The following is a 72,089-nucleotide window of genomic DNA, read 5'->3' on the forward strand; positions in this document are numbered from 1 at the left end:
AGTGAAAACTAGATCACATATCCAAGTAGTTATATTCAATAATCCAAGACTCATATTTCAGTTAAAATGATATTAGCAATAGTTTTTGACTTTAAGTAATGATTGTTAAAATTAAATAAAAATGTAAGATCTTAGAACAGAGTAAGATAAACTGCAATTCCTACAACTAATTATGGCAAATTATTACACTAATATTCAGTTAGCTTCAAGATACCAAAAATGTTATCCTTTGAGCAAGTGTGATAGCTTAGGGTTAAGGTGATGGTGATTGCCTTATCTGTGGCTGTCTCTGGTTTGAGTATTGGCACTGCATATGGTCACCGTCGGCACCACTAAAACTTGACCTGAACTAGGAATAAGACCTGAGTACCAGTAAGTGTGGCACTGAAATAAAAGAGCTTCAACTCTGTAGGTGACAATTTCTGCCTCTTATGAACTTGTGAGATGATGTTATAGTTTTATTGAGATAGAGGAACCTATGTCCATAGAATTATCTCTCTCTTTTCTCTCTGTTTCTCATATGTGTATGCATTCAACACCATTTATAGACTATCATCTGTAAATTACCATAAGTTATAACTGTCTCCTCATTACTTTTATTTGTAATTTTATTTTTTATTATTTTGGTTTAATAATGATTATGAGAATTGTAAAATTGCCTTAAATTTCTGTCATTTTCTTTCCTTATTTTCTTCTTTCTGTCCATTTCTCAGTTTAAGCCCAGTAATTCAGACAGAAATCAGAAATCAAAATAGCACATCTGTGAAAAAATTGGTGGGCTTTGGCATGACGTTATTTACTTAAATTTTTTTTGGGGGGGAATTTTATACCCAAGTGGTGTTCAAGGCTCAATCCTGGCTTTATGCTTAGGGATCACACCTGGTGGTGTCTGGAAGATCATGTGGGGTGCTGGGATCAAACCCTGGTTGACTGTGAGTCTTGAAAGCTGTTTTTTATTGTAAGCATTGTAGGTTTTCTAGTAAAATTTCACTTCATCAAATTAAAAAAAATTAAAACCCATAGTAAGTAATGTAGATTATTTAAAAGAATTTTTGGCCACACCCAGTGGTGTTAAAGGCTTTCTCCTGGCTCTGTGCATAGGGGCCTTGGGGGATCAAATGGGGTCCTGCAATTGAATCCAGTTGGCCACTCACAAAGCAGTAGCCTAAATGTTTTATTATAACTGCATCCGGTGTAAATTCATTTTTAATATGTTGGTATTTAGTTGTTGATAGAATCATTGTTGCCATCTTTATCACCACCACCACCACCATCATCATAATCATTATCAATAAATCCATTAGGATGTAATAACAAATTATAGAGAGGTACTATAATAACAAATTACAGACAGGTAAAAATTTCCACATTTATCATTTCCATTAACTTGTATCATTTGTACCAATCTCTAAGCATAGTAGACTATTTTTAACATCCTTCCCAGTTGTACCAATAAAGACAAGAAATTTTGACTTGTCTAACATTAAATAGTAAGTGGTAATAGTAAACGGTAAAAAGGTAATGATAACCCTCAAATTTAGACGTTTCTATATCCTATCTGTATTCTAACTTATCTTTGTATAAAAATAAAAAGAAAAGGCGCGGGCGAGGGAAGGGATGCCTCACAGCACCGAGCCAGGCACAGGGCCTAGGGCAGCAGCCGTCTCTCCCGCCACCCGAGTTCGGTAGCCTCCGGTCATTTCCCCCACCCCGGGGAGGTTGATGGCGAAGATGTGGCAGGCGAAGGAAGGAACGGAGCCATGATGGTTGGTCTCACTTGCAGTTTATTCCAGTCTTCCCTCTATACACTCTCCGTCCTCTATACACTTTCTGCCCTCCATACACTTTCTGCCTCTATACACTTTTCCGCCCCCTCACCTTCTCTCCCAACCCCTTTTATTGATCATGGCCCTTCTAAAGGGCGCAATACATTGACGTCACCAAAAGCACCAAAAGATCTTACAGGAAGAACATTGAGGCAACATAATTCTCTTGTATCTGCAGGCCCTTAATCTAGGCCCCCCCCCCCCCCCAAAGAAGATACAAAACCAAAACGGAAGCCTTCTTTGGGCTGAAAGCACTCGGATTTACATCCCAAAGACCAGGCTGGGCTGCAGCCTGGAATCTACAATGTCAAATCAATTCTGGCTAGCACCTTAGATCCGGGTCAAAGATCAGCTAGGTTTCTGTGACAAAAGGTTTCTGTGACAAAACTCCAGAAGGCAGCTGGAAAAGGGGAAATATTCCAACAATCTTCATACCTGATATTCTTCTAGAATCTTTTACTGATAACATAGAAATCAATCTTTATATTTTAATTTACTTTAGAGAAGTGTAAAAAATGTCGTGCAAGAATTTCAGAATTCTATTCAGTTCTCTTGGATAAAGGAATACTAAAACAAATTTAAATTTCCCTACAAGTTTTTTCCTCCTAATTACCTTTGACAATTGATTATCACAGAAACATGGTGGTTATTGATGTCATTAGGTTTCCTAAAAATATCTATAGAACTGGATTATTCCCATTAATATAACAACTATTAATAACAGCAATAATCATATTCCCTTCTCCAGTGCCTCTCATTCAGGAATCTCAGAATGCTTTTCAAACATTAATTAAAAATCCTCTTGTCATCCCTGTGAGTTCCTAGGGCAGGGAGAGAGGAGGAAAGCTTATCTGCTCTGACATTAATTAAGCTCTCTTTTGGCTTGCAAACTAGGTAAATAGCTTCTCTACAACGTCCCCCCCCAACTTCCCCACCATTAACAAACAAGCCAACTCCACGATGATTATCACAGATGTTCACAAGTGAGAGGAGTGATTACTTCTGCTGGGCACTGAGGAGAGAGACTGAGACACTTGCCAGACTTGATAGCAGAGGCATTTCTTTCTAACAGTGTTTCCAATAACCAGCACTGCCTTGGCTAGTCTTTGCAAATATACCCATATCTGGCCTTTTATATGCCTTCCGAAAGTAGTAGATGAGCACTCTTAATAGACAACAGTTTGGGTACAGGAATCTGTTTTTTTTTTTAAGTTCCCTACATGATTAAAAATGAACACTTTTATTTTGCATTCTCTACCTTGGGGGAATCCCTGGGGAGCTAACTGGCCCCCAGGACTGCTCCTGTCAATGCTCAGGTGACCACATGGTGTTGAGAATCTGAGCAGGGTGGAAAACAATCATTATTTTTTAATTAATTTTTTTATTTTATAGAGTAGTTCACAATTCGATAGAGTTACTGTCATCCTGTTGCTCATCGATTTGTTCAAGCGGGCACCAATAACGTCTCTCATTGTGAGACTTATTGTTGCTGTTTTTGGCATATCGAATATGCCACAGGTAGCTTGCCAGGCTCTGCCATGTGGGCGCAATACTCTCGGTAGCTTGCCAGGCTCTCCGAGAGGGATGGAGGAATCGAACATGGGTCGGCTGCATGAAAGGCGAACGCCCTACAGCTGTGCTATATTCAAACACCAATCCCACCACCATTATACCCTCCCACCACCATATTTCAGGTGTTTCCATCCTGAACCCCAACCCCTGCCCCAAAGCAAAACCGAAATAATATAATATTTTCCTCTAGGGTTGGTTGCCTCCTAATTTGAATCCCATCAAATATGGTGGGTACTCTTGGAGTATGGGTAGGTGTGCCTTATGAAGTGTTCTGAGGCTGAGAATGCGCGGTCCAGGGAAAGATTCACTTGCGGGTGAGGCTTGATTCAAGCGTGTAGAAAGCGACCGGCGGTAAGTGTGGTGCCAGTTGAGTTTTGGAAGTTTTCGGCTACTGGGGCTGGATCCCCTGGGACAGGGAGGACACTCACCCACCCCCTCTGGTGTGCCTCCAGTGAAACAGCCTGGCCAGGGTCTGGCGGCATGGTTATGGTGAGTGTCGCTCCCTTTCAGGAGAGTACATGCGATCTAGATGCTGGCTGATAACGATATTATCTGGCGCCAGGCAGGGGTGGCTTGTGGGCATGGCTGTTGAGTTGCGGGAGACGTGGGGATACAGGAAGAAGATCTCTGTTCCCGGTCCCATTGAACCCAGAGTTCTCAGTCACAAAGTCCTGCATACCTGGGTTTCCTGGGGTTTCACTCATGGATTAGGCTTGGCCCGAGTGTGTGGAGAGTGGCAGTGAGCATGGTGGCAAAAACAATCATTTTAAAATAAATTTTTATTGTTGGTTGTTCATATAATGATAAATTAAAGATAAGTATCTTTGCTGTTAAATATCTGGGGCAGTTGTAATTGGAGAAATATTGAAATTTTCTTTTCTGCATATATACACACCTATGTCAAGTGAATCATTATTGATAATAGCTAAGACCTAGAAACAACCCAAATGTCCAAGTGGCAAAGGTGATTATATATATATACGTATATATATAATGTTATATGTATGCATCCATATATGTGGTGTTTTATATATGCATGTGTATTTTATTGCATATATACTTATATATATCCATTATGTATACAGACACATATATAAACACACAATAGAATACTTTTTGACTATAAAAATATGGAAATCTTGACTTTTGTGATAAAATGAACAGAACCAGAGGCGATCTTAATAAGCAACATAAATCAGAAGTAGACATGTGATCTCATTTATATGGTATATAAAGAAACAAAACATGAAAAGAGAGGACATCCTTAGAGTCAGATAATGGAAGTGAAATTATCAATGGGGTGAAAAAGTGGAAGGGGATAAATTGGTTTTGATGGAGGGATATTGGAACTGTGGTGCATGTGCTATGACAGTGTTGTATCTACAAAACATATAGCATTTACCATATAAAAAACCAATGTAACTTCAATAAGACATAAACCGAAAAAAAAAATGTACCTTTTCTGCCTTTCACCTTCTTCCTTGTTAATAGTTTGGGACTTGTGTATTTAGATCTTTTAAAATGTAGTTCTTCAATTAATAAGTACATGAAAAAAATCTCTGTATCACTTATTATCAGGGAAATGCAAATTAAAGCAATAATGAGATATGACTTCACATATCCCAAGAAATAAAAACAATTGTTGGGTTTAATGAGAAAGTTTTACTATTGATGGTAATGTTAACTGTTACAACCTTTTTGGGAAACAACATGAACATTTCTCAAAAAGCTAAAAATTGATCTTCATGTGACCCAGCAATTTCATTTCTAGGCATCTACTCCAACGACCCCCAAACTCTATTATGAAAAGACTTTCTTCTATGCTCATTCACAACAGTCCAAATCTGAGAACAAACCAAGTGTCCAAGAACAGAAGACTAGGAAACAAAATTATGGTGTATTGACACAATGAACTACTACTAGCCCATAAGAAAAGATGAAATAGCACAATTTTCCACTGCATAGATAGAACTAGATGGTATCACACTCCAGCTAAGCAGAATCAGCCAGAAGGAGAGAAAAAGACAGAACGGTGTCTTTCATATGTAAGATATAAAGATGCACAGTAAGGAATGACAAATAGACAAAGGCAATAGAACTTGAGAACTGATCTACAGAATTGAGCTTTTCACTTCAGGGAGATGGTGAGGGCTGGTTTCCAGGAGGGAACCCCTAAATTCTGGTGGAGATAGTCTGGTGTCTGAGACTGGGATGTTGTAAGAATCAAACACAATCATTAGCAATAATGTAAATCTTGGTGATTAAAATGCAATTAAGAAAAGCAAATTCTTGAATCATTTTTCAGTCTTAAATACTTGTTAGGGCTGGAGTGATAACATAGGGGTTATGGCACTTGCTTTGCATGTGATCAAACTCACTCAATCCCCAGGGCTGCCTATGGCCCCACGTATATTGCCTGGAATGATCCCTGAGCACAGAGCCAGGAGAATGCGGTGAGCACTGTCAGAAATATCCCTCCAAATCCCAAAATTAAATAAATATAATACTTGTGAAACTCATTAATAAAACATATCTGTTGAAACACTTAGCACTTATGTTTGTTTATACTTTTAAGGGCTTTAAAATTTATTCCTATTTTGAAAGAATACAATTTTTGTCATTTTAGAAGTCATGATGATAGAATAGTATTTTTTTAGATCCATGGACTCCAATGCTGTGAGTGTAAGGCATGCATGAACAGACTTTGTGCACCAGCTTCTATCCATGCCATTCCAGAATTTTTAGTATGTTAGTGGTAGCAACAATATTGGAGATTAAATAAAAGTAATTTATTAATTTCTATCCTATTTATTTATTTATTTATTTTTGCTTTTTTGGTCATACCCGGAGATGCTAAGGGGTTACTCCTGGCTCTGCACAAAGTAATTACTCCTGGTGGTGCTTGGGGGACCATGGGATATTCGGAATTGAACCCAGATGGGCCGTGTGCAAGGCAAACACCCTACCTGCTGTGCTATTGCTCCAGTCCTATCTATCCTATTTATGATATATAAGTGAGGAAACTGAGTTTCCTCTTTGCATTTAACACCACTGTATCACTGTTATCCTGTTATTCATCGATTTGCTCGAGTGGGCACCAGCAATGTCTCCATTGGTTCCAGCCCTGAGATTTTAGCAGCCTCTCCTTACTCATCTTTCCCAATAACTGGAGGCTCTTTCAGGATCAGGGGAATGCGATCTGTTTTTTTTTTTAATTTTTTAAAATTTTTCTTATGGTTTTGGTGGGGGCTGGAGTGGATAGCATGGATAGAGTACAGTGGATAGAGCACTTGCTTTATACAAGACTGACCTGGGATTCTGGATCAATAGTACAGTGGTTAGGGCATTTGCCTTACACATGACCAACATGGATTTAATCTTTGGCATCCCATATTGCCTCCCCGCCCCCCACCAGGCACTGTCAGGAGTAATTTCTGAGTGCAGAGTCAGGACTAAATCCTGAGCAACTTCAGTGTAAATTCTGAGCATCCCCCAAAGCCACAAAACAAACAAACAAATAAGCAAACAAGCAAACAAAACAAAGGGAGCCTGGGTTAGCTGCATTGTTCTGGAGATACATTTGGTAAGTCATTAATTTATTGAGATATCACATTCAGTAGTGAGTCTGGAACTGGATATCTGAGAGGACCCCTTAGCTTTGTTGGTAACTTTTCATCTTTTCTGGTAGTCTGTGGTACTGATGAGGTTGTGATGGTGAGTGATGGTGAGTGACAGGCGCTCTAGGTATAGATGATTTAGCGTATAGGTAAGTATCCCTACTTTGCTTTCCTTAAAAAGGGAGAGGGACAATGAGGCAAAAGCACTAATTAATTAAGAAGCTTCAGTGATAGTGGTTGTCTTTTCTCATCATATATCATCCTTGACAGACTATTGTGGGTATATTTTAAACTAGTCACATTTTCTATGAGAAAACCAATATACAGAGAATTAAGTATCAGATTTCTGAATGTAACTGAGTTTTATATATCTTTTTCCTTCCCTTGTCTTGTTTCAATATTGAGAAAAAATGTTTTCTTAAAAAGCAAAGATGAGTGTTGTTGTTTAAAATCTGTCTTCTCCACATCTACCTCACAGACAGCCCACCAAGAATTTTCTTGGGTTCTTTGTTGAAGTAAACAATGTCTTCTCTTTTTTATCCAAGTGAATTAGCACTAACAACAGTGAATGATTCAAAAGGAGAAGACAATAATGAGTGTTTTCCACATATTTCAGAATGAAAACCTAACAAAGTAATGTTCTAATGAAGGGAGACCTTAGGTGTCTGATCTTGAGTGTAGTTTTATAACTTGCAAGCTCTAGAGTTTCTAGTCTCTGCCTGGACACTGCCTTTGGTTAATAGGAGGTGAGTCACTTAATCACTCTGCACCTTCTTTCCTCCTCTGGCAAAGCAGGGTAATTTGTGTTTGTCATCATTCTATGTCAAAGGGGTGTGGTGTGAGTAATCTTAAATATGAGATTTTGGACAAATATTAAAAAATCTTCATGACAGAAATATCAGTATCACCACAGTATGGAGATTGGCTTGTTTAGATGGAAGATTTGAAATGGCATTTTACCATTTGGAGGCTTATAGTACTGGAATTTAAGTTGGGTGGTTGGTCCACACCTGGCTGTGCTCAGGATTTATCTCTGACTCTGTGTCAGGGGTCATTTCTGGTGGTGCTTGGCTGACCATCTCGGTGCTTGAGATTAAAATGGGGTTGGCAGCCTGCAAGGCAAGTCCCTTACCCCTTGTACCTCTCTACCCAATCATTCTGGAATTTTAGAGTTGAAAAATATTTCTAGATGCTGTCAATTATAAACTCACTTTGCAACAAGAGTGTCCTAGAGTGGTGTAGGCATTTTATCAAGACATATGTGAATTTCAGAAAAATAGTGTTGAGAACTCAAAATTACTTATTTATTTATCTATTTTTTTGGGGGGAGACACCTGGTAGTACTCAATGTTTGCTTCTAGCTCTGTGCTCAGGGATCAGTCATGGTGGGTTGGGGTGCCATATGGGGTGCTGGGGTTCAAATTCAAGTCAGTCTAGTGCAGAGCAAGTGCCCTCTCATCTATGTGATCTCTCCAGTCCTCAAGATTCCTTATTTTTGCTTAATTCTTTTTTGCCTTTGTCTCCAACTGTCCTAACTGACTTTGGGAGGATTGTGACTCCTGTCTAGAGAGTCTGCAGATGAAAGTAGACCCTGGACACACCAACTGCTGGATGCTGCCTTTCAGGTCTGACACAAACCATTCGCTTTCAGCTGAAAACCTTATTCAAACACAACCTGGTGAGCCAGAAAAACCAGATGGGTAATTGCCTGGAGTGTGTAGGGAAATGGTGGAGAATGTGGTTCACTGAGTACCCAAGGAGGTTTGGCACATCCTCATTTCCAGTCAACCAGAATCTGAATGACTAAACCCCAGTGGTCTGATCCTGTCAGATTAATTTTATTTAAAAGAGACTTGTATCTGAGCTAAATCAGGCTTTGCACTTTGCTATTGATAAACTTTCAGAGTTTAAATTTAACTGATCAAGTTGGAAAGATAGACATTACAGAAATTGTACTAGCAATCGCATTATTATTATTTATCAGAAAATCACTAAGCCCTACATTTTCCCACTGTCTTTCCTTCCTTCTCTGCTTCCTTTAACTCTTTTTTGTTTACATCTTCCTATATTTGTACAAAAGATAGCCAAGGCCAGCCAAGTGGCACAAATGCTGGCCAACTTCGACCCTGAGTGTGGAAAGGTCCGACTGCAGCTGAACGATTCAACAAGATGATGCTCATGAAAAACAAACTAGTCCCTGATGCTCTATTTGCTCTCAATGGAACGAACATCTCCGAGTGCAGCAGCTATGTGTATCTGGGTCGAGAACTCAATATGAGGAATGACTTGGCACCAGAACTGCACAGTAGGAAGAGAGCAGAGTGGAAAGCCTTCAAGAGTGTCGAAGACGTGGTTAAGAGGACAAAGGATCTCCAGCTCTGGGCACATCTTTTCGATTCCACCGTTCTTCCTGCACTAATGTACGCCTCAGAGACCTGGGCCCTATGCAAACAGGATGAGAATGCTATTCGGGTATCCCAAAAAAGAATCGAAAGAGCTATGCTAGGAGTATCACATCTCACTCAAGTGAGAGAAGGAATCTGGAGTTCCGACCTCCGTCAAGAGTCAAGAATCAGGGATGCTGTCTCAGTTTGTCAAGACAATAAAAATCAGATGGGCCAGATATGTAATGTGATCTGAGATGACCACTGGACTAGAGCTGTTACCGACTGGATTCCACAGGACGTCAAAAGACCGCATGGCCGCCCACCATTGAGATGGTCAGACTTCTACGTCAAAACTCTGAATGAACGTTTTAAGGCACTTCCTGTCCCTGGATCGAGCAGATATCATTGGGCTACACTAGCATGCGACAGGGACACATGGAGACATTACTGGTGCATGCTGGAGCAAATCAAAGATCAACGGAAAGACAAGTGATACAAGTGATTATCTTTTGTATGTTTTTATTTAATGTCTAATAAGATATTAAGAGGTTTTCAACCTTCTTTGATAGAGTGACACCTTTTCAGAGAACAGAACAAAACAACGCAAAAGTAAACAGACCAAGAACTCAGTAGCCTCTGTCAAAAATCTACTTTGAGTAAACTCAAAGAAAGCACCTTCAATTGCAACTCAGGCTCTTACCAATCTTCTGGATTGTTCTTGAGGTTTCCCTCTATCTGGGAGCACTATCACCAACTTGTAGATAAAGTAATCTGGATGATATAGATATCATGATGAAAAACGTTGACAAGAACCTGGCCTTAAGAGAACTGACAGATATGAAAATCAAGTAAACAAAAACAATATGCAAAAGTGAATTTCAGAAAAAGCTCAATATGAGGAAAAACCAAAGCAGGATGATGCATTGCAAACTGAGGATCACTGTCGAGATGGAGTTGGAAATATGACAAGGAGTCAACTATATAGAAATCTGGAAGGAGATTCTTGCCTCCAGGAGCAACAGCAAGTGCAGAGGCTTTTAGACAGAGACATTTTGTGGGTTTGAGAATCAAAACAAAGCCTCTGAACTTGAGTATAATATGCATAGAGGGAGCAATAGGTCCTGAGATTACAGAACTGTTGGAACTGTTGGAACTGTTGTGTTACATTGGTTCATGTAGGTGGTAGTAAGGACTTTACATTTTATTCTAAGCTCAAAGACAAGTAAACATCAGGATTTATTATTATTATTATTATTATTATTATTATTATTATTATTATTATTATTTGCTTTTTGGGGTCACAGCCAGCAATGCTCAGGGGTTACTCCTGGCTATGTACTCAGGAATTACTCCTGGAAGTGCTTGGGGGACCATATGGGCAGCTGGGCATTGAACCTGGGTTGACTGTGTAAACACCCTACCTGCTGTACTATTGCTCCAGTGCCAGGGCTTTAATTTTTCTAATTTTTTTTTATTAGTGAATCACCATGAGTTACAGTTGCAAACTTGTGAACTTTCATGTTTGCATTTTGTTTATATCCCTCCACCAATGTTCCCAATATCCCTCCCACCCTCCCACCACATCCCCCCCCCACACCCCACCTATGTGGCAGGGCATTCCCCCTTGTTCTCTTTCTCTCCTTTTGGGTGTTGTGGCTTGCAGCAGAGGCACTGCGTGGCCATTGTGTTTGGTCGATATTCTATTTTCAGAGTGCATCTCCCATCCCGTGCGGGTCCTCAAACCACACTTTACCTGGTGTTCCCTTCTCTATGCGAGCTGCCCCTTCCTCCAGCATGTGGGGCAAGCTTCCAAGACTTGGAGCCAACCTCCTGGTACTTATCTCTACTATTCTTGGATGTTAGTCCCCTATTCTGTTATTTTATTTTATATTCCACAGATGAGTGCAATCTTTCTATGTCTGTCTCTCTCTTTCTGACTCATTTCACTTAGCATGATACTTTGCATGTTGATCCACTTATATGCAAATTTAATGACTTCATCTTTTCTAACAGCTGCACAGTATTCCATTGTGTAGATATACCAAAGTTGATTTAACCAGTCATCCGTTCTCGGGCACTTGGGTTTTTTCTAGATTCTGGCTATTGTAAACAGTGCTGCAATGAACATTAGAATGCAGATGTCATTTCGACTGTACTTTTTTGCCTCTCTGGGATACATTCCCAGAAGTGGTATTGTTGGGCCAAATGGGAGCTCAATTTCTAATTTTTTGAGAAGCGATCATACTGTTTTCCAAAAGGGCTGAGCCAGTCGGCATTCCCACCAGCAGTGTAGGAGGGTACCTTTTTCCCCACATCCAAACCAACAATGGTTGATTTTGTTCTTTTGGATGTGTGCCATTCTCTGTGGTTTGAGGTGGTATCTCATCTCTTGATCTGCATCTCCCTGATGATTAATGATGAGGAGCATTTTTTCATATGCCTTTTTGTCATTCATATTTCTTCCTTGAGAAAGTTTCTGTTCATTTCCATCCCCCATTTTTTATGGGGTTGGGAGTTTTCTTCTTGTAGATTCCAACCAGTGCCTTGTATATCCTTGATATCAGCCCCTATCTGATGGGTATTGGGTGAATATTCTTTCCCATTCTGTAGATTGTCTTTGTACTTTGGTCACTGTATCCTTTGCAGTGCAGAAACTTGTTAGTTTAATATAGTCCCATTTGTTTATCTCTGTTTCCACTTGGTTGGTCAGTGGCATGTCATCTTTGAATATACCAATAGCTTCAATGTCGTGGAAAGTTTTGCCAACCTTGTCTTCAATTTACCTTATGGATTCTGGTCTGATGTTGAGGTCTTTAATCCATTTTGATCTGAATTTTGTGCATGGTGATCTAAACCCATTTTTTTACAAGTGGTTGTCCAGTTATGTCAGCACCATTTGTTGAAGAGGCTTTCTTTGCTCCACTTCACATATCTTGCTACCTTACCAAAGATTAGATGTTCATATAATTGAGGTTGTTTGTAGGGATATTCCACCCTGTTCCATTGTTCAGGGGCTCTGCTTTTGAACCAGCGCCATGCTGTTTTGATTATTCCCACTTTATAATAGAGTTTGAGGTTGGGGAGGGTGATGCCTCCCATCGTCCTTTTCACAAGAATTGCTTTAGCTATTCGTGGGCGTTTATTGTTCCATATGAATTTCAGAAGTGTGTGCTCCATTTCTTTGAAGTTTTTCATGGGTATCCTTATAGAGATCACATTGAATCTGTACAGTGCTTTGAGGAGTATTGCCATTTTAACAATGTTCATTCTTCCTATCCATGAGCAAGGAATATGTTTCCATTTCCTCGTGTTCTCTAATATTTCATTGATTAGCGTTTTGTAGTTTTCTGTGTAGAGATCTTTTACTTCCTTGGTTAAGCTGATTCAGAGGTACTTGATTTTCTGTGGCATGATTGTGAAGGGAATTGGTTTTTTTATGTCACTTTCCTCTGTTTCGTTATTTGCGTAGAGGAAGGCCATGGATTTTTGAGTATTGATTTTATAACCTGCGACTTTACTATACAACTCTATTGTTTCTAAGAGTTTCTTGGTAGAGGTTTTGGGTTTCTCTAGATATATTATCATATCATCCTCGAATAGTGAGAGCTTGATTTCTTCCTTCCCTCTCTGTATGCCCTTAATGTCTTTTTCTTGCCTAATTACTATTGCAAGAACCTCCAGTACTATGTTAAACAGAAGTGGTGAGAGTGGACATCCTTGTCTTGTCCCTGATTTTAGAGAGACGGCCCTTAGTTTTTCTCCATTGAAGATAATGCTTGCCATGGGTTTGTGGTAGATGGCTTTGACTATCTTGAGGAAAGTTCCTTCTAAAACCATTTTGGTGAGAGTTTTCATAATAAATGGGTGCTAGATCTTGTCAAATGCTTTCTCTGCATCTATTGAAATGATCATATGGTTTTTATCTTTGCTTTTGTTGATATGGTGGATTATGTTGATTGATTTCTGAATGTTAAACCATCCTTGCATCCCCGGGATGAATCCCACTTGGTCATGGTGTATGATCTTTTTGATGAGTTGTTGGATTCTATTTGCTAATGTTTTGTTGAGGATCTTCTCATTCTGTTCATTAGGGATATTGGCCTGTAGTTTTCCTTCTTAGCGGTATCTTTGTTTGCTTTTGGTATTAGGAATATATGTGCCTCATATATTCAGGAGAGTTACTGTTTCTTCAATTTCCTGGAAAATCTTGAGGAGAACTGGTAACAGGTCCTCCTTAAATATTTGGAAGAATTTGCTAGTGAATCCATCTGGGCCTGGGCTTTTGTTTTTGGGGAGATTTTTTTATTACTGTTTCAATTTCCTTGATATTAATGGGTCTATTCAGGTATTCCAAGTCTTCTTGGTTCAGTCATGGGAGGTGATACGAATCCAGGAAATTGTCCATTTCTTCTAGGTTCTCTTGTTTCGTGGCATACAGACTCTCAAAGTAGTCTCTGATGATCTTTTGAATTTCAGTAGTTTCAGTTGTGATAACCTCTTTTCATTTCTGATTCGGTTTATTAGGGTTCTCTCTTTCTCTTTCTTTGTGAGTCTTGCAAGTGGTTTATTAATCTTATTTATTTTCTCAAAGAACCAGCTCTTGGCTTCATTGACCTTTCAGATTGTTTTTTGAGTTACCATGTCATTGATTTCTGCTCTAAGTTTTATTATCTCTTTCCTTTGGCTGGGTTGGGGTTCGCTTTGCTGATCTTTTTCTAAGGTTTTGAGCTGTGAAGTCAGGTTATCTATGTAGGCTCTTTCTTTCTTCTTGAGGAATGCTTGCAAAACTATAAATTTTCCTCTTAACACAGCTTTAGCTGCGTCCCATAGGTTTTGGTAGCTTGTGTCTTCATTCTCATTTTTTTTCCAGGTATCTTTTGATTTCATCCTTGACTTCCTTCCTGACCCACTCATTGTTCAACATTGAGTTGTTTAATTTCCAGTTGTTTGCTTTGGTTCTCCTCATCTGTATGTGGTTAGCTTCTATCTTCAGTGCATCGTGGTATTAAAACATAATTGATGCAATTTCTATCTTCTTGATTCTATTGAGGTATGTTTTGTGATGCAGCACGTGGTCTATTTTAGAAAATGTTCCTTGTGCACTGGAAAAGAATGTGTACTCTTTCTTTTTGGGGTGTAAGGCCCTGTATAGTTCTGTTAGCCCTCTCTCTTCTATTTCTTTCTTCAGAGCCAGTGTTTCCTTGCTGAGTTTTGTTCTTGTTGATCTATCCAGAGGTGACAAGTCAGTATTGAAGTCTCCAACTACTATTGTATTGCTGGCAATATTCTCCTTAAAGTCTGTTAGCAGTTGTTGTAAGTATTTAGCTGGTTCCTCATTAGGTGCATATACATTTAAGAGTGTGATTTATTCCTGTTTTATATAACCCTTGATGAATAGAAAATAGCCTTCTCTGTCCTTTCTGATTTTTTCAACCTGAAATCTATGTTGTTGGATACTAGTATGGCCACCCCAGCATTTTTGAGGGAGTTATTTGCTTTAATTATTGTTTTCCATCCTTTAACTTTGAGTCTGTTTTGTTCTGATTGTACATATGTGTTTCTTATAGGAAGCAGAATGTTGTCTTAAGTTTCTGGATCCATTTTGCCACTCCGTGTCTCTTGATAGGTGCATTTAGACTATTGACATTGAGAGAAATTATTGTCATGGGGTTTTGTGCCATCTTTCTATAAGGGTTTGTTGCGCTTGTGGGCTTTTTTCCTCATCTTACAGGAGCCCTTTTAGTCTTCTTTCAGGCTTGGTTTTGAATCTATGAAGTTCCTGAGCTGTTGTTTATCTATGAAATGGTGTATTTTTCCATCGAGTTTGAGTGAGAGTTTAGCTGGGTAAAGTATTCTTGGTGAGGTGTTCATTTCATTGAGTTTTTTCACTATATTCCACCATTGTCTTAGCACTTGGAGGGTTTCCTCTGATAGTCTGCTGTAAATCTAAAGGGTGCTCCTTTTTATGTGATTTATTTCTTTGACCTTGCTGCTTACAGCATTGTGTCTCTATCCACAGCATCCATCATTCTGACTATAATATGCCTTGGAATGTTTCTATTAGGATTTCTTTTAGCTGGCACCCCTCTGGCTTCTTGGACCTGGATGCTTGCATTCTCTAACTCTGGAAACTTCAGCAATGATTTTTTGAACTGTGTTTTTTCATTGATGTTGGCTCCCTGTCCTTCTGGTACTCCTATGTTTCTAAAATTGTTCCTCTTGAAGTCATCTCCTAGGTCTCTGATTTGCCTTAGAACCATTTTGAGGTCTTTTCCTATTGTTTGTTGTTGCCTGTACAATTTCTGCTGTTTGTCTTCAAGATCGCTGATTCCGTCTTCGGCCGTTGACATTCTACTGTTGAGGGTACCTATTGAGTTTTTAAGTTCATGTATCGAATCTTTCATTTGTGACATTTCTTTTTGTAGTTTTCTTATTTCTGCTCTCATTACTTCCTATATTTTCTCAGTTATCCGTTCCCCCATTTCTTTCACTTCTTCCTTTAATTTTCTGTACGACTGTTCCACTGATTCTTTGAGTTCCTTGAACATCCTCAGCATTTCATCTAGGAATTCTTTGTCAGAGAGGTCATACTTGTGGATACCTCCTGTTGAGGATTTGGGGCCTACTTTTCTTTGTCCTCTACTCATAGTGGAGATTTGCGCTGTTTCTTCATGTTGTTGTGGATCTAATGAGGTAAAGTCTTTAGGTTCACTGGAACTGTTACCTCTGATTGCCAGAGAAAATTCTGAATAAGATCCACAGTGGTCAACTTTTCCTAGTTTAAAGTACTTCTTTCATCATGGACATTATTCTGTGACTTATGAAAGGCATCTAGTGCAGCATTGGAAGAAATGTTGTTTCCAATTGGGCTGTATGAAAATTCTTGAATACACTTGCTTTTAGGTGGAACTCTAGTCAGCCAGAAGATTGTTGCCGTGTTGTGTTTGAGGTGGCCAGAATGCTTTCCACAAAATTAGATAATGAAGGTTGGGATGGGAGTCTGAGGTACTGGCAGTGGAGGATAAAACTGCATCCGGCTTCACATAAGGCCACGCCCACTTTAGATAAGGCCACGCCCCCTTCAGTGGAGGCCACACACCCAGTCAGTCCCAATGTTAATATCCGCTTTACAGGGATCGCAAGTACCTGTTAGAGGGGACCAGTGCTGATCACGCAGGCGCAGAGGGTTCGGTGAAGGCAATGCCCGTGGCCGGGAAGTCCCAGGCAGTGGACATAGGGGACGCACGGCTGGACGAGAGGGCAGCGTACAGAGATCCGGCAGGGCTTTAATTTTTTAATGAAATATATCTATACATATGATTCCTGTTTTAAAAATATTTAGAATATTTTTTCAGACTTATTATTATTGTTTTTTAGGTCACACCCATAATCAGGGCTTACTCCTGACTTTGTATTTGGGGATCACTCCTGTTTGGCGTGGCGGGCCATAAAGGGCGCCAGGAATTGAATACAGGTTGACTATATGCAATGTAAAGGCCATACCCACTGTGTTGCCACTTCAGGCCTTTTTCAGACTTCTTTTGGAAGCAAATCAATCAGTTAAAAGACCAGAGTCATCAGGTAAGTGATAAAAACAACTGGAAATCTGGTGCAAGAGAGATTAAAACAAGAGTGGCTGACAAGATTGATAAAAAGAGAAAGACCTGAGAGTATTGCCATATCACCAACACAAAAAATGTCTGCATCCAGAATTAACATGATACTCTCCCCAGTTATATGCCAAAGAATGTCAGCCATCATAGTATACAGAGAGACGAAGTAAAGCAATAAAATTTCTTGAACTATGACAAAGCCTTGGCCTTGGATTACAAAACTCGGATTATCAGACAGTATCGGCGAGTCAGGAAAGAGGAATGATGTGACATTCCTAGACATGACATAGAGACAGTGGTGGAGAATTTGGGGCATTTTGATGGCAGTGGGGTTCAGTAACTTTGCATTAGTACCGTAAATATTAATGCTACTTTAACTATCTTACTTGAACTGTAATAAAAAACAAATTGTAAATTAAAGAAAATTGTCTATCATTATTTTATTACTGCAGTTGATAATTTATTTCAAAAGTGCATAATTTAAATTTATTATAATACATATCTTATTACTTCAAAGGTTTCTAAATTAATCCGTAAAACTATGAATTTTTATTTGCTCATCAAATTTAATTATCATATAAAATTCTCTTGTTAAGTTGATAAAAATACAGGTATGCTTATATTATGAACAGAGGATAAAAATAGAAACATACACCGGAATTAGAAACTGAATCTTATGTGAGCTCTACTGTAAGAGTTACTGGGGAGCTGAGCCAGTCATTTGTCTTCAGATGACTTACTTTTGAGGAGCACTTGATCAGTTTTAGGACTAAGAGGCAGAACAGTTGGACAGGGGGAAGCAGGTACTGAAATTTAGAACTTTTCAATGAGAAAGGGATGAATGAGAGTCAGAGCTATCATATATAGCCATACTATACTACGTATAACATATAGTACATACTATATATATGTCACTCTCACTGTCATCCCGTTGCTCATTGATTTGTTTGAGCAGGCACCAGTAACATCTCTCATTGAGAGACTTATTGTTACTGTTTTGGGCATATCCAATATACACGGGTAGCTTGCCAGGCTCTGCCCTGTGGGCTCCATACTCTCGGTAGCTTGCCGGGCTCTCTGAGAGGGGTAGAGGAATCAAACCCTGGTCGGCCTCGTGCAAGGCAAACACCCTACCGCTATGCTATTGCTCCAGCCCTATACACTATATTCTATATATGGTGAATCGACCTGACTTTGATTTCAGGTATTCCAATAGGATCCTCAAACACTGATAGGAGTAATTCCTGAGTGCAGAGCCAGAAGTAACCCCTGAGCATTTCTGGGTGTGGCCACTCCCCTGCCCCTAGAAAGACAGACAGACAGAAATAAAGAAATGAAAGGATGGATGAATTAATAATTGGGACTTGAACTTAAATCTAAACTGTAATTAAATGCATGTTGGAGGAAAGACATAATTTTCAAGATAATTCAAGTTCCTCAGAAATGCCCCCTGTAAACAGGTTTTGAACTTCTTCAGAGTAGAAAGCACCCGAGGGGAAATTCTGCTATTTTAAAATCAGGGTATAGCATCAGTGGACAGAGAAACATCAGTTATCCTAGGCCCAAATCAAAACTAAAATGAAATGAAAAAGTCAACTCTCTCCACCCAAACCACAGCTGACTTATTGTTGGCATGATGAAAGGAGGTAGAAGGAAATCTGGTAGCACATTACCACTATCCGCTATAATAAATATTCAGTGGGCAGCTATGTTAGGTGAAATGGGGAGAGTTCTCAGACTAGTTTGGGCTTCGTAATGAGGACGACAAGTGTCAGCAAATGCAAATATCCTAATCAATACCAGGGTCTTGTTGGGGATATGTGTTGTAATGCTGGCTGCTTGATCTTTGGAAAATGATGGATACAGTGAGCTTGTGACCATAAACCAGGAACACTGTGGTTGCTATAGGTCATGGGCAAACAAAAATTCCAGCAGGTTCTGAGGTCCACAGAATCTTAAAGCAATAATCGTGTACTCCGTTTGGCAAGTATGATTCCTTAATCTTTGTTTAGACAAGCCATGTTTAGATTTCTATCTGTAGCTCTAACATATCACCAAATATAATTTCAGTGAAATTCATGCTCACCAATGGATGGGGACAAAACCACAAAAAAGTCCCCAATCATGTCAGAATTTTCTGCTCTGCATGATGAAGAAATCAGAACAACAATCCATGAATTATATTGATGTCCTCACTTTCTACATTGTGTGAGCAAGATATCTGAACAACATTTCTATCAATGTCAAATGAAATGATGAAGTTATTGGAACAGACCATTAAAAGAAAATTTGCAAAGGATTCTCTGAAAATGTATGAATGAAAGAGTACAGAAACTGAGCTATAAATACATTAGTAGATCTCTACAGAAGAGTGGAAAAATCAAAATTCAAATCAATTCTAATCAAATCATAGACATTGTAGAGAACATCATCCAAAAAGAAGAGAAAAAGCTAGAGAGAATTAAAAAAATAAAGACAACATAACAGATTAACAGGACAGAATTAAAAGGAAATAACATTCACATCATAGTGTTTCCAGGAGAGGAAATAGAGAAAGGGGAAGAAATAGAAAAAAGGAAATAATTTTTTTAAATTTTTATTTATTTATTTAATTTTTAATTTATTTTATTGAATCACCATGTGGAAAGTTACAAAGTTCTCAGGCTTATATCTCAGTTATACAATGCTCAAACACCCATCCTTTCACCAGTGCCCATATTCCACCACTAAAAAAAAAAACCCAGTATACCTCCCACACCCCCACACCCCCTACCCCCCACCCCCAACTGCATAACTGATAAATTTCACTTCATTTTCTCTTTACCTTGATTACGTTCCATATTTCAACACAAAACTCACTATTGTTGTTGGATTTTCAACACAGAACTCACTATTCTTGTTGGAGTTTATTCCCCCCAAATATGGCCCTATTGACAAGGGAACATTTGATAATTAGTTTTCCACTGAGGAGAATGAAGAGATATAAAGTAGCGTGGCTGCAGTAGTGGCTGCGCAGTTTAGGATTTCAGTAATATAGCTGGCTCTGGATCTTGGTCGTCCAACAGTAAAGTGGCTTTGCAAACTCATGGCCACCCGGGTCGAATCTTGGCGGAGCTCAAGCCGGTATCGGCCCTGGCCCGAGACTGCCCAAGCGTCCTGCTGTTTCAAGTTCAAAACACATTTTTTTCCCCCTGTGCCACCAAGTTCATACCTGTTTAAAAGTCCCATAAAATGGCGGACACCACGCCGCTTCTTCCCAGAGGGAAGAAAAACCAAGAAAGAAGGATATTTCCCCCCTTAGCCAGTGTGGGGCAAAAGCTTAGTTCACAGTCTGGACATGGCTGCAAGCACTTGCTGGGACCAGAAGTAACATAGCTGGCTCTGGATCTTGGTCATTCAGCAGCAAAGCGGCCGTGCAAAAGCATGGCCACCCAGGACGAATCAGGAAATAACATTTGAGACTTCCCCTCCCTCATTCTGAAGAGGGTGATAAGTAACCTGATCCTGGAACTCCAATAAACTTATTCAGAATTAAGCAGAACAAGAACACCAAGTTGCATTGTAATCAAAGTGGAAAGAACAGAGAGATAAACACATATAATTAAAAAGAGAGAAACAAAGATCATATATAAAGGAACCCCGTTCCCTAAAACTTACAACAGATTTATCAATTGTATCTCAATGAGTAAGAAGAAAATTATATCATATATTAAAAATTTTGGGTCACTGCCACTAGGACCAAAGTCCAGGAACACCATCTCTCTCAGACCAGGTCAGAGGCTCAGTGGGGGTGGCATCCAGAACCTTTGCTGCACTATTGTCCCCCACCATATCCTATAAGAACCATAAATTAGCCCCTTATGTGGAACTTTCACTAGGGCAGTCTGATCACAAAAACCACATTAGGCCAATAATTCATTAGCTCTGCCTCAGTTAATATGACACCAAAAACACAATAGTAACAGTGAGTGTGGAAACCTAAACCACACAAGTCACAATGGTAAAGCAATGTAGAAACCCAGCAGGCTTAGTTAGTAAAGAAACTAGCCCAGATGACCCAACCAGTAAATAGTGAGCTTGATAATCTCTCCGACAAGGAGTATAGAATAGAGCTACTGAGGATGCATAAAGAGCTAAAAGAAACAATGGAACACACCCCCAATAAAATACAAGAGGATTTGAGAGCAGAAATGAGGACAATGCCAACAAAATTACAAACAGAAATGACAGATCTGAAAAACCTGGTAGGCGAACTGAAAAACTCAGTGGAAGGTCTCAGCAGCAAAGTAACAGCTGCTGAGAACAGAATCACTGAGCTACAAGATGAGGGGCAGAGAATTTCCAGACTGCAGTGGAAAATTAAGAGCCTCAAAATCAACCAACACATGTCAAGAGAAAATCTGAATGAAGTCAAGAGGAATAACATAAGAATCACTGGAGTCCTAGAAGGACAGGAAGAAAACCCTGACAAAGAAGAAACTGTCAAAGGCATCATTGCTGACACATCAGTTCCCAGAGCTGAAGAGCATATCCAAGTAGACTCAGGAGGCCTGAAGGGTACCAGCTAAAAGAGACCCAAATAAAAATACTCCAAGACACTTCCTTATCAGAATTATGAAAACCATAGACAGAGAAAACCACAGACAGACAAATTCTGAAAGCAGAAAAATCAAAGAAAGAAATTGCTTATAAAGGATTATCCTTAAGAGTTATAGCCAACTTATCTGAAGAAACCCTCAGGGCCTGAAGACAGTGATGGGATATAGTGAAAAAACTCAATGAAATGAACACCTCACCAGGAATACTTTACCCAGCTAGACTCTCATTCATATCAGAAGGAACAACACACAGTTTCACAGACAAACAACAGTTCAGGAGCTTCATAGACTCAAAAAAGTGGTTACAAGCACAACTAAATGGGCTACTTTAAGACAAGACAAGGCCCCTCAAATACACCATACTTCAGCATAAAGATAGGACAAAATCCCGTAACAATAGTCTCACTCAATGTCAATAGGCTAAGAAACCAATTAAAAGACCGAGTGACAGCATAGATCAGAAAACTGAACCCGATATTCTGCTGCCTGCAAGAAATGTATCTCAACATCAGAGCTAACACAGACTCAAGGCCAAAAGATGGAAAACAATTTTATAGGCAAAGAACTCCCTCAAAAAAGCTGGGGTGGCCATTCTGTTATCAGACCACATTGATTTCAGACTGAAGACTGTCACAAGAGACAGCGAAGGGTATTTCTTATTGATCAAGGGATCTGTATATCAGGAAGAACTCACTCTCCTAAATGTATGTGCACCTAATGAGGGACAAGGAAAATACTTAGAACAACTACTCGTAGACTTGAAAAAAGACATTGACAGCAACACAATACTAGCCAGAGATTTCAATACTGCTTTATCACCTCTTGATAGATCAACCAGACTCAAGCTTAGCAAGGACATACTTTATCTGAGGGAAGAAATGGAAGAAAGGACTTAGTAGATAGATATATACAGAACACTTCATCCTCAGAAAGCTGAATACACATTCTTATCAAATATTTATGGGACATTCTCCAAGATAGACTACATGTTGGGCCAGAAAGCATATCTTCAAAAGCTCAGACAAATGAAAGGTAGAAAATGAAGGGAAGATTGAACCAGAGAATTGATAATAAGATACGTTTCAAGTACATGAAAACAAGATGTCTGTACATAAGGTCAGAGTCTCTCACAGAAGGCAGAGGTAATTTATTGAAAGAAGAGGTAGAGTTTCTGAACAAGATAATTAAATGACTGTTTTCTTAAGCCTTAGTGATGATATAAGTGGACATACACCTCTAGGAGGGGAAACAGAAATGTGCAGACTGAGAATGCTTAAATACTTTTATAACCAATTAACATTGCTGCAATAGCTGAGCATGTGATTTTTTAAAATCTTGCTTAATGTTGGTCTTCAATGATTTGAAAAAGGAAAATGTAGTTCTTTGAAATAAATAATCTAAGACCATTGTTTTAAGGTACTTTGTTACTTTAAGAATCATGCATATACTTTATCACCTCTTAATAGGTAAACCAAACTCAAACTTAGCAAGGACAAACTTTATCTGAGGAAAGAAATAGAAGAAAGGGGCTTAGTAGATATATACAAGACACTTAATCCTCAGAAAGCTGAATATATGTTCTTCTCAAGTGTTTATGGAACCTTCCCAAGATAGAGCACATGCTGAGCCACAAAATATACCTTCATAAAATTAAGAAGATAGAGATGGTTTCATTGATCTTCCCAGACCATAATGGGCTGAAAATTTAAGTGAAACACACACAGAAACAGAAAATCAAATCAAAAACCTGAAAATTAAATTAAAACTAAAATTAAATACTGAAAAATGAGTGGCTTAGAAAGGAAATCAAAGAGGAAATCAAAAGATTCTTAGAAACAAACAAGAATGAAGACACACATTACCAGAACTTATGGGACGTGGCAAAAGCTGTGTTAAGAGGAAAGTTTATAACTCTCCAAGCATTCTTCAGGAAGGAAGAGCGAGACCACATAAGTAACCTAACTTCCCAGCTTAAGATCATAGAGAATGACCAACAAAAGGAGTCCAACCTGAACAGGAGGAAGGAAATAATAAAACTCAGAGCAGAACTTAACGAGTTGGAAACCCAAAAAATAATCTAAAAGATTAATGAAACCAAGAGCTGATTCTCTGAGAAAATAAACAAGACCAAGAAACTTCTAGCAAGTCTCACAAAAACAGGGAGAGAAAATCATAATAACGATAATGAGAAATGAAAAGGGGGACATCACAACAGAAATTACAGAAATTCAAAGAATCCTCAGAGAGTACTTTGAAGATCTTTATGCCACAGAATAAGAAAACCTTGAGGAAATGGATAAATTACTGTATTTTTACAGCCTCCCAAGGCTTAACCAAGGGGACCTGGAGTACCTGAAGACACCTATCACCATCGAGGTAATTGAAATGGTAATAAAATCTCCCCCAAAACAAAAGTCCTGGCCTAGGTGGATTCCTTAGTAAATTCTTCCAAATCTTTAAAGAGGACCTTACTCCCAATCCTTTTTGAAGATTTTCCAGGAAATTGAAGAATCAGAAACATTTCCAAATAGTTTCTATGAAGCAAATATACACCCTGGAACCAAAAGCAGAGATTTCACAAAGAAAGAGAATTAGAGGCTGATATCCATAATGAACACAGACGCAAAGATCCTCAACAAAATTCTAGTAAACAGAATCCAAAGACTCAGCAGAAAGATCATACTCCATGGCCAAATAGGATTTCTGCCAGGATGCAAGGAATGTTTAACATTTGCAAGTTAATCAACATAATTCATCATATCAATAAAAGATAAAGACCATATGATCATATCAATAGACAGAGAAAGCATTTGACAAGATTCAGCACCAGTTTATGATAAAAACTGATCAAAATAGGCATTGAAGAAACTATCCTCAATATAGTCAAAGCCATCTACCAAAACCCACGGCAAGTGTTATTCTCAGTGGAGCGAAACAAAAAGCCTTTCCTCTAAGATAGGGGACAAGACAAGGTTGCCAACTCTCACCACTCCTATTCAATATAGTACTGGAACTTCTTACTATAGCAGTTAGGCAAGAAAAAGACATCCAGGGCATACAGATAGGAGAGGAAGAGGTCAAGCTTTGACTACTTGTAGATGGTATGATACTATATTTAGAAAAGCCTAAAGATTCTACAAAAAAACAGTACTAGAAACAATAGATTTGTAGAGTAAAGTGGCAGACTACAAAATAAACACCCAAATGTTCATGGCTGTCTTATATACAAATAATGAACAAGAAGAAAAAGATATTTAAAAAGCAATCATGTCCACAGTAGTACCTCAGAAAATCAAGTACCTTGGAAATAGCTTAACTAAAGAGGTGAAGGACCTAGAGAAAGAAATTTACAAAACATTACTTCAAAAAATAAAAGAGGGCACTAAGAAATGGAGACATAACCCCTGGTCCTAGATAGGGAGGATTAACATTATCAAAACGGCAATACTCCCCAAAACATTTTACAGATTTAATACAGTCCCTATTGGGATACCCATAACTTTCATCAAAGAAATAGACACAACACTCCTGAAATTCTTATGGAACAATAAACCCCCATGAATAGTTAAAGCAATCCTGGGAAAAAGAAGATGGGTGGCATCACCTTCTCCAACTTCAAACTCTACTACAAAGCAGTAGTAATTAAAACAGCATGGTATTGGACTAGAAATAGACCTGCAGACCAATGGAAGAGAGGTGAATATTCTGTCACAGACTCTCAAATATATGATCACTTAATCTTTGATAAAGGAGCAAGAAATGTGAAGTGGTGTTTGGAAAACTGGACAGTTACCTGCAAAAAAATGCACTCTGACCCCTAACACCAGGCACAAAAGTCAGATCAAAGTGGATTAAAGACCTCAATATCAGACCTGAATCCATAAGGTTCATGGGGGAAAATGTAGGCAGAATTCTCATTTGACTTGAAGCTAAGGGCATCTACAAGGATCGAATACCACTGACCAGCAAGTGGAAACAAACAGAAAAACGGGACTACATTAAACTAAGAAGCCTCTGCACTTCAAAAGAAACAGTGGCCAAAATATAGAGAGAGCTCATGGAATGGGAAAGAATATTTACCCAATACCCATCTGATAGGGGCTAATATCCTGGATATAAAAGACACTAGTAGAATTTTACAAGAAAAAAACCTTGATTCTCATAAAAAAAAGGGGGGAGGAGAAAACCACTGCCATGCTCAAGGCCACTCTCCACATACTCAGAGGAGTCTCACCCTATAGGGAAGCAGCAGAAAAACCCAGGTATGTGGTAACCTGTGAATGAGATCTCCAAGCCTGCTCAGATCAGGACTGGGCCTCCTTCCCAGAGATCCCCAGTTTTCCAGTAGCTTGGCAGTCACACCCATGAACTATCGCCATAGCCATGTAATCTCATCTATGGTCAGGATCTAGAGACTTTAAACTAAAGCACCCGGCAGAGAGTGACTAAAAATTTCCAGGAGCGCATGGCCGCATTCACAGCTTCGTGACCTCTTGTAGCTTAACCAACTTACTTACCAAGAGTAACACACAGTTGTTTGGTTTTAACATACTTCTTATATTCTCTTATACAAGGTCTTAAATGGCTCCAGAATGAAATATAACAACCTTCACACACTTCCCTGTTATTGTGGTGGGAAGGTGCTTGGTGGTGGGATTGGTGTTTGAATATTATCTCTAATGGACTATTGTGAACTACTTTATGAAAATAAAATATATTTAAAAAATGGGGAAAAGAAATGAACAGAAACTTCTTCAAAAAAAGAAATTAAAATGGCCAAAAGCACACAAAAGAGTTTACCTTTTCACAAGAAGTACAAAAAATTGGGAAGCTTCCACCGAAAATAAGGAATAAGGCAACGGAAACATACTACAGCATGTATGGTGCTTACCTTGCACGTGGCTGACCTGAGTTTGGTTTCCAGAACCCCAATTTGGTACCCTGAGCCTTTCAGGAGTCATTCTTGGTTATGGCTGGTTGTGGCCTAAAACTGAAAATGCAAATTATTTCAAGATTGCCTTGAATCATTACAATTTGCCATAAAATGATAGATATACTAATTTCCCAACTTGTAAATGATTTTAATGTAAACTCCAGAATAAGTTTGTTAAAATACTCCTCATTATTTCTGTCTTCTTCTGTTGACACAAGAGAGTAGTTTTCCAAAATTAAAAAACAACTTGATATGAGTAACTATGTTATATGGAATGGACTGAATGTACTATTTCTTAATAACAGCATCTACCTCATTCAGATTAAAGATGATACTTTAGAAATCTTGCATGTAATGAACACTATTGCCATTATTTCCCAGTCTATATATCTGTGTCTCACTAAAGGAAAGAAAGTGAAATCTGCTTAATGCAGTATATTTTACTTTAGTAGAAAGCTGTTTAACATGTCAGTCTCATAAAAATCCAATCTCTTTGCAATAAGGAACAGCTCTCCAATATTGTTAAAGCTACGGGGGGACAATAAAGAATATTATAATTATATTTCCTTACCAGGGTGACCTCTAGTGTGAACTGATAGCATTTTAGGATTCCTTGGGATTTGAATTAGCAGCACATTACCAATTATAGCTATTTTTTCTCTATTCTCAGGATCACGGGTATCTGCTTTTTTTTCCTGAACTCTTATTTGATCTTTGATATTAAAAAATATACCTACATTTTTTCTCTCATATTTTTCTTCAATTTTCCTTCAGGTATCTGCCTAAGGTATTTATGATTTTAATTTATCTCTTTTTTGGGGGGGGTATGCACAGTGGTGCTCAGGGATTACTTCTGCATCTGTGCTCAGGGATCACTACTAGCAGGGATCAGGGAACTATATAAGGTACTAAAAATCAAACTCTAGTTGGCTGCATGCAAAGGAAGTGCTTATTTGCTGGACTATTGTTCCTGCCCCTACAATTTAATTTTATTATTAAAAAATTTTTTTACTTTGTTTTTAGAAAGATAATACAGTGGGAGTTAAGTATCTGGCATCCCATATGGTCCTTTGAGCACTGCCAGGAGTAGTTCTCAAGTGCAGAGCCAGGAATAAGCTCTGAGTAATCACTGCCGGCTGTGCCCCCCCACACCCCCAAAACAAAAGCAAATTAAAAAAATTGATTTAAGAACTATGATTTGCCAAACTATGATTTGCTAAACTATTTTCTGAGGTATACAGTATCCAATACTAATCCCCCCCAGGGCTCCCATGCTCACATCTCCACCCCTCCCGGCCTGTCCCCCTGACAGGCACCTTTCAAAATTTGGTGGTGGTAGTTTATATCTCATGTCTCAATATTATTGAGTCTGTGCTGTGGTTATATAGAGTTGTACCATTCTCCCATATCCCCAATATAACTGAGAACTCTGATCCCTATTTCTCATGTCTCATCTTTTTCATTCTCCTTTGAGTTCTCCCACTCTCTGTCCTTCTCCTCACTATCCTCTGGGGTCAAAGGTGAGCCTTTAGTAAATTTTATTTTTGGAAATCTAGTCTTTTATTTTATTAAATTACCATGAGATACCATTACAAAGCTTTTGTGTCTGAGTTTCAGTCATACAATGATTGAACACCCATCCTTCCACCAGCAAATTTTATTTTTTAATAGGTGAGAGATCCGACCCATATTTATTATGCTGTCTTACTTGATTTTATTCTCATGCTCACAGTGCTGCATTTCAATAGATTTCTTTTCATGTTCATCCTTCCAACAATACTTCTGCCTCCCACTACTTTCAAGTTCTATCTTCCATTTGGGGGATTGAGATTCTGCAGAAGGTATTTCTGTTTTGCCAACTGTTTTAATGGGCTTTATCAACAGGGGTATTAGAGAGGCACAATAGGGGGATAATATGCTCCATCTTGTCTGATTCCTGCTCTGTGAGCATTTCTCCGTCAATGTTTCTTCTCACTGGTAGAAGCAATTTATTCCTATAAGAGTAGCTGAATTCTTTCACAATTTTTTCCCCAACATTAGCTATGCAGGGCTCTCCTTTTCAGAGTCCAAGATGGAGTCCCACGAGGCCTTTGTTTTACAGTGCCCTCACTCTATCCCTCTTCTTTTGCTTCCTCCCAAGCCACAGGGATGATACCTACTTCCTTCAGTCACCACCTTTTTGATACCTTTACACTGTCCTCTAACTGTTTTGGTTTTCCAGTTTTAACTTTACTCCTAATCAAAATTCTCTTTTTGTTAAAATAACTGGTATGGTTACAAGTTCCCAATTTAGTCATGACTGCCATTCTGACTCAGCTATACATATGGCAGTGAGGTTTGGGGTTCCACACTCAGTGAGCTCTCCTGGGCCTCTGGGTTGCATCCTGCTAGGCTTGGAGGGGTGGGACACTTACTCGGGTTTTCCACATATCAGGTATGTCTTCTGTCACTTGAACCTACCTGCTGTGCTATCACTCCAGCCCTAGATATAAGAGAGCTTGTGGAATTAGACACACCTAGGTTGAATTCTGACTCTTTATAGCTAATTCATGGCAGAGCCTGGCAAGCTGCCTGTGGCTTATTCAATATGCCAAAAATAGTAACAACATCGATTCTCATTCCCCTGATCCTGAAAGAACCCCCAGTATGCCATGGGGCTACACTAGCACTCAAAAGGGATGAATGAAGGCATTACTGGCACCTGTTCAAGCAAATCAATAAACAATGGAATGGCAGTGATACAGTGATACAGTGTGATACAGTGATAGCTAATTAGGCCTTACCAAGTCTGTTTCATTATGTGTAAGGGAGGAAGATTGTCTACCTCTAAGAACTGTTGAAAGGATTTCAGGAAACAAGACATGTAAATCTTTTAACAGGGAAAATATTAAATAAAGAAAACAAATTTTATTTTGTCCTTTTTGATAAAAGGATTGTAATCTTGAGACTAAACAAACACTAAATAAACACTAAGCACAAACTAATACCCGGCCCCACCTCAACAAATAAACAAAAACTATTGTAATTCTAGGAATCAGAAAGGCATTAGGTTGCATTTTTTTAGTTTCATTCATTTATTTGTGTATTTATTTTCTATTTTGGTCTTTGGGGCATACCTGGCTGTGCTCAGGGCTCAAGTTTGATCTCCGGCATCCCATACTATTCCTGTTGTACTATTGCTCTATCCTGGTCGCATTTTTAAAATGAATAATTTTAGGTTATTTATTAGAATTTAAAGCAATGTTATTCTTGCACTCTCCTTCCAATTCCCCCAATCTCAAACTGAAAGAAAGTTGCCAAACAAATGACGAATTGAAATTAAGACTGACTAATACACATATACAGCGTTCTGTCTCTCTCTCTCTCTCTCTCTCTCACATACACACATATAAAGGTTTTATTGGTGAGCAAAGTACTAATCTTCCATCTTACTCATTTATCAAGCATTTATGGAAAATTAAAATAAGGATAGTTGGGATTCTTGCAATTGAAAAGTTTGTGGAAAAGTAAGATATCTTTACTAAATTGAATTTTTGGGCCTTGGGATACATGCTCAGATGTGGAATCTCTGCATCACATGGAAGCTTAATTCCTAGGTTTTCTGAGAAGTGTCTGTACTGTTTTCCAAAAAGGTTGGACTGGACAGTATTCAAGCAGCAGTGGGTGGAGGATCCCCTTTTCTCCACATCCACACAGACAGTAGTTGTTTTTGTTCTTTGTGATGAGTACCAGTCCCATTGGTGTGAGATATCTCATTGCTGTTTTCATTTACATTTCCTTGATGATAAGTAATACAGAGCATCTTGTTTTCACAGACCTTTTGGCTAACTGTATGTCTTTGAGCAGGGTTCTGTTCATTTCTTCGCCCCATTAGCTTTTTTTTCCCCCTTTTTTTTCTTTTTAGATTCTACTAGTTCATTTTTGTATCTTGGATATCAGCCCTTTATTTGGTGGATGGTGGGCATATCTTCTGATATATTCTGCGGCTGTCTCTTTCTGGCCATTGTTTCTTTTGTGTTGCAGACACTTCTAGTTTGATGTAATCTCATTTGGTTATATTTGTTTCAGTTTGCTCAATTAATGGGTTCAAATCGTTGAAGATTCCTTTAGACTTTGAGTAAGAAGTTTACCAGGGGGTAGGGAGTGTGGATGGTGGACCCTGGGACATAGATGGAGCGAAACAGACACCTGGGTGGAGATGTGGTACTGGATTAGTTCACACATAAAATTCTACTCATATCAGTTTACAAACTATGGTGTCCAAAATGAGAAAGAAATATTTTAAAACAGAAAAAGGAGATAGTTCAGAGAATCTGTATCCAGGTGTAAGGTATGAGAGTAATGCAGGTAAGGTATAAGGTGTAAGTGTTTAAGAGGAGACAGAGAAGCAATGAAATGTGATAGAAGGTAGTAATTATATCAGCTATGAAAGGCATAATCTGAGTATAGTTTTGAATATGGAAACTTTTTTTTCCTCAGCTGAATGGTTAAGATACCCATGTGAGCAAGATACCATTTGAGAAGTTAGGTGATCATAGCAGCTACCTGAACCATGGTAAAATTAAATAGATAAGAAAGTTCATGGCCAAAACATCTTATGGCCTAGTTCTTCCTCTCGGAGAACCTGGTAAGCTACCAAGAGTTTCCTGCCTGCATGGGAGAGCCTGACAAGCTCCCTGTGGTGTATTCATATGCCAAAACCACTAACAATGATGGGTCTCATTCCCCTGACCCTGAAAGAGCCTCCAATGCAGCACTATTGGGAAGGACGAGTAAAGAGAGGCTGCTAAAATCTCAGGGCTAGAACGAATGGAGACGTTACTGAGACCGCTCGAGAAATCGATGAGCAACAGGATGAAGAAGAAGAGGAAGAAGAAGAAGAAGAAGAAGAAGAAGAAGAAGAAGAAGAACAAGAACAAGAACAAGAACAAGAACAAGAACAAGAACAAGAACAAGAACAAGAACAAGAACAAGAAGGAAGAGGAGGAGGAGGAGGAGGAGGAGGAGGAGGAGGAGGAGGAGAAGGAGAAGGAGAAGGAGAAGGAGAAGGAGAAGGAGAAGGAGAACAAGAACAAGAAGAACAAGAACAAGAACAAGAAGAAGAAATACTACAACCCTTTGAGCTGGGTTGTAGTACTGTAGCACTGTCCCGTTGTTCATCGCTTTGCTCGAGTGGGCACCAGTAATGTCTTCATTGTGAGACTTGTTGTTACTGTTTTTGGCATATTGAATATGCCTCGGGTAGCTTGCCAGGCTCTGCTGTGTGGGTGGGATACTCTCGGTAGCTTGCCAGGCTCTGCCCTGTGAGTGGGATACTCTCGGTAGCTTGCCAGGTTCTCTGAGAGGAATGGAGGAATTGAACCCAGGTGCGCCGAGTGCAAGGCAAACACCTTACCCACTGTGTTATCGCTCCAGTCCTTGAGCTGGGTTAATCATAGAAATATTAGCTCCATTGCAGAAATAGATTACACAAAATAGAAAAAAATAGTAGGAGGATGGGAAGCTGAGCTTAATGAATTTAAAAGTCTTTGGATATTCCGTAAGTCAGTTATACATTTTACAAATATAAAAATGAAGACTGGGAGAGAAATAAGGACTAGTATGCAAGTGAATGAGACAAAGAGGGTAAGCTGAGAGGATACTGAGCAGTATCTAGATAATACTTGCCTATAGGGGATACTAGTAAATTCTTTCCAGTAAACCAAATTTAAATAGTTGCTGATTTTTTTGTACTCACTTTTGCTTTTGGATTATACTCAGCAGTGCCCAGGGCTTACTAACCTGGCTCTGTTCTCAGGGATCATTCCTGGCAGAATGCTAAGAACCATGTGTGGTGCAGGGCATCAAACCTGGCAAGAAAAGACACTAGCTGCTATACTATTCAGTCCCAATAGTTTCCTGTTTGTGAAAATCAAGTTTTACTTGATTGTTGTCAGTGTATGCTTTTACACTATAAGGACGGAGTCCAATAATCATGACAGATGCTGTGTCTTGACAATTTTCAATACTTCACTGAAACTACTGACTAGCCTCTAACTGGAGTATTGGAATAATTAGAATCCAGAGAAAAACTAAAAATGAAAAGGTGAAAAATACATAGAAGAAGGGATAGAGCAATATTCCAGCAGGTGTCTTGCACTTGGCTGGCCCGTGTTTGATTGCCAGCGTCCCATACTATCCCTGAGCACCTCCAGGAGTAATTCCTGAGTGTAGAGTCAGGAGTAACACCTGGGCGTATCCTGGTGTGGCCCCCAAACAAAAGTTAATCAGCCAAAAAAACAACAAATTAAAAAAATGCAAAGAAAAATGTCAATAAGGCTAAAGGAATCAACAGTATCAAATGCAACAACAACAATTTGCAAAAGCTGCAGAGAAGGTGAGGTCTAGGGAGTATTCACAGAGACATTGAGCTCAGCCCACCCAAGGGATGACCAGAGTCTTCAGGTCTTTAAGTGGGATAATCAGGTTTAACAAATAATTATACATAGAATCCTGTTAAATTTGTCTTTTGGGTGGGAGCAGACTTGGCCTCACCACCAGTCCTCAGGGCTTACTCCTGTCTCTGTGGCCAGGAGGGGTCACACCTGATGGTGTTCAAGCAACCATAAATAATGCCAATGAATGCATGTAGTTGGGCTGTATCCAAACCAAGCAGATTATTGGAATTTTAGACTAAAAGTTGTTGCTCTTGCTGGAGTTATTTTTAGCAGTACGGGGTGGGGTCAGGAGCAAGAGCTGGCATAGAACCCAGGACCTTGACTCAAGGCATATGCTCTACTGTTTAGCCTTGTTCCCAGCTCTCCAGTGTATCCCGATAGCACAAATTCCATATAATCTTTGGTATACAGATTCTCTAAAAATTATTCTTTTTTCTGAACTTAAAGTTAGTGGTGTGTATTGCAGTTTATTTTTTCAACCATAGCCATGAACAACTTCATCCACTGTCCATAAGAAACTGTCTATCAGAGAGGTCTGGTAATATATTCAGTAGTCAACACGGGCTGCAAAAGTTATGTGAAACCGAGCACTTACCATTTCACTGGGACTCTCTGACCACTAAGGAGGGGCATTGTCACTGATCCACTGTCTCAAGTGCCAGGAGTCTGTGTTCCATGAGCCACAGAGGGCAGACCAGGTGAGGTGAGCTACCAGGAGCATGCTCTGACTACAGAGTAAATACTTTTGTCTTTTTTATAGCTGCTATTTACTTTCAGTAATGCTTAGCTGAACTGCATAATGGCAGCTTCAGGACTATGCTTTCAGGCTGCAAATAAGTGGGTAGGGTACTTGCCTTGCATGCAGCAAACCTCACTTTGAGTCCTGGCATCCCATAATATCTCTTAAGCCCTGCCAGGACTGATACCTGAGTGCAGAGTCAGGGGTTAGCCCTGAGCTGAGTACCATCAGGTATGGCCTAAAACAAAACAAAACAAAATTTAAAAATTAAAAGTAAAAGCATGCCTTCAGTTATTGAAAAATTTATGGGTTGTTTCAGAATATGGTTTAAAATTTAATTTGCATGTATGAACATATGTAAATCTGGAAGGTTGTTGACAATTATTTGAAAAGCTCATTATTAAAGCTTGATCAAGAATTACCAGTAGTCATTCCAAGTTAAAATCATAATAGAAAAAGTAATTGCAAAGAGGAAATCAGCAAATCAAATCCAAGTGTCTGAAACATTTTTAAGTTTTATAAAATCTATTTTAAATCCTCTCACAAGTTTGGCTCCTCAGAAACAGACACCCAACCTGAGTTTGGAGACAAGATATTCATTAGGGATTTAGGCTCTGGAGAGAAGGGGGAGAGAAGCAGAGTTGGACAAAGGGGACTTTGTATTGTACTGAGTTTAAGATGTTGGACAATTACCACTCCTTCACATTCCCTCAGGTCCTCAGAATTAGCTCTGTGTCTTTCAAGACCACTTGCGATTGTTTCCTGCTGGATTATTATTGTTAGGTCCTTTCAGTCTTCCTTGAATTGACATTTGACATTGAGGAGTGTTCCTGGGCAAGATAAAGCATTCTTAAAAAATCTGACAGTTGAAGGTGTCAAATTCCAGCTGACACAGGCTTTCTCATGAAGAGCTATTGAAATGGTGCGTTTCCTGCCCACCAAAACTACTGCACTTGAAACATGAAATTTGATCTTTAAAATTTTGGCATAAAGAAAAAAAAATTTCACCAGGTACATGTCGAGATTTCCAAACAAATTCTCTCCTGTATGTGCTGTACATATATAATGACTTTCTAGGCATGCCACATATGTATGCACATATATGTCTGTCAATTACATAACTATATGTATATATATACACATATGTGTATATATATATATATAAACACATCCATTTGCACATATGTAGTTATATGTTTTATCATTTTGGGTTGAAGTCCTCCTTAGCAGTGATCAGGAGTTCTGGGGACTTACAGATAACTCCAGACCTGCTGAACAATTCTTCAGTTCAAGGGGCAGAGTGTGGGATGCTGCTTAGGCTGTGATGTACCTGGAATATGTGGACCACCCTGGGACATGCCCAGTGATGCCTGAGAGACCATGTGGTTCCAGGAATCAAACCTGGGTACTCTGATTCCCAGACACCCTAACTGTTCTGTCTCTGGTCGAGGGGTAGGCATATCTTTATGATGATTGAGACAGTAAGTCCTTGAACTACACAATTAAAAGAATATTTCTAGTGACTTCAAGAGGAAGTGATAGCTTGAAGTACATATTTTGATTCCCTAGAAATATTGCTATCAAGAACCCTATTGTTTGGTTGGCATTTTCTGATACTAAAAAGACACCAGAAACACATATGTTCATAGCTTTCTAATTCCATGTTTTTTGGCAGTAGCATTAAGTCTTAAAAACAAAAACCTTTATTGACTTGGATCATAGCATGATTATTATGGTTTTGGTTTAGGTTTTTGGGCTATTCTTGGTATTTCTCAGGGCTTAGTTCTGGTTGTGCGTTCAGGGGTCACTACTGGCAAGGCTCAGGGGACCATATATAGTGCTAGGGATTGAACCTGAGTCATTTGCATGCAAGGCAAGTGCTATACTATTGATCTGGTTTGGCTAGAGTTTTCTGGAAATCTTTCTAGGCAATAGAATCTAGAAATTTATTTAAATAGAGCACTGCAGCACTGTCATCCCATTGTTCATTGATTTGCTCAAGCTGGCACCAGTAATGTCTACATTGTGAAACTTGTTGTTACTGTTTTTGGCATATAGAATATGCCACGGGTAGCTTGCCAGGCTCTGTGGTGCGGGTGGGATACTCTTGGTAGCTTGCTGGGCTCTCTGAGAGGGACAGAGGAATCAAACTTGGGTCAGCCGCGTGTAAGGCAAAGGCTCTACCTGCTGTGCTATCGCTCCAGCCCTATTTAAATAGAACAACAACAAAATCCCCACTCCATCAGACCTTTATGTCAACTATTTACTCTGGCGATGGTATAATTGAAACGATGTGTTCCATTTCTGAGTTCCTGGAAAATTTGCTCTTTCACTGTTGTTTTTCTTTTCTTCCTCTATTGCACCTATCTATGACCCTGCTCTGTTAGAAATGAGACCCTGCATTTCTATCTAATAAAATGAGAAGGTGAATCAGGAAGGAGAGTCTATCCTCCCCTAATCTAATGCCACTGAGTAGACTAAGTGTATCCATCTACTTTTCCTAGAAATGTGTCACCTGCTGCCCACTATACCTAGCTATATACATTTTCTAGTTATACAATTCTTTCCTTTCTATATCTCTTTGTCAAGACAAAGTCAATGTTTTTCTCTGGCAATGCACATGGGGTCAAAGTTGTAATCTTAGCACCAAAACTGGCATTATTGTCTTTTTGGATCTAAACCCAGTGTGAATGTAGAGTATTTGCCTTTAAAAAATTAATAAGGGAATAAAAGGTTAATAATTTAGACAATAGCTTAGGGCCAAAGTTTGGGTTAAGTTTTGTTTGTCTTTTTTTTTAAGTAACAATGAATTATTGTTGGCTCAGCATCTAGAGTTGCTGAGTCCTATGAGAACTTATCTCTCAGTCTCTTGATTTTTCAGCTTGATTTTTTTGTATTATTGTTTAGCTATTTGAAAAGTGATACTAAAAGGAAAAGAAGAGAATTAGATTTGAAATATTGACCAAATGTGACTGAGATTAATATAGGAAAAGTAAGTCTTAAAGATGGATGACTTCATGCTAAAATTTCAAACTTATTCTAAAAGAAAATGTATGTATGCTTTAAAAATATTTTCAACTAATTATTTTTTAACTTAGTTGCAAAAAATTAACTTTTATTTTCTTTATTTCATTTTTTGGAGTGTGGGTACATAGCTATGACTTTTGACAGATACACCAAATGGTGAAATTATTGCAATGAGCAAGATAAAGAGTAGTTCACTCACCCCATAAATTACCTGTGCTGTCAGTTGATTATTAGCCCTCTTTGATTTCCAACCACTAGCCATCACTGATTTTTCCTCTATATCTATATTTTTCTTCTGAAAAATATTATGTAATTACAAATTATTAAATAGTTTTATATAGTTTCTTTCACTTGACGTACTACATTTGAGATTTACTCAATTGTTGCACACATCCTAGTTTATATTCATTTTTGATGTAACACTTCATAGACTATACCTAGTTTAGTTATTATTAATCAACTAAGAACACTTAGATTGTTTTCAATTTTTTCAAATATGAATAAATATTCTATAAACATTTGAAGAAAGAGTTTGGTGCATCAGTTTTCATATCTTCAAGGTGATCTATCTGAAGTGGAATTGATAAATTATTAGATTTCTGTTGCTATTATAACTATTTTCTGCAAATTTAATCAACTTAAAATAAAAGAATAATATAACTGTATTTTCTTACAATTATAGAGGTTATAAGTCTATACTCTGAGTGAGTGCATACTGTACAAGCAAAATCCCTAGGATTAATCCTTACCACCACATTGTCCCCTGACACTAACAGGAGCAATACCAGAGTAAATATAGGAGCCATTCCTAAGCATTGTTGTGCATTACTTAAAAACAAAAAACCAATCCAACACAGAACAAAAAACAATAAGATAAAGGAAAACAAAAAACAGGGACTCTGAACTGGTTCAGCCTTTCTGGAAAACAATATGAGATGTCCTTTAAAAACTAGATATTGATCTTCCATATGACCCTGCAATACCACTTCTGGGAATATATCCCAAGGATGCAAAAAAGCACAGTAAAAATGACATCTGTACCTATATGTTCATTACAGCACTGTTTACAATAGCCAAAATCTGGAAACAACCCAAGTGCCCTAGAACAGATGACTGGTTAAAGAAACTTTGGTACAGCTACACAATGGAATACTATGCAGCTGTTAGGAGAGATGAAGTCATGAAATTTGCTTACAAATGGATAGACATGGAAAGTATCATGCTAAGTGAAATGAGTCAGAAAGAAAGGGAAGACATAGAAGAACTGCACTCATTGTGGAGTATAGAAGAATATCACATGAGTCTGACACCCAAGGACAGTAGATAAGAGAACCAGGAAGACTGCCCATAGCTGGAAGCCTGCTTCATGAGCAGAGGGGAGAAGGCAGATGGAATAGAGAAGGGATCACTAAGAAAATGATGGCTGGAGGAATCAGTCAGGATGGGAGATGTGTGCCGAAAGTAGATAATGGACCAAAAATGATGACCTCTCAGTGTCTGTGTTGCAAGCCATAATGCCCAAAAGTAGGGAGAGAGAGTGTGGGGAATATTGTCTGCCATGGAGGCAGGGGGAGGGTGGGAAAGAGGGACTATACCTGGGATATTGGTGGTGGGGAATGTGCACTGTGGAGGGATGGGTGTTTGATCATTGTGTGATTGTAAGCCAAACATGAAAGCTTGTAACTATCTCATGGTGATTCAATAAAATTTTTAAAAAAGTACTGTGTTCCTTCTAGGAGTTTAAATAAAACACAAACAAACAGGAAGCAGGAAAATACTTTTTTTGTTCAACTTCTAGAGACCTGAGCTTTTTGGCAAGTGCCCATAAATATTTTCAATCTCTGCTTCTTTTGATTAAATCTTTTTCTGTTATTTTTGTCCTTGATAATTTTATGACAAGGCTTTTTAAATTTTATTTGGTCTTTTTGGACAAGCCAGACCAGCATTCTCATTTCTAGATATTTAGCTAGTCACATCTTCAGGTTGCCTTTATACTCCTTTTTATCCAGATAAAGAAATATATTCAGGTATCCTAGACATTTGAAATTGTTTGCTTTTGGGAGGCACATTATTTTCTCTTGCAAAATTGGGGCATATTATATGTAAACATTTGGCTTCATTGGAAGCTTTAGTATGATGCCTTATAAAAATGCATTGTCATCTTACACAATGTGTTACTATTATAGAGAGGTTATAATTCAAGGTGTGCTTCTGAATCAGTTTGAATTTTTTCCCCTGCCGATCAGGAAAAAAATCAGCATCAATTGGCTTAAGAAAAAAGGAAACTTATTAGCTAATAAAAATAAAATGTTGAAGGCTGATGTTTTACTTCTGGCATTTCTGACTTTATGGCTCATGTTGTTACCATTAATTAATTTTCTCTTTATTGGGTTTACCTCATTCATGAATTCCATGTGGTGACCAGAGAGAGATGCAGTTAGCTCCAAATCTTATGTTCTTTTTTGCTTTGAGTCCTTGGAATCAAATGCCTAAATACACCTCAGTATTTTCAGCAAAGGCCTCCCTACTTCTTATTATTGTCACTGGATCACCTGCATAATCCTTTGAATCAATCACTGTGGCTAGAATTGTCTTTGTCACATCATCCATGCTTGACCGAAGTTAGTGGCTTAACTTGAGCACACTGGACTAAAAACGAGGGCAGGACAGCTCCCAAAGAGAAACTAGAGCCTATGTCTTGGAGAAGAAATGGATATTTGACATGTATTCTGTAAATGTCCACTCTAATTTTTTAAAGATGAATGGAACTTTGGGATTAATTTTCCCTGAGTAGGTAACTTGTTCCCCTTCTGAGTGTGTGTTTTACCACACACTCTGGGAACCATGCTAAAATCAATTATACAACATATGATTACTTACAACTCTGTGGGGCAGCAGGCAACCAGAAATATGCTAAGACCAGACTGTGCTGGTTCGCAGCCACTCCAGCGCTATGGCACTCTTCCCAGCTGCAGATTCAATCACTTCATGTTGATGGCTTAAAGTACCGATGGATACTTGCACCCCAAACATTGGCAAATGTCTTCTCTCAGGGCTTCTCCTAGCTAGTGAGTACTTGTTAAATACCAGTACACCAATATTTGGCAGCCACTTAATAACTGAATACAATAAATGATGTTACAATATAGTAATTTTAAATTAATTCAGTTAATCACAACAGGAATTAAAAGAAAGGGGAAAAGATCACTTATGTTTTTCTATCTGCTAATTGACAAATGGAAGTTTGTGGAGTAAAGATCTTGGACATTGTATTGAGAAAATATTGAGTCTGTGCTTTGTGCTTTCAAAGGATTGTACTTTTTGTCTTTCTAGCCAAGAAAAAAATATTCTTTTTATAAAAATTCTCTCTTCCAAAATGGTTTGTGTGTTCAATCATGAACAACTTTGTAGCTGTATCTCATGGTGATTTAATAAAAACAAAAAGCCAAAACAAAAAGCCCAAACACTGACAACAGTTGTTGACAGTTCATTGACTGTATTTGTGAAAGTTATACAAATACACAACTAAAAGTATGCATTTACTTCATATAAAGTATGTTTCAACAAATATGGTATAAAAACATACATATGCATTTAGTAGTATGAGATCTTCCTGGTGTACAAATCCCTTGATCATTAAGAGATGACTTTTGTTGTCTCATAACTTTCTTCAGCCTGAAGTCTATGTCGTCTGATACTAGTATGGCTTTTGTGAGGGGGTTGTCTTCTTGAAGAGTTGTTTTCCAGCCTTTGACTTTGAATCTGTTTGCTCTGGCTGTTCAAATGTGTTTCTTGCAGGCAGCAGAGTGTTGGGTTCAATTTTCTAATCCATCATACCACTCTGTGACTCTTGATTGTGCATTTAGCCCATTGACGCTGAGAGAGATAATTGTGATGGGGTTTGTGCCATATTTCTGTAGGAGTTTGGTGTGTTTATGGGGCTTCTCTTATCTTAAAGTAGCCTGTTTTGTCTTGTAACAATGCTTTTGAGTCTATGAAGCTCCTGATTGTTTATCTGTGAAGTTGTGTATTGTTCCTTCAAACCTAAATTAGAGTCTGGCTGGGTAAACTCTTCTGGGTGAAGTGTTTATTTCATTGAGTCTTTTCACCATATCACCCCACTATCTGAGGGTTTCATCAGATAAGTCTGCTGTAAATATTAAGGATGTTCCTTTGTAAACAATTTCCTTATTTGATCTTGCTTCTTTCAGTATTCTATATCTACCTATGGTCTGTGTCATTCTGATTAGGATATGTCTTGGGGTATTTTTATTTGGATTTCTTTTAGCTGGTAGAATTTGGACTTCCTGGATGTGGTTGCATACATTACATTTTTCAGCTCTGGGAGCTCCTCAGCAATGATGGCTTTTTATTTCTTTCTTGGGTCACATCTGGAGATGCTCAGGGTTTAGCTTTGTACTCAGGAACTTCTCCTGGCAGTGCTTGGGGGACAATATGGGGTGCTGGGAATTGAACTTGGTCCAGCTGCATGCAAGGCAAATGCTCTACCCGCTGTGTTATCGCTCCAGCCCCAGCAATGATGGCTCTGACAGTTGCCTCTTCATCAGGATTTTCTACCTGCTCTCTGGGATCCCAATAATTCATATGTTGTTCCTGTTGAATTTATAGCAATGTTCTCTTGTCATCTGTTGGTATATTTTGAGACTCTTTTCCATCTTCTGCTGTTGTTTGGAGATTCTCTGCACCTCATCTTGGAGCTCACTGCTGCTGAGACCTTCTGTTGAGTTTTTCATTTACCTACCAGGTTCTCAGATCTGTGATTTCTGCTTGTATTTTCCTCATTTCTGCTCTCATATTCTCTTCTATTTTATTGACAGTGCGTTCATTGTTTCTTTAAGCTCCTTATGCATCTTTAACAGTTCCATTCTAAATTACATATCAGAGATGTTATATAGCCCATTCTTACTGGTTGGGTCATCCTGACTAGCATATTCAATTCAGTAAGCTTGGTAGATTTCTGTGTTGCTTTATCAATGTGACCTTTTTCAGTTTGTAGTTGTTATTTGTTTGTTGTTGTGTGGCTAGGGACCTACAGTTAGAATATCTTTGTATGCTTATGGTTGGTTATGGAGAGGTGAAGAAATGTGTTCTTCAGAACAGGGTTCCCTCTTATCTGCAGTGCGGAACAGTGCTCCTGAATTCAATGCAGAGCACCTGATGACACATCTGCCTGTTTTTTTTTTTAGTTTTCAGGTCCTATTTATTGTTACTTTTGAATTATAGTTGTATTGTTTCTTGAGCTCACTGCTGCTTTTGTGTTTTGTAGGGGGATGTTGGTTGGAGTCCACTAGAGGCTAATGGACAATGGGCTTAATATGGCTGTGGTGGCCAGGCTTCCCTAGTGAGAGCTCCTTATAAGAGGCTAATTTGTGGATCTTATGGTATGGTGGGGGAGATTAACTGGCCACTCAGAAAATCATGTCCATCAATTTTCTAACCTGGAATGTTTCAATTATTAGCACCTTGCCATTTCCATCTTTAGTTCAAAATCACTTCCAGCTTTGGGTCAACAGTTAAAAATCTTCTGCACTGCATCTTTTGGTCCCAGACCACTGAAGCTTCTCAGTGCTCCCATCTCACTGTTTCGTAAATGAACTATTCTGTAGTATTATATGGTGTGAGATAAAAACCAAAGTTCATTTATTTCCATTGTTTTGGTTGAAAAAATCCAAAGTTCTCTGTTCAATACATCATCTTCAGTTGGCACATATTAGCTCTACTTTATTCCCTTCTGGTTCTACATTTCAGTACTGATTTTATTAAATTCATGAGTCTTCAACCAGTCAAAGGACAGAGGTTTGATGTTCAAAATTACCCTGGAGCCAGTCTGACAGTGAAGCAGCTGGTTCTATAGTTTGTTCTGGCACTACTTGCTCTGATGATAGGTCATTGATCTGGGTACAGTTTCCAATATTAGGAGAACATAGGAACTCCTAAAATACCTGTGGAACTACAGGCACACATTTTATTTTATTTTATCTTTTTTTAAATTTTTTATTGAATCACCATGTGGAAAGTTACAAAGCTTTCAGGCTTAAGTCTCAGTTATACAATGCTCGAACATCCATCCCTTCAACAGTACATATTCCATCACCAAGAATCACAGTATACCTCCCCCCCATCCCCTCAGTCCACCACCCCTCCTGTGTAGCTGATAAATTTCACTTTACTTTCTCTTTACTTTGATTACATTCAATATTTCAACAAAAAACCTCACTATTATTGTTTGGAGTTCCCCCCCGCCACAAAAGTCGGACCTGCTGAAAAGAAAGCATTTGATAATCTGTTTTCCATTGCTGAGAATGAAGAGATATGAGGTCATGTGGCCGCAATAGCGGCTGTGTAGTTTTGGATTTCTGTATTTTAGCATTTTAGTAGCTAAGTCCAGAGAAATTTCTGCCAGAAGTTGCATCATTGCTAGCTTGTACCTCTCTGTTACTTTATATTCAACATATGAGTGCAATCTTTCTATGTCTGTCTCTTTCTTTCTGACTCATTTCACTCACCATGATACTTTCCATGTTGATCCACCTATATGCAAATTTCATGACTTCATCTTTTCTAACAGCTGCGTAGTATTCCATTGTGTAGATGTACGAAAGTTTCTTTAACTAGTCATCTGTTTTTGGGCACTCCGTTTTTTTCCAGATTGTGGCCATTGTAAACAGTACTGCAATGAACATAGAAATGCAGATGTCATTTGTACTGTACCTTTTTGCCTCTCCGGGATATATTCCCAGGAGTGGTATTGCTGGGTCAAATGGAAGCTCAATTTCTAATTTTTTGAGAGTCGTTCACATTGTTTTCCAAAAGGGCTGAACCAGTTGGCATTCCCACCAGCAGTGAAGGAGAGTCCCTTTCTCCCCACATCCACTGGTTGCTTTTGTTTTTTGGTATATGGGCCAGTCTCTGTGGTGTGCGATGATATTTCATTGTTGTTTTGATCTGCATCTCCCTGATGATTACTGATGTCGAGCATTTTCTCGTGTGCCTCTCAGCCATTCAGATTTCTTCTTTGGAAAGTTTCTGTTCATTTCATCACCCCATTTTTTTTTTATCTGGTCGGCAGTTTTCTTCTTGTGGAGTTTAACCAGTGCATTGTATATCCTTGATATCAACCCTTTATCAGATGGGTACTGGGTAAATATCCTTTTCTATTCTGTAGATTGTCTTTGTATTTTGGTCACTGTTTCTTTTGAGGTGCAGAAGCTTCTTAGTTTAAGATAGTCCCACTTCGATAGTGGTGCGCGCTCTGCCGAGATGCGACTCGAGTGGCCACATGTTTATTTGTGCAGCCTCTCTGCTGCTGATGACCATGATCCAGAGGCCAGCTAGACTACTTTTGGTACCAGCATCTGCTTCCACCAATGTCTCTAGACTCTGAACTAAGCCAGTGCCCCATGCCAGCCAAGGAGGAGAAAGATTTTTCTCGGTTTGCTTTCCCCTGCCAGTGGAAAGCAGCATGGTGTCCACCATATTATGAGGACTTTTAAACAGGTATGAACTTGGTGGCGCAGGAAAGAAAAAAACAAGAGAGAGGTTGGAACTTAAAACAGCAGGATGCGTATGGGCAGTCTCGGGCCGGTGCGATAGCAGTGTGCGCTCTGCCGAGATGCAACTCGAGTGGCCACTCTGCTGCTGATGACCACGATCCAGAGGACTGCTAGGCTACTTTTGGTACCAGCATCTGCTTCCACCAATGTCTTTAGACTGTGAACTAAGCCAGAGCTCCGTGCTGCCCCAGGAAGGGAAATGATGCAATTTCTAACATAAATCTCACTGTACTTACTAAAGTACTAAAATTCAGAAATCCTAAACCACGTGACCACTATTGCGGCCATGCGACTTCATATCTCTTCATTCTCAGCAATGGAAAACTATCAAATGCTTCTTTGTCAGCAGGGCTATTCTTTTTTTTTTGAGGGGAAACTCCAACAACAGTAGTGAATATTGTGTTGAAATATGGAATGTAATCAAGGCAAAGAGAAAATGAAGTAAAATTTATCAGCTACGCAAGCGGGGGTGGGGGGTGGGAGGGTGGGAGGTATACTGGGGTTTTTGGTGGTGGAATATGGGCAATGGTGAAGGGACGGGTGTTTGAGCAGTGTATAACCAAGATAAGCCTGGAAACTATAACTTTCCACATGGTGATTTAATAAAGAAAAAAATAAAAAAAAGACTGTCCCACTTATTTATCTTTGTTTTCACTTGCTTGGCCAGTGGCGCAGGCACACATTTTAAATTCAGTAGAATCTATGTAGATTTTTTTTATTAAAAACAAAAACACAGACAGAGAAGCGGCAGGCATTCTGGTGAGCAACGCGGCCCGGACAATGCTCCGGACCCGAATCGGGGCCAGCATCACCGGGGGGCCGGAGGGAGGAGGTGCCGCCTGCACACCTTCTCCGGATGGAACCCCGGCGACACTGAGCAGCAACTAACACGGCTTCAGGATTCGGGACTGGGACAGATCCGAGCGGCGCGGCCGCTAGTGCGGCCGCGCGACCTTTTCTCTCAGAGAGCCAGCCCTGTGTAACCTCAGAGATCCAGCACCTGAGTAACCTCAGAGAGCCAGCACCTGTGCAACCTCCGAGAGCCAGCACCAGAGTAACCTCCGAGAGCCAGCACCTGTGCAACCTCCGAGAGCCAGCCCTGTGTAACCTCAGAGAGCCAGCCCTGTGTAACCTCAGAGAGCCAGCCCTGTGTAACCTCAGAGAGCCAGCACCTGAGTAACCTCAGAGAGCCAGCCCTGTGTAACCTCAGAGAGCCAGCACCTGAGTAACCTCAGAGAGCCAGCACCTGAGTAACCTCAGAGAGCCAGCCCTGTGTAACCTCAGAGAGCCAGCACCTGTGCAACCTCAGAGAGCCAGCACCTGTGTAACCTCAGAGAGCCAGCCCTGTGTAACCTCCGAGAGCCAGCCCTGTGTAACCTCAGAGAGCTAGCCCTGTGTAACCTCAGAGAGCCAGCACCTGTGCAACCTCAGAAAGCCAGCCCTGTGTAACCTCAGAGAGCCAGCACCTGAGTAACCTCCGAGAGCCAGCACCTGTGTAACCTCAGAGAGCCAGCACCTGTGCAACCTCTGAGAGCCAGCCCTGTGTAACCTCAGAGAGCTAGCCCTGTGTAACCTCAGAGATCCAGCACCTGAGTAACCTCAGAAAGCCAGCACCTGTGCAACCTCCGAGAGCCAGCACCTGTGTAACCTCAGAGAGCCAGCCCTGTGTAACCTCAGAGAGCCAGCCCTGTGTAACCTCAGAGAGCCAGCCCTGTGTAACCTCAGAGAGCCAGCCCTGTGTAACCTCCGAGAGCCAGCACCTGTGCAACCTCTGAGAGCCAGCCCTGTGTAACCTCAGAGAGCCAGCACCTGAGTAACCTCAGAGAGCCAGCACTGTGTAACCTCAGAGAGCCAGCACCTGAGTAACCTCAGAAAGCCAGCACCTGTGCAACCTCCGAGAGCCAGCACCAGAGTAACCTCAGAGAGCCAGCACCTGTGCAACCTCCGAGAGCCAGCCCTGTGTAACCTCAGAGAGCCAGCCCTGTGTAACCTCAGAGAGCCAGCACCTGTGTAACCTCAGAGAGCCAGCACCTGAGTAACCTCAGAGAGCCAGCACCTGAGTAACCTCAGAGAGCCAGCCCTGTGTAACCTCAAAGAGCCAGCACTGTGTAACCTCAGAGAGCCAGCACCTGTGTAACCTCAGAGAGCCAGCCCTGTGTAACCTCAGAGAGCCAGCACCTGCGTAATCAGAAGGGAACACCTAGTAGAGACTATTGGGAGGACCCACTCAGGTTGAAAGCTGCGTGCCAAAAGTAGACTATAGACCGAACATGATGGCCACTCAATAAATACCTCTATTGCAAACTACAACATCCAACAGGAGAGAGAACAAAAGGGAATGCCCTGCCACAGAGGCAGGGTGGGGTGGTGGGGGTTGGGGTGGGGGTGGTGGGAGGGATACTGGGAACATTGATTGAGGAGAATGGGCATTGGTGGAGGGATATAAATGAAATGCAAACATGAAAGTTCATAAGTTTGTAATTGTACCTCATAGTGATTCATTAATAAAAAATTAAAAAAAAATAAAATAAATAAAAAAAAATAGAAAAAAAGAAAGTGAAAAAAAAAAAAACACAACTTGTTCTTATTCTCACTGGACCAAAACCTGACCTTAAATCCTAGGTTTTATGCCATATCTTTCTTCCTTCCTTCCTTCCTTCCTTTCTTCCTTCCTTCCTTCCTTCCTTCCTTCCTTCCTTTCTTTCTTTCTTTCTTTCTTTCTTTCTTTCTTTCTTTCTTTCTTTCTTTCTTTCTTTCTTTCTTTCTTTCTTTCTTTCTTTCTTGCTTTCTTTCTTTCTTTCTTTCTTTCAAGCAATGTAGGAGTAGTGTTATTTGTTCAGCCATTGTTTAAGCTGATTTAATTGGGCATGAACTCCACATTAATTTTTTTTTATTGTATCACTGTGAGATTGAGTTACTTAGAGTTACAAAGCTTTCATGTTTGAGATTCAGCCATACAATGATGGAACACCCATCCCTCCATAAGTGCACATTTTTCACCGCCCATATCCTAGTACCCGCCTGCCTCTATGGCAGACAATTTCCCCAATATTTTCTCTCTAATTCTGGGAATTATCTTTTGCTCAAAATTTCCCACCACTATTCAAGCCTACCTGCCAGGGGCAGATGCTAGATAATTTATTTTCCATTGCTCACTTTTAACATCATTGGAGCTTGCACGGCTGCAATTGTAAACATAAATTTCTAGATTGTAAATGGTTGGGTTCCAGAGACATCTCTGTATGGCACTAATCCATTTTGGGATTCAACTGAGAATCTCTGGGCCAGGGCTGTTTGTTGGTACTCTAAGATGGCACCTGGAGGCAAATTTTCGGTGTGACAGGCAGTCTACTGGGTGAGCAGGGACCCAGGAAGGTGCAGCCTGGTTCCTCTGCTGCCATGCTGCCTGGAGATTTAGTCCTGGAACCCACATACTGGCGGGCAGTGGGGGGGCTTGTTTGTGGAAGTCTTGGTCACTGGGATTCCATCTGGAGTAGGTGGGGAGAGCGTACCTGCTCCATCTTGAGTGTCCCAGTGTAATTGGCCCAGTATGAGGCTTGGAGAGATCTCCAGCACTGTGGTGTCTTCCGGGACTTGCTGCTGTATCTCTGGGCCAGGGCTTTTGGTGTGCTAAGATAGCGCCTGGAAGCAAGTTGTGGGCATGACAGCCAGTCTGCTGGGTGGGCAGGGACCTGGGAAGGAACAGCCCAGGTCCTCTGCTGCCATGCAGCCTGGAGATTTAGTCTTGGAACCTGCATACCTGGGCCTTGCTTGTGGAAGCTCTTAGTTGCTGGGATTCCATCTGGAGTAAGCGGGAGACTGCACCTTCTCCATCTGGGGTGCCCCAGTTAAATTGGCTTAATATGGGTACCAGAGAGACATCTGATGCTGTGGTGTTTTCTGGGACTTGCTGCTGTGTCTCTGGATCAGGTCTGTCGGAGCGCTAAGATTCACATCACAAAATTTTCAGCAGATTATATCTTGGTGAAGTCCATCCTCAGGTGGTGGAGTCAGGCTGGGGGTATGGCAGCAATTTTGGATTGTGGAAGCAAGTGGCTGCTGGGGGCTCTGCTTGGGCAGGCACACCCAACCTGCTCCCCTCCAATTTACCCCAGTCTGTCCAGCCATTCATGGGTCCAAGCTTTTCTGCGACTTTTGATCTCTTTCGAGATTTATTTAGGGATCTCCAAAGCAAGAACGGCAGTAGAGCTTACAGGGTGGCGCTGGAGTTGGTTCCTGGGAGTGACTACCAGTGCTTCCACATGTATTGGGGAGTGGGGGAAGGTAGCTCACCCCAACTCTGAGAAAGCCTGGAGATTTCTGTCACAAACCCCGCGTACCAGAATTTTCATCAGATTATATCTTGGTGAGGTCCATCCTAAGGTGTTGAAGTCAGCTGGGGATATGGTGGTGCTTTTGTATTATGGAAGTAAGCGGCTGCTTGGGGCTCTCCTTTGGTGGGCCACTAGGCCAACTCACACCTCTCTGATTTACCCCAGTCTGTTTAGCCATGTGCAGGTCCAAGATTAACTGTGGCTTTTGATCTCTTTCAAAATTTATCTATGGTTCTCTGAAATAGCACTGCCCTGCACTGCACTGCACTGTCGTCCCATTGTTTATCAATTTGCTCGAGTGGGCATCAGTAACATCTCCATTGTGAGACTTTTTGTTACTGCTTTTTGGCATATCGAATATGCTGGTAGCTTCCCAAGCTCTGCTGTGCAGGCAGGATACTCTCGGTAACTTGCTGGGCTCTCCTAGAGGGACGGAGGAATTGAACCCAGGTCAGCCACATGCAAGGCAAATGCCCTACTTCTGTGCTATGCTCCAGTCCGGATCTCTGAAATAAGGTAATACTTATGTAGCTGAGCCAGAGGTGGTTTGTGGGTGTGGCTCCCACATACCTAACTTTTGGCTGTTTAATTTCTTGGTAAACCTGGTCTCATAGCAGCAATTTGGAGTTGTCAGGAAGCCATCGGGCTGCTGATGCACTTGCCCTGCGGGTACAGGTTGACCTGGCAGCACCATATCCCCGTGCATATCCCTTTTTCATGAAGTCATTTGAAGAATGAAAAAATGATTTTTCTCTTCAAGATCTTCAGTGTCTTAACTTCAATGTCATAACTTCTTGTATAATTTCATGTCAGTTCTCTCGTAGGACACTGGCTTCAAGACCTGAATGATATGGACAAATTTTTGTAGTTAAGACATGCATTAGCAGTTCACTATCTTGATCTTCCACATGCTTTTTTCACTTCAATTTTCAAGGGAAAAAAATCTCCTTTCGGTTATTTGCACTATAATGATTCTGTTCTTTCAATGTGTGTTGAGATAAGAATTTCATGGTTAGAATATAGAAGCACACTTTAATTTCAAATGCAGGTTTCTGGTTACACTTTTATACAGTACTAGATACGTGTGTGTGCGTGGTGGTGGGGGTTTGATCTCAGAGACTCTAAAGTAATGGATATTTGTCACCTTAGGGGATAAAATGGAAGTGAAGTCTTGAGGGGACTTAACCTTTGTTTTATGTACATGGACTTTCAGATTACATATGTACTGTAGTTTACATATGACTTCAGTGTCAACATTGAGTGCTGGCATCAAGGATTTAAGATGCTTTTCAAAGAAAGTTTGAAATACCATTGCTTGGAAGTAATTTAGTAGTTCGTAGCTAACTCTGTGAAGTGATTTAAAAGCTTTTGGTTAGTGTTACACTACATCTTCAGAAGTGAGAAATAATTTTATATCTCTATTTTTTTGGAGTAAATTTTAAAGTCATAAATCTAGGCTCAAATTCTAGTTTTGGAATTAGTGGTGTGAACTTGTGAATTTTATTTAAATTCTCTGGGTCTAATATTTTTCATTTGTCTAGTGAACACACATACTGAAGCAACATCACACAGTTAGTATTATGAAAAAATAGACAAAGCAGGTATCTGAAACTGTTAGCATATTTTATGGTCCTTGATAAATATGACTCAGTGCACTTATCTCAGAGGAAGACAAAGCTGTTGTGGGGGGAAATTTGAGAAAATTTCTAAATAGAACTAGTAAAACTATGTAGAATTTGTTTTTTCTTTTGGGCAGAATTGATGGGACTAATCAGTCATGAAACATTTTTTATATTTTACCTATCCAATCAATGAGAGTAATACCTGCTATGAGACTCAGGAATGCTCAAACTCACGTAAGAGTTTCTCAAAGGATGAATGTATGGAAGACTAAATGTAGATATATTTAAAATGATGGATGTTAAAGATTACAACGTGTGTAAATGTTTTATGTTTAAATGTTTTCGTATCATTGCAATCAAACAAATTTAAGAGACCTGCTTCAAAGAAAGGAAGAAATCCAAACCATCGGAACACCTGAAAAATGAACTTCTCTTTTAATGTTTGAATCTCTTAAATAGGAAACTGGATGGCTCTGCCTGAACAAATTTGATTACAAAGAGCAGTAGACAATAAGGCAGCCGGTTTTATTTCTAAACACCTGTAATTGATAGGAATTTTTTGTTTATTCCAACTCAAAGTTTTATGCTAAAACACGTATCATTTTGGTCCTAGTTAAATCAATTTCAACTGTCTTTGTTTTTGCCCCCTTTGCTAGTGGGAATTGGATCCAGAGCCCTGCATGTGCAAGACATCCATAGAGAGCTGAGTTACATCACCAACTCTTGCATTTCTTTTTGGGTCACATCCGGCAATGCACAGAGGTTACTCCTGACTCTGCACTCAGGAATTACTCCTGGCAGTGCTTAGGGGACCATATGGGATGCTGGGAATTAAACCCGGGTCAGCGCGTGCAAGGCAAACTCCCTACCCGCTGTGCCTTGCGGGTAGAAATGAAATTTTATTTTTATTATCTTTTTAAAAATTTTTGGGCCACAATTGGTGTTTCTCAGGGGTAACCCCTGGCTTTACACTCAAGGACCACTCCTGGCAGCTCACAGGGAGCAGATGGGATGACCAGGATAGAACCCATGTGAACTGTGTTATCTATGCTATCTCTAACCCACTGTGCTATCTCTCCATTGTCCTAAACAAACAACTTTTCAAGGAAAATATACTATTGTTAGCTATACATAAAAGCTGAACATAATAACTTCAGAAATTATTTATAATTGAAAAGTTGTCTCACCCCTTCCTTGCAACAATCTCCCTCTGGTTTGAACAACCAATCTATTCTCTATACCTATGATGTCAGTGATTTTTGGATTCCAGATATGATATCAAAGAGTATTTTAATTTATGTGACATGTTTTTATCATAATGACCCCATTATCTATTCATATTTCAAAAAAGAAAATAGTATTTTTATATCTTTATGACTTGTTAATATTCTTTTGCTTTCTTTATCAATGCATCTCTTCATGGACACTTTGGTTGCTTCCAAGTCTTGACTATGACAAAATTGCTTGGAATATCATTAGTTTTCATCAGATAAATATTCAGACATGGGATTACTTTATCATATCGTTGTTTAAGCTTTAATTTTTTGAGGACTCTCATACTATTTTTCAGAATATTTTTCAGAACCAATAATTCACAAGTGTTTTCCTTCTTTCAGTTTTACCAACATATGTTATTTCTTGTCCTTTTGGCAATACTCATTCTAACAGGTATGAGGCAATATGGCGGCTTGATTTGCATTTCTATGGTAATTAGCATTGTTTGAACACATTATATTTTACTTGCTAACCATTTGTATGTCTTAGAAAAATACCTGTCAAGTTCCTCTGACCATCTATAACTGGATATTTCTCTATTGAGTTGTGTAAGCTCATTTTGGATATGAACTCCGTATTAGAGATACAAATTGGAAATATTTTCTACCATCCTTCTGATTGCTTTGTATTTTTGTTTAATGATTTCTGATTTCTTTTCTCATCATACTTTTGGTTTGATGTAGTTCCATTATATTTTCACTTTTGTTTGCTTGTTTTGTTTGTTGGCCAGAACTGGCGATGCTCAGGGCTGACTCATGGCTCTTGAGCTCAGGGATCACTCCTGGCAAAGAAGGCAAAAATCCCCAGGATTGCTGGGGATTAAACCTGAATTGGCTGGGCGCAAGCAGAATGCCCTACCTGATATACTGTCTTCCCACACTCCATACTTTCACTTTTGTTTACTCAGCTATCTTGTTTTTCTTCAAGATATACCCAGTGAAAGTCTGTAGGGTAAATTATTCTAAATCCATCTGTAGGTACACCAGAAAGAACTGTCTTTATGGTTACAGGTTGCTAACCTGAGATATAATAAAGTACAAAACAATTTGTGGTTCATGTAGGTGAAGGTGTAGCTGGGCAATGATAAGGCATAAATGAGAATTGTCCATTACAAAGTTCTCACCAACACTGGAACAGAACTACAAAATCCAGGCTTCCCTATTGGTAACCTGAGCGCCAAATTCTTTCCAAAGTCATAATTTACATTGTATCCCCCACCCAAGGATCTCAGAAGCAACATTTTCAATTATTTAATATTTATAGAATAAAATGATAATTATACTTTCAAAAGTATCCTCTATTTTAACATTTAGATACTTGACATTGTTCTTGAAAGTTCAAAAACCAATAAAGAAATGCTTGATAACTTATGCTTGAAAGAAATGCAATTAAAATTCAGATCTATTAAAAACTAGTCTACAAGAGAAGTAACAACTTCAAATAATACTAATTTATTAACGCAGTGTATCAGTTCTGCCTCTTGTCTGAAACCCCAAAGAAAGGAACATTTATTCTGGTTCTTAATGTTTTTTTTTTTAATTTTAGTTATATCCCGTAATGCTTGGGTGCTTCACTTGTCTTTGCATTTGGGCATCATTCCTGGCAGGCTTGGTCTTGAATCAATGTTGGTGGCAGGCAAGGCAAGTACCTACCTCCTCTACTATCCCTAGCTGAAATCTTGTTCTTTGTGATAGCATAAACAGAACTGAAGAAGTCTTTGTTAAGTGAATAAGTTCAAAAGGGCAAGAAAAATACCAAATTATCCCGCTCACACTTGAGGTGTAGAGCGGCAAAGCATAGAAAAGGAACCAACATAAACAAAGTCATGAAGTCAGAGTGCAGAACTGTACTTACTAGAGAATAGAATGGAGAGAAGAAGGAAGAGGAAGTTCAGTGAACTGTGGTGGACATTGATAGGTTCTTGGGTTTTGGTTGTGTGATGGTAACACGTATTTGGAAGAGGCTTGAAGTTGTGCCCCTAAAACGCATGTAATGTCATTTTTAAGCACAGAGCCATGTGGGGACGCTCCTTTGCGGCCCCGTGCGAGATCGACCCCGGAGGCAACTGAACCACTTTGGACACGAGCGGCGCCCCCAAAATGCCTCCAAACTGTGTGCTCGGAGCTTCTGGCCCAGGCGCTGCCGGCGAGTGATGCAATTACCAAAAGAATTTTCCTTGGACTTCATATAGAAATCCAAAACCGCGCGGCTGCGATAGCCGCGCGACCTAATATCTCTTGATTGTCAGCAACGTGTAGTGTAAATGTTCCTTTTTGGCAGGGCTTAACGTGGGGGGAAACTCCAAACAATAGTACTAAGTTTTTTGTTAAAGGGTAAAAGATTGTAGTGATAGAATTTTAGGCAGAATTTTCCCTGGACTTTAACGGGTCGGACTTTGGTGGGAAATCCTAACAAGAATAGTAAGTCTTTTGCTGAAATATTGAAGGCCACCAAAGTGGTAGCCATCTCTATAGACTGAACTAAGCCATATCCCCACACCGGCTGAGAAGAAATATCCTTCTTTCTCGGGAAAAAACGCGGCGTGGCATTAACCATAGTATGATGTCCATTAAGCTGACACGGACCTGGTGGCGTGGGAATGGGATACAAGGGAATAAATTATTATGTACTTGGAACAGCGGGACGCTGGTGAAATCTTGAGCCGGGGCCAATACCAGTGTATTACTTTTGGTTCCAGAAACTGCTTGCAGACATTCTACCAGACTATCAACTAAGCTAGAGCCCCATGCCGGCTGATGACGAGAAATAACCATCTCTTTTGGTTTGTTTTCCCTTTGTCAGGCAGCGTGGTGATTACTAAACAGGCATGATCTCAGTGGCGCGGGACGAGGGGGGAAAAAATAGAAAAGTTATGTAACAAACAGCGGGACTTAATATTTCTACATTCTCAGCAATGGAGAGCCATCAAATGCTTCCTTGACAGTGGGACTGTCTTCTCTTTTTTGGGGGGAAACCCTAGCAACAATAGTGAATTATGTGTTGAAACATTGACTGTAACCAAGATAAAGCGTAAACGAAGTGAAACTTATCACTTACAAGGGCGGAGACTGGGGGGGTGGGAGGGGGCGGGAGGTATAATGGGGTGGTTGGTGATGGAATATGGGCACGGGTGAAGGGAAGGGTGTTTGAGTACTGTATAACTGACATAATCCTGAGAACTTTGCAACCCTCCACATGGTGATTCAATAAAATTTAAATTAAAAAAATAAAACGCATGTAATGTCAGATAATATGTAATCGATATAAATATAAAAACAACAAAAATACAAATGCAAAGTAAATTCTTGACAATATATAATAAACAAGATGAAGTTTTATGTTTCTTGACAAGATGGAATCAAAGGAAAAATTTTACAGACTTTTCTTGGAGACTAGGAATTGTGACTATTCCCTTAGCCACGCTGGGATATTTCATCATGTTGAGGTTTGAATTGAGTATTTCAATAGTCTCATTCTGTCTTGCTATTAGGAAATGATCATTTCTACACATGCCACTGCTGTGGCTCAAAATAATGAGTCATTTTTAGGGACGAGTGTACCTGACTGTGCTCAGGGTCATGCCTGGCAATGCATGGTGCTAGAAAGACCCTATGAACAGCTGGGATTCAACTCGGCTCATGGCAACAACTGCATGCGAGGCAGTTGCCTTAACCTTTATACTGTCTCTCTAAGCTGCCAACTAACCAAGTTATTTATTTATTTATTTATTTATTTATTTATTTATTTATTTATTTATTGCTTTTTGGGTCATGCCTGGCCATGCACAGGGGTTACTCCTGGCTTTGCGCTCAGGAATTACTCCTGGCGGTGCTCAGGGAACCATATGGGATGCTGGGATTTGAACCTGTGTCGGCAACGTGCAAGGCAAACGCCCTACCCGCTGTGCTATTGCTCCAGCCCCTATTCATTTATTTTAAACGGGTTTTCTTGTTTGTTTTGTTCATTTCTTTTTTTATCATCTTTTTGGGTCACATCTGGTGATGCTCATGGTTTGCTCTTGTCTGCTTCAGGAAATACTCCTGGCAGTGTTCAGGGGGAACATGTAGGATGACAGGATTGAATCCAGTTTGGCTGGGTGCAAGGCAAGAGCCCTATCCTCTACACTATCACTCTGGTCCCCAACTAACCAGTTTAAAAAGCAAGACCTGAAGGAATCAAATTATTTCCAAAGTTATCTTACTAAGATGAGAGGTGATACACAACTATTAAGGTGGCAAGAGTAAAATAAAATAAAAACCATGACCATAGCAAGTATTGGCAAAAAAATTCAAGAAATGGAATCATTATATGACATTGATGGAAATACAAGGTGTTGTTCTCATTTTGAATAATCATTCTGTATTATATAAGTTAAACATGTTACATTAATTTTTATTCCAAGGTATTTGTTTATAACAAATGAAAGTCCCCACAAAGATAAATACATGAGTGTTCATAATAGCATCAACTTGGAGGTTTTCCAAGTGTCTACTGATAAGTGAATAAACAACTCATGGCATATCCATACTATGGAATACTGCTTAATAGTTAAAAGAAGTAACATGTAACAACATGTATAGATCTCAAAGTATGATGCTGAAGAAAGTTATCCAAAAAGAATATACTTGTATGACAGAGAAAAAGTACTTTTTTTTTATATATATTTTATAATTTTAATTTAATTCAATTACAATTTTTATTTAATTTAAATATTTTTTACCAACAATTATACACTTCAAATGGTTAAGATGATAAGTTGTTAATAGAAAGCATATTTTGTGAAAATAAGCAAGGTATATATTATGCAACTCTAATAATCTGAATCTAAGTCATCAAATAGTTGATAACAACATAAGGAAGACAGTGATGTCTTAAGTTCAGGAAAAAGAAAGAATTGCAAAAGGGACTTGAACAATTTTGGAGGAAATGAATGTTCATTATGTCTGTATTGCTGACAGCCTCATGGGTATGAGTAGGAATTGTGAACTTCAAATACATGTCATTTTTTACATGTTAATTACACTCATGTTAAGGGTTTTTTTCCTGAATGATATCAAGTAATATCTCCCTCCAGTATATATATAGGAAATTGGCAGTGCAAATATAAGAAAAGTCTGGAGAGGATGAAAAGGACTGTCTCAGAGTTTGAGACATGTTCAGTATTCTGTATTGGTATAGGCTGAGGATGACTTATGGCACACTCAGGAGAAGTTTCTGTAGGTAATCTGGGAAGTTTTGATATGTGCTTTTTAGATTTGTCAGGATGCTGTGGACTGCTTTCTCACTTACACACGAGGTATCTCAAGGGTGAGAGATGAACTGGATGACCCGGAATAGAGAGTGAATAGTTCAGTTTCATAAGTTATATTCCATGACACAGACTTAGGATCAAACTATTCATTTTTTTATTTACCCTCAAACGCAGGGTAAAGATAACCTAATGTGCTAAATCTGTGCAGAGCAGGAACACTGAGACTTGGGCTGGAGAAAATTTTTAAGTAACCATATGGATTCCTAGGTCCATCACCTGGGAAGTAGAAATCTTTATAACATCCCTAATGAACATTTTGAGAGAAAGAAAGGGCTTTTACACTCAAATGATGAAAAAACCCAAATATTTGCATTTATTAGAATAGCAGAGCACTTGATTACTGATCAGATGCACTTATGACAACAAAATGGTCTGAATTTATTTAACAGTTCTAAAATGCATACCAGATTTATTTAGTTTTCGTCCTGTTGAACATGGAATGAACATGATATTCATGAAAGAGGAAGTTGTCTTACAGATCATAAATGACAAATTCTGGAATTAGAAAGGAAGTGTGGACATGCAGGGAAATATTGGCAGGAAACATGGTCCAGTAGAAAATGTGGGCACAATTTTTTATGGTAGGCCAAAGAGATAACACAAAGATCAAGCCACTTGCATGAAGTCAACTCCGGTTCCATCATTGGCGCCACGTGGTACCCTGGCACTGCCTCTGAGCACTGCAGGATCCATACCTCCAAAAATTTGTATGGTGTGTTTTAAGGGAAAGGCAGGGCAAGGCAAGGAATTGTGTTGAGTAAGTTCCTTTGAATAATATCTAAGGATTTGTTCTAGCTGTCTACTGCATAGTTTTGGGATGATTTTCTCACATTTTGGAGGTCCCCTATTCCTTAAAGACTGATGAAATTGTTCTAAATACAAGATATGTTTATTATTTCTCTTGAATTTAAGTTTTTACTCCTTTAATTATGTTATTTTATGATTGATATAATTTTATATATACATTTAGTATTGTAAAAGCTACGTCACCAACATCAAGCACTTGAAATGAGCTCTAATGTGTTTAATGCACATTTTGTCAAGAAAATTATTGAACAGAAAGTCCATTTAAGTTTGCAAAATGGTATCAAGAAATTCTGCCTATTTTGGCTTTTCCAGGAAATAGCCCTTATGCCTTACTTCATTAAATTTGTTCTCTAAAGGGAGTCACTATATTACAAGGACAGAAAGTTTGTATATCGCATAATAAAGAACTGTTGCTTTCAAGGCTGTTTTCCAGAATGCCAAAAGGCAGAGTGTATGTTAATAGAGTTCTTTGATACAACCTCTTAATTTGGCCACTCCCTTCCATGTAAGAATTCCAGCAGTTGAACCAGGTGTTTTAGGGCCATCTTGGAAATCTGCCTGAATTGTCTGGAAAAAAAAACAGTACTGACTTCAATAGAGGCACAGAGTTTCCACCTAAAAGTCTTTTGCTCGAGCTAGAAGAACCATCTGAAGACTCTTAGAGGGTGACTAATTACTCCCAGAACTATACAGCATACAAAGCATATCAACAAAGACAGAGTCTTTTGGTATGGGAGTTACCTGAGGTATTCTTGTTTAGCACCTGGGAGGGTACATCCTCTACCTCTTCTCTTGCTGCTGGCTTTAGCTTCTGGCACACAAGGTAACTGCCTCAAAATATTCAGCTTTTCAGTAGCCAGCAACTGGATGAGAAAAGATGCTTGCATCTTTGATAGCATTTTTTTTTTAAAAAAAAACCTCATGAAATTAATTGTGTCAGTACAAATAAAGTTTGAAGTTGGGTTCCTTAATCCTGAAATCCTTTGAGATCTCATAACACAAGAGAAATTTACATCTTCACCTTGCAGAGACTATTTGGTCAAGATAGCACAGCTGCTCCAAGTAATTCTTCATAGGCCTTGGCTATGAGGCACTCAGATCTTCTAGACTCGGCTTTCATCGATGTTTTGGGTGTTGACATCCAGCTGGCTTAAGAAGAAAGGTAGCCTGTGGAGGAGAATCATGGTGGTAGCTTTTATTACCAAATCTGAGGATAAAGGCCATTACTGTCTCTCACAGTCTATTGGTCAGGATCCAGACACATGATGACAACCAACTGCAAAAGAAGCTGAGGATGTAATTTGGCTATTTGCCCAGAGTGAAAGGGAATGGCTTGATTAACAGCTGTTAACATTGCTAAATGCAAACTTATTTAACATGTGTGTGTGAATAAATAATAAACAAGCACCATTAATGTAGAGTACTGAAGTCACTGTCATCTCCTATTCTATTCTAGCAGGATGTCCTCTGCTTAGGCCAGTATTCACAGCCCTCACTTTCTAAATTTGTTTTACCAGGGAATGTCCTAACTTTGGAATTTTTATTATGGGGAAAATTTTCCATATACAACTGGGATTTTTTGTTTTAAATTCTAATTTCAAATTTCTAGATGAATAAATGTGACTGTCCTAGGCTACCCCAGTTCCACTGAACTATGACTAACTGGCAGGGGCCCTGAGGCCAGCCTGGGTTCTAGGTCCCCGCCCCCACCATTTACTGCCCTTTGGAAGGAGTTAGTTTTCTAATAACATTCTTCAAGGACATAGGGCAATTGCTACTAAAATTTAAACGCAACCACAAGTGCTCCTAAACAATTGAAATAATCCTCAGATAAAAGAGAGGAGATGTTACACTTCTCAACTTTAAGCTACAATATAAATTATAATAATCAATACAGTGTGGCACTGAAGTAAATGCAGAAACTCAATCCAACTGGATAGAACTGAGACCCCAGACATTAATCCTCAGATTTGTCAGTTAATTTGTAATACAGGAACCAAGAGCATGAGAAGAGAAAGGAATATCTCTGCCACAAATATTACTGGGAAAACTTACTAGCTGTATAAAAAATAATTAAATACCATCAATGGCACATCAGAAGCCAAATATTGAAATCTAACCCTTCATTGTGACTGCATTTGTAAAGGTGTATTTAAGGGGTAATACATATCTAATAAGAACTTTAAAGAGATAACAAAAAGTTATACTTTAAGAGTAACCATAGTCCATTTTGACTAGTATTCTTAAAAGAGAGGGATGAGATATTAAATACCTTTAAGCAAACTGAAATGGCAACCATCTGAGGACACAGTGGGAAGGTAACTATCTAAAGGAAGAAATGAGGTCTCAATATCTTGATTTTAAACATTGGACTTCCAGCCTTCAATACGATCATAAAAATGTTGTCTATGCCTGACAATTCTATGTTATTTTGTTATGGTAACTCTGGAAAACAAAAATATTGGACATATTTGGAAAATTTAAAGTATATATGAAAGATTGAGATGAGTTCCCAGAAATAAGTGAAAAGTATAACCTTGATAAGTTAAAAAAATTGTTCATTATTAACCAGTCATCTGTTCTCGGGCACTTGGGTTTTTTCCAGATTCTGGCTATTGTAAACAGTGCTGCAATGAACATACAAGTGCAGATGTCATTTCTACTATACTTTTTTGCATCTCTGGGATATATTCCCAGAAGTGGTATTGCTGGGTCAAATGGGAGCTCAATTTCTAATTTTTTGAGAAGCGTCTATACTGTTTGTCCAAAAGCGTTGGACCAGTCAGCATTCCCACCAGCAGTGTAGGAGGGTCCCTTTCTCCCCACATCCAAGCCAACACAGGTTGCTTTTGTTCTTTTGGATGGGGGCCAGTCTCTGTGATGAAGTTATGGAATTTGCATATAAGTGGATTAACATGGAGAGTATTATTTCAAATGAAATGAGTCAGAAAGAGAGGGACAGACATAGAAAGATCACACTCATCTGTGGAATATAAAGTAACAGAATGGGAGATTAACACCCAAGAACAGTAGAGATAAGTACCAGTAGGATTACTCCACAGCTTAGAAGCTGGCCTCACATGCTGGGGGAAAATTCAGCTCATATAGAGAAGGGACCACCAAGTAAAGGGTGCTAGGAGGGCCCGCTCGAGATGGCAGATGCGGGCTGAAAGTAGACTATAGACCGAACATGATGGCCACTTAATACCTATACTGCAAACCACAACACCCAAAAGGAGAGAGAGAGCAAAAGAGATTGCCCTTCCACAGAGGCAGGGTGGGGTGGAGAAGATGTGTGGGGATGTTTGGAGGGACGCTGGGACCATTGGTGGTGGAAAATGGTCGCTGGTGAAGAGATGGGAACTTGACCATTATATGACTGAAATGCAAGCACGAAAGTTTGTAAGTCTGTAACTACCTCATGGCGATTCACTAATAAAAAATTTAAAAAAATAATAAGAAAAAAAGTTCAGCTTCTCAATTCACTTAATATATCTTATTTGCAAACTGGGGATATAAACACATAGATGAGAGATGCCAGGAAGATTAATTATAACAATATATGTTAAAATTATTTGTAATATACTCAGCAAATTAAACATAGGATTACTATGTGAACAAAAAGTTTAAAGTGTATACACTAAAACCTTGAAAGTTTCAAATACTCGTATGCTCATAACAATATTTATAATAGCTAAAAGGAAGAAACAACTCAAATGCTCATCAAGTGACAAAATGCTAATTAAATTGTGGCATATCCATATCATACAATAGAATATTATTCAACTATGAAAGCAACTGAAGTACTATTCTTTGGTATAGCATGATAAATAAATCTTAATAACACTTACAACAACAGAAACTGGGAACAAAAGGCCATGAAGTTATTGATCCTGTTTATAGAATGTAGGTATATTTTATTGTCATCATTAAAATCTCAAAAGTGTGAGACCATTGCAATGATATGCCTGATTGATGATGGCAAGTAGTTTTGCAATACCATATTGACATGGTTTCATGGAAAAAGGTATATTTCAAGTACCAAATACTTAGAAAAACAAAAGCCAGCAATGCAAAGTGATATGGCTCCAAGAGTATAGGATGTACCTGGTATAGGGAGCCATCAAGGTTGATCCTATACTGCATGCTTACCCTGTTCCCCTCACTCCAGAAGTTCTGGGGTCACCTCTATGCTCTCCAGCATCTCTGTGTTGCTTCAGCCTGTAGTTTAGGCTAGAGTCTGCACCATTGGTCAAGCCTATTTGGGAGTAGCTCATGCCTCTCCTGTTCTTTAGCAGGGTCAGGTATTAAAATATATTATAAAATATTAAAAATTGACATTAACAAGCTACAGATCCAAGGAACTAGCTAGGGAGAGGCAGCTTTACTTATGCAAAGTTTAAAGACGTCTGTCATTTCCTGGAACAGACTGAAGGGGAAGCTTGCCAGTAGGATTCAAGGTATGTTTTGTAAGTAGGATCATAGAGGCCTCTGTCCTTGTTTGCTTACTTGCTAATTTATCGCCTGTTTGAGTTACTTTGACCACCCGTGTTTGGTCTGTGGCTATGACTAAGAGAGACACTCTTAGAAAATGGTTCCAGACGAAGATTTGGAGCACACAGTTCCTTCTCAGGCCTGCTCCAGAGTCTTTTCTCTTCTTTCTAGCTGTGCAGAGACTGAGCAGACAACTGGCACACACAGGAGCCACAGAAGAGGAAAGTGGATCAGCTCCAGAGGAAATGCCGCTTTGAAAACTTGTGTGCAGATGAGGAACTGGCTGTCGTCAAATTTGAAATCTCATTGCCTTTGGGGCTTAGAGAGTCTATTGAACTGTAATGGGCAAGGGAGGGCGACTCTGGTCCTCAGACGCTGAGGGCTCAAGAAACTTCCAAAGCTGTATAATCAAGCACTTGAATAAGCTCTTAATGAGGCTGTCAATCTGCAGACCACATACCTTGGCAGAAATTGGGACGTGCTAAGTGGAAGGAATTAATCAAGATTTGCGGATTGAATGGTGGGTCACTTGCCTTAGAATGTTTGAAAAGGAATGAGGAGCTGAAAGTGAGTATCTTGCGAATTACTCTGGTGTCAAGGTAAGTGGATATTAAAATATGTGACCTTCCCTGACAGCTTCAGGCTGCTCTGCAGAGAGCTAAACTTATGGGCTGGCACAGTAATTAATGTCAAGAAGCTGTTAGAAGTTGACATCACTCTGAAGAGCTGAGTCTGAAAGAAGTGCGTATGTTTCCGGAAGAGATAGATTTCAGGAGGCTCTAGTGGGCTGACGTGCTCTTTGCTGAGATGCCTTATGATGTCTCATCCATCAGAGAGGATCTTTGCAAGAGGTAACTTCCCGGCCTGCTCTCTTCTCTCTTATGAGGTCCCAAGGACTAGAAACAGGGGGTGTCTAGTGAATTCTAAGACATCAGTACCCAGGTCGTTTCTTAAGGTGATACTTACAAGACAGACAACAGGAGGTATATGATACTTCGGTCTTCAGTGTTCTTAGGTTTGAATTTCTAAAACGAGAAAAAGGAAATCAACTCATTCAGTCAGTGACAAAATGACAATCTATATTTATATTTTAAAATGATCTAAGCAATGAGTAATACTCTCTTTTTAGAACACTGCTGTTTTTAAACTTTTTATCCTGCTTCCTGGTCCCTTTTGCCTTACCTTTTAGTGATTTTTCAGGGTGAGTTTGGACCACACCCGGTGGTGCTCAGGGCTTACTCCTGACACTGCACTCAGGAATCACTCCTGGTGGGCTCAGGGGACCATCTGGCATGCTGGAAATTGGACACAAGTTGGCTCTGCCCTACCTACCGTTCTCTTTGGCCTTTCAGTGACTTCTATAAGGAAACCCAGTCCTATCTCTGTCTACTACCTTCTTCAGTGCCAACTCCATAATAAAACCTATTTTCTTCTTCCTTTTCTTTTTTTTTGGGAGGGGTGGGCAGTGGTAGAGGGTAGGGCTTCCAAGTGGTAGCCAAGAGGCCTGAGGGTCCTACCGGGGATTCCTTTATTTATTTATTTATTTGTTTGTTTGTTTTTGCTTTTTGGGTCACACCCGGTGATGCACAGGAGTCACTCCTGGCTCTGCACTCAGGAATTACCCCTGGCAGTGCTCAGGGGACCATATAGGATGTTGGAATCAAACCTGGGTTGGCCGCATGCAAGGCAAATGCCCTATCCGCTGTGCTATAGCTTCAGCCCTGACCAGGGATTCTTGACAAACCACATGGGTGCTTCTATGGAGGGACTGAGAGTGTGGGACTGAGCATTGTTTAGATCACTTTATTCATGTGCTTCTTGGGGGCCTCCAGGGCTACATCCAGTGGCTCTTGGAGGGACTGTGTGGGTGCTGGGGATGGAACCAAGGTAGCTGCATGAAGAATGCATCATACTCCCCGTGATATCTGTCTGAACCCTGATCTTCCTCTTTGTTTATTAAAGTTCCAGATAGGAGAATGTTCTGGCCAAAGGCCCACATTATATTTCTATTTAAATTCACACTCCCTTGCTAATTTGAGTGATGGAACTAATGATAAATAACTTCTAGGAGAATCATTCTAGATCAGAGACTTAGAGAGTTCATCTTTATTCACATGATTATTGTCTAAGGATTCAAACTCTCGTCTCCTTGTTTGAGATTGGGACAACACTCAGTTTGCCTATGAAGCATCATCCAGCTTGTGACCAATGTTTATTTCTTTTCCCTCACACCTCTCTAGGGTTTTCCTGAAAACACCCTCACTTAGTCATGTGTGTCCAAATCTCATGTTTCTGGAAACTTAACCTAAATAACACTGGAGTCCAGAACATTTCTATAAGTGAAATATTTTTTACATAAACATGTTTGTTACCTTTTTTTTTTTTTGCTTTTTGGGTCATACCCGGTGATGCTCAGGGATTCCTCCTGGCTCTGCACTCAAAAATTACTCCTGGAGGTGCTCAGGGGACCGTATGGGATGCTGGGAATAGAACCCGGGTCGGCCGCATGCAAGGCAAATGCCCTACCCACTGTGTTATCGCTCAGCCCTGTGTATGTTACATTGTAAGAAGCCCCGTTCTAGTAATTATTCATCTTGAATTGGTAAGATTACATTCTGTCCAGTAGCAAAAGAACATTTGTTGATAGTAAAAATAAACAATTCTTCAGGGGAATTATTACTGATTTTATCTGATTTATATTTTCAGATTTTATTACTGATTTATCATTTCAGATCAAATTGTTGTATGTTTTATTGATGCCACACAATGGTTACTGTCATAAATATATCATAAAAATTTTAAGAGTAAGTTATTAAAAAGACACAAGAGAATGTAAATAGTTAAGAGGAATGACCCTCTGAAATCTTAGGCCTCTTATTGTTTGTTGTGTAGTAAAGGTCTAGTTTTTATCTAGGTTAAAGCAAGATGGAACTTACTATTGTGCTCTTGTGTCCTACTTTTGTAAATCATGTGGAGTAATTCAAATTTCCTGCTAGTTATTTAATAAAAATGACAATAATTATAATAGGAATAGGAAATGTGACACCAAAATATAAATTTTGTATTCGGATATAGGATATAGCCATCTGATACTCTCACAGAGTGAGCAGCACACATTTAGATCTAATAATTTTTATAGAATATGGACATTACTGTATGTTTGACTATTTAAAACTTAATATACAGCAGGGGCAGAGCAATAGTACAGTGGAGAGGATGCTTGCCTTGCGCATGACTAACCTGGGTTTGATCCCCGGCATCCATAAGATCCCCTGAGCACCTCAAGATGCAATTCCTTACATCAGAGCCAGAAATAACCCTGAGCATCACAGGTGTGCCCTCTACCCAATAAATAAAATTAAATATCCAGTTTGTAACATTCTAGTTGATCAAATTTGTACATAAGGTTTTAACAGAAAAAAAATCTGAAAGTGACATATAATAGTTAGACATTACGTAGTAGTGTCAATTGGGAAAGTGTTTTCTATGCCACAGTCAATACTTGAACATCTAACTTCTACCATCCAAGAAAATGAGATAAATCTATAGGTTGTTCACCATAAAGAAAGTAGGTTTTTGTTAGAATGAGCAATTGAAGGCATGTACCTATCTTCCCCAATTTGACAAGATGACAGAATTGTACAAAAAAAGAATGCAAATAATTTAGAGAAATAAAGTAAAATTAGAAAGTTTCCTTGACTTTTTCTTCTTATTCCCACTCTAATTTACCAGACAAGCACCATTTGCTACACACTTTATATATCTTCCCAAATGTTACTCTTTGTACACACAAATGTTTAATTATATGTATATTATCATATTACCATAAGGGTACTTGTATATGTATATATTTTAAACCTCTAAATGGAACTGTTTTAATTATGTTCTTCAGCAACATTTTTGTTCACTCAATAATATACCATCTATACTGTTCTATATTAATACATACAGAAATACCAACATTTTCTCAATGATTTAATACACAATATAGAACAATGTACAATTACTAATCATTTGGGAGAAAAAGAGTACTGATTTATGTTCCTCTGAAAGTCTTAGCAAAAAGAAAAGTGGTAATTGGCAGCCTTAGTTGTATTTTTAGACAGAGGAGAACAGGAAACAAATCACAGACTTACAAATATTTGTTCTCTATTGAAAAATTCTAGATGGCATTCAACAAATATTTCTTTTTTTAGAGTTGATATTCTCTAATCTAACTTGGGAAACAACATTTGCTTGTGTTATGCTATGTTCCAAGAAACTTGAGAAAGAATGAAGAGCTTTAGAATCAGAGAGATTCGACTATAAACCCCACTTGTCTCTACTATCAACAATATGTCCTTGGTAAATTATTTAAACATTTTATTTGCAGTTTGTAAAATGGAGACAGCAATTTTATCTCATGTTGCTTTTGTTATTTTTCTTTTGGGTTTCGACCAGACCTGGAGGATTTGGGGGCAAGCACTGGGCTTCCTCCTAGCTTCACGCTCAGGGATCACTCCTGGCAAGGCTTGGGGACCATATACAGTGCCAGAATCGAACCTGAGTTGACCTCTTGGAAGGCTGGCACCCTACCTCTGTAGAATTGCTTTTGTTATTAAATAAAACACTGCATGTAATAGCTAGATTGTCATCAAATTATAATTATTCAAGTTCTTATTAGATAAATTTTATATACAAGATTAAAAATGAAGTTGCTGACGTTTATTTATTTAAGCTAATTTTTTTAATTGAGTCACCATGAGATACAAGCTTGTCACACAAATGGGTATGTAGTGCAGTTAAGACAGAGAAGGAACCACTGAGAGAATGATGGTTGGATATGATCACTCTGCACAAGAACTGTATGCTGAAGGGAGGTAAAGTGATATCATGGTGACTTTTCAGTAACAGTATTGAAAATCACAGTGCCTAAAGAAAAGAGGAGGGGGAGGGAGAATCTTCCATAGAGAGGCAGGCTGGGGTGGGATAATATTGAATAATATATTGAATATTGGATAATATTGAATGGCTACAGAAACACCATATTCTAGAAATTATGATTTATTAAATTATCTCTTTCACATATATACGTATGAATGGCATAGGCAAGCAAATTCAAATTTATAATGTTAAAGACAGGTAGAACCTATGATAAATTTAGTTCAACTGTTTTATATTACAGTAAGTAAAAGCCTTTGTAATATAAATGTCCTAATATCACATAATTGGTCAGTTGCAGAGATGCTGGACAAAAGGCGATAGTTGCCAATTATTCACAGAAAATAAGTGAAAATAATTTTAGAGTCACAAATACTCATTCAAGTAATTTTGTGTAAAGTATTTTAAGGGGCCAGAGAGATATCTCAGTGGTAGAACATGTGTCTAGCCAGTGAGAAGACTTAAGTTCTATCTCTAGCCTGGCATGTATGATCTCATAGCCTCAAGCATGGCTTAAAAGAGGAAGAAACTTCAGTCCTTATGAATTGGTCCTGAGCACCACTTTCCACAGTCCCTATAAAAACAAAGATTATTTAAGAATTTTAAAAGAATAATATTAAAGAAAACACTACCTAAATTACCAGTCTTTTGAAAAGTATGGGTTGTGATGACTGAGAACGAATAAGACACGCTGGTGAGTGTGAAGGATGCAGAGGGAAATGATAAGCATTTGAACAAAAATTAATATAGGCCCAGGGGCTATGCAAACTACTGAATAATAAACACAATACAGGCTTTACAGAGGCCATGTAAATGAAGGAGCAGAACTGAGAGTAATCAAGGGTGAGCAAGAGGCATTTGCAAGATATAAAACATTTGGGACAGAGGAAGCTGGAAAAGATTGCAGAATAAATTTGGAGAGTGTACAAAAGCTCAGGCAAATCCAAGGTAGAAAATGAAGGGAAGATTTCACCAGAGAATTGATAATAAGATATGTTTCAAGTACATGAAAACAAGATGTCTGTACATAAGACCAGAGTCTCTCACAGAAGGCAAAGGTAATTTATCGAAAGAAGAGGTAGAGTTTTAGAACAAGATAATTAAATGACTGTTTTCTTAAGCCTTAGTGATGATACAAGTGGACATACACCTCTAGGAGGGGAAACAGAAACAATTCAGGATGGTATTAGAGGAGCTGGGAAGGAAATGGATAGAGGATTTGGGTGGTTTATTTAAGGTTTCATAAAGCATTATTATTGTAGGAAAATATAACAAATTTTGTGTTAAAATCTTCAGAAACTTTTCTATAAAGGAGTTGGATAAAATGAACTTTAAGGCACACTGTATTTAAAATGTGGTCTGAGCTTTGAATGAGTACTGAGGTTTCCAAGGGGCACATGAGAGGGGTGGAGAGGAGGGAGGTAGAGGGAAATAAGAGTGACACCAGGAACCAGGACCATGGTGGGGTTTCTTGGACACTCTGGCAATGATGGAGGGTTGGTGATTTTGTACTACATAGCATAAATCTAAACTCTATTTAAGCTATCAACAATAAAAACATTAAGATCAAAGTATGATAAACTAAAATGAACTAAGTGTGGTTCAGGCAACTTGTGGTCTGTGTCAATTATATAGTCACATTATTGTGTACAAGATATATGCAGACTGAGAATGCTTAAATACTTTTATGATCATTTGACATTGCTGCATGTGATTTTTTTTTATCTTGCTCAATGTCGGTCTTCAATGATTTGAAACAGGAGAATGTAGTTTGTTAAAATAAATAGCCTTAGACCATTGTTGTAAGGTACTTTGTTACTTTAAGAATCATGCATATACTTTATTACCTCTCAATAGATAAACCAGACTCAAGCTTAGCAAGGGCATACTTTATCTGAGGGACTAAATGGAAGAAAGGGGCATATATACAAGACACTTTATTCTCAGAAAGCTGAATACACATTCTTCTCAAGTGTGCATGGAACATTCTCTGAGATAGAGTACATGATGGGCCACAAAATATACCTCCACTAAATTTAAGAAGATAGAGATTGTATCAATGATCTTCTCAGTCTATGATGTGCTGAAAATAGAAGTGAAATATATACAGAAACATAAAATCAAATCAAACATCTGGAAATTAAACAGCCCACTACTGAACAATGAGTGATTTAGAAGGGAAATTAAAGAGGAAATCGAAAGATTCCTGTAAACAAATAAGAATGAAGGCACAGGTTACCAGAACTTATGGGACACGGCAAAAGTTATATTAAGAGGAAAGTTTATAGCTTTCCAAGCATTCCTCAGGAAGGAAGAGCCCACATAAGTAACCAAATCTTCCAGCTTAAGGTCTTAGAGAATGACCAATAAAAGGAGCCCAATCCAGGCAGGCGGAAGGAGAGAGTAAAATTTAGAGCAGAAATTAACAAGATAGAAGCCCCCAAAACAATCAAAAGATCAATAAAACCAAGAGCTGATTCTTTGAGAAAATAAATAAGACTGAGAAACCTCTAGCAAGACTTACAAAGAAAGGGAGAGAGAAAACCATACTAAAGAGAATCAGAAATGAAAAGGACATCACAACAGGAATTACAGAAATTCAAAGAATCTTCAGAGATTTATGAAGATCTTTATACCACAGAACAAGAAAACCTTGAGGAAATGGGTAAATTACTGGATTTCTACAGCCTCCCAAGGCTGAACCAAGGGGACCTGGAGTACCTATCACCATAGAGGTAATTGCAATGGCAATAAAGTCTCCTTAAAAACAAAAGTCCTGGCCTAGATGCATTCACTAGTAATTTCTTCCAAATCCTTAAAGAGGACGTAGTTCCAATCCTTTCCAAGCTTTTCCAGGAAGTTGATGAAACAGAAACACTTCCAAATAGTTTCTATGAAGCAAATATACCCCTAATAATCAAAAGCAGACAGAGATATCACAAAGAGAATCATAGGCCGATATCCCTAATGAATACAGACGTAAAGATCCTCAACAAAATTCTAGCAAACAAAATCCAGTAGCTTATCAAAAAGATCATACATCATGACCAAATAGGATTCATGCCGGGGATGAAAGGAATGTTTAACATTTGCAAGTCAGTCTTCATAATCCATCATATCAATAAAAGATAAAGACCGTATGGTAATATCAATAGATGCAGAGAAAGTATTTGACAAGATCCAGCACCCATTTATGATAAAATCACCCAGCAAAATGGACATTGAAGAAACTATCCTCAATATAGTCAAAGCCACCTACCACAAGCCCATGGCGAGTATTATTCTCAGTGGGGAGAAACTAAAAGCCTTTCTTATAAGATTTGGAACAATACAAGGTTTCCCACTCTCACCACTCCTATTCAGTATAGTACTGGAACTATAGCAGTTAGGTAAGAAAAAAGATATCAAGGTCATACAGATAAGAAAGGAAGAGGTCATGCTCTGACTATTTGCAGATGGTAGGATACTATGCTTAGAAAAGCCTGAAGACTCTACAAAATAGCTCATAGAAACAATAGGTTTGTATAGCAAAGTGTCAGGGTACAAAATCAATACCCAAAAGTCCACGACTTTCTTATATACAAATAATGAAACAGAAGAAAGAGATATTTACAAAAATAATCCCATTCACAATAGTACCTCAGAAAATCAAGTACCTCAGAATCAGCTTGACTAAAAGGTGAAGGACCTATATGATGAAAATTCAAGAAATAGCAGAGGGCACTAGGAAATGGAGACATATCCCTGCTCATGGATAGGGAGGATTAACATTATCAAAATAGCAATACTCCCCAAAGCATTTTTCAGATTTAATGCAGTTTCTATTAGGCTACCAATGTCATTCTTCAAAGAATAGACTCAACACTTCTGAAATTCTTATGAAACAATAAACCAGCACGAATAGCTAAAGCAATCCTTGGGAAAAAAGATGGGTGGCATCACCTTCTTCAGCTTCAAACTGTATTAGAAAGCAGTAGTAATTAAAACAGCATGAAATTTGCTTTTAAGTGGATGATCATGGAGAGTATCAAGCTAAGTGAAATGAGTCAGAAAGAGAGGGACATACATAGAATGACCAGTCATTTCTAGAATATAAAATAACGGAATATGAGACTGATACCCAAGGACAGCAGACACATAGGCCAGGAATATTGCTCCATGGCTGTAAGCCTGCCTCATGAGCTAGGGGAAAAGGCAGTTAGAATAGAGAAGGAGTCACTAAGTCAATGATGGTTGGAGGATTTGATCAGGATGGGAGATGTATGTGGAAAGCAGATAAAGGGCCAAATGTGATAACCTCTCATTATCTGTATTACAAACCAAAGTATAGAGGAAGTATGGGGGGAATTGTCTGCCATTGAGACAGTGGGAAAGGTTGGATGGGTGAGATACTGGGGACATTGATGGTGGAAAATAGGCACTGGTGGAAGGATGGGGTTCAATCTTTGTATAAAACTCAAATATTAAAGCTTGTAACTCTATCTCATGGTGATTTAAAAATAAAAATAAAAATAAGTGAAAAAATAACTTCTGCATCTATACTTTAATGATTCAAACTTCCCTGGGATAGGAATAGGTTTGATTCATCCTTTTTTATTTTGCTAGGGCTGTTAAAATAATATATCACAGAATCATGGCTTAATTAACACCTATTCATTTTCTCATGATCCTGGAGAATAGAAGTACAAGAGCAATTGCTAGTTGGATTGGTCTTCCCTGATGCTTCTCTTGGCTTACAGATGTCAGTCTCCTATTGCATGTCTTTACATTGTCTTTATTCTATGAATATATACCTTGTATCTCTCTAATTCATACAACTTTACCTCTGTATTCCATACAAATGTTGTTACTGACCATTCTAAGTCTTGAATAATGACTCATGATTTTCATGGGGCTCGCATTGAATCTGTATAGTAATTTTGGTAATATGGTCATTTGTATGATCTTGATTCTTCCAATCTATCAACATGGAATATATTTTCATTTCCTAAGTACTTTCATCT

Source organism: Sorex araneus, chromosome 1 (assembly GCF_027595985.1).
Source record: "Sorex araneus isolate mSorAra2 chromosome 1, mSorAra2.pri, whole genome shotgun sequence".
Classification (NCBI taxonomy): domain Eukaryota; kingdom Metazoa; phylum Chordata; class Mammalia; order Eulipotyphla; family Soricidae; genus Sorex; species Sorex araneus.